This window comes from Haliotis asinina, chromosome 12 (assembly GCF_037392515.1).
Source record: "Haliotis asinina isolate JCU_RB_2024 chromosome 12, JCU_Hal_asi_v2, whole genome shotgun sequence".
NCBI classification, from domain to species: domain Eukaryota; kingdom Metazoa; phylum Mollusca; class Gastropoda; order Lepetellida; family Haliotidae; genus Haliotis; species Haliotis asinina.
The window spans coordinates 41,121,423-41,182,370 of NC_090291.1; the positions used below are offsets into that span (position 1 = coordinate 41,121,423).

The window sequence follows — 60,948 nt, forward strand, 5'->3', positions numbered from 1 at the left end:
AAACGTGCTGAATTCGCTTGCAAGAGCATGTGTATTGCTGTGGAGTGCCCGAATGTCAGCGAAAATGACCACACGATGTCATTGCTCTCACCACAAGCATGGCTTCAATGGATTCCAATTCAAACTCGCATCTTCACCTGCGTTTGCAGCCGCTAAATACTTCTTTGTCTACTCTCGCTACTGTTTCAGCTTTGGAAAGTCATCGATGCATTACTAGAAAGTTTTACAGAATCATTACCCACGTATTCTGATTATATGTCTCGAGGATCCAGAATATTTAAGTGAGGACTGTTTGAGCTTGCAGATATTGTTACATCCCTTTCTACAGCCACTAGACACCAACTCTACAGTCACAAGACACCAACTCTACAGCCACAAGACACCAACTCCTTACAAGATGTTGATGCATGGTGAAGTGTCGCCTGTAAAAGAACATATTTACCACTCTCCTGATGTACTTGTATCCAGAGGCTTTAAGGCTGTAAAAGTAGTGACGTACCCCGTGTATGGCCTGCCTGGCAAGCTGTGTTTGTACAGACAGATACAGTACAAGACCTGCGTTGGTAGGGCGGCGTGTTTTGAGCACTACAACATCTGCAGCAACTGTTCGTAACATAATCTTTTCATTGCAACATGAGCCACATGAATTAAGTTGCAATCATCAGTCTCCTGATGAGTGCGAGAGACAAGAGAAGACATATTCATAAAACGTTTGACAGTAGAGGGTTTCACCTTGAACAGTGACAGATCCGTCAATAATAAAAGTGGTAACACTTGGCGCTTCTGATATTGCCGTAAAGATGCTTCTATATGTGCCAGCAGGTCACGTTTTGTACCAGTGCGAAAACATCCATTTTCTGATAGTGATGATGTCTGCTTTTCATGCCGATCAGAATCATCTAAATTGCCTCATGTGACTGACTCCAACTGTACACTTTCATAAGAGTTCCACGTCAACCTGCATTGTTTCAAGCTCGCCCTAACCCCTTTATGCGGCTTTTTAATCAATCAAAGTTGAAATAATACAAATCAATAAAAGCTATTTGAATCTATGATCGTTTGTTAAACAACTTTTATCCTACGTTGAAAAAAATGTTAAATTGGCAAGGATTCGCAATCTTAATTTTAATTCATTTGATTTAGCTTTGTGTTTAAAGTGAAATTCATCAGTGCGATTTCACTGCAAACTGACTATAGTTCACTTCAGAGAAATCTTGTGGCCTGAGAGAAACCACGTGGCCACCGGTGGAGTACAGTGTCGTCCAGGCAGACTGAGGAACACCAGTGGCCATGATGCTCGGGTTTATGTGAGTCTGGCATGACGTCTGGCAGTATTATAAACCATGCCGAAGATTCATGACCATCAGAAGGAGGCTGTGACGTCTGAGGATACGTAGTCAGCCAGACAGCTGGGAAATGGCAGAAACGTCTTGTGTGCTGCAAACTCCAGGAACTGCAACTTGAGGATATGGCGTAGGGTTCATGGATCTCATGAAAGTGGCCTGTCGATCTCATGAAAGTAACTGTTGATCTCATGAAAGTGGCCTGTCGATCTCATGAAAGTAACTGTCACGGGGCCGACAAATGTGTCATCATGAGTTCTTAATTTCTAATGAAATATTTTATGAACATAAACTTAGTGCATTATCAACAACCATTATGGAAAGCAAGACAACTTCATTATGCTGAAATCCTGGTCTACTCGGTGTATTCCTCACGGACGTCCAAAATGTTATCAGCAAATGTTATGACTTCAGGGTTCGAGTCGAAAGGATGTTGACTAAAGCGTTTTTATGGGATGCAGGTCTGACGGTGACAGATAAGGAATCTAAGAGGGGTGGGGAAGGATGTTATGCCATACGCGTGAACTGTAGACTTCTACAGAACTGTAGACTACTGCATCTATTGCGCTTTGTCCTGACTGCAACTTCAAACGTCTCTATGCCTTAATGCCATTCCACACATACATAAAATACAGTGTAATGTCCTCCGTTTAATGTTTTTTTTCAAGCTTTTCCGTCATGATAGTGTCCGTGTGGTTACACTATCTATGCAACTAATGAGTATTTCTCATCTCCTGTAGTTGAAATGAAATGAATGGGTTAAAGCTTGTTAAAACACGTTAAACATTCATAACGTGCCATGTTTTGGGGACAATAGAAGAGTGTAGCATAAAGGATAGGCGTGTTCCTGACACTGTCAGACTGCTGAGGCTCAAAATCAGCTCAGGTAACCTGCCCCCTCTCCGCGCAAACCAGACAGCCAATTGGCAGAGCGGCTAAGCAGATAAATTGTGCATTTAATGATAAAATCATGAAACTTTGCACATCTATTGACTGATGCATAGTGAACATGTTTCCTTTCGTTTTACTGTTCTTTGGATTCAGCATGGAAGTGATACTTCCAGGCATCATGAATAAGCACAACTTGTTGCAAGAACCTTTCTGGTCCATCTTCAAACAGAGTTAGATTGTCACGAGATATTTTGTGCCTTGTGTCTTTCTTGATCACCTTTCAAAATCTTTAGGACCCAGAGAGCTGATTCTTTCGTCATTTCCGGTTTTTGAAGTGGCTGATGTCAAAGGTGTGTCAGAAAGGGGATCATCATCGGACTCTATGATTACACCCTGCTTCCACTTTAGTAACGGGTACCCTTCTCTTGAGTCTTATGTATAAATATTTGATCACTGTACATGCCTCACACAAGTTGTTCAACTGACGATCTTTTTTGCCATGAACAGTTTGCCTAAAAACAGACACTACGTGCTGATACCTTTCAGTACCGACAGTTACATTATACAGTGACAATATTTCACACCATGTTAGAGTCTATCAACATATATTCCCGGGATGTTTAGTAGTGACGATCCGGGTTTGAATCAGCGTCAACGGCATTCATCTCACAATGAAACAGCCTGATCAAAACGGTAATTCTAATTAAGATAAAATGATGGCAAAAATCACATCCATGTATGAATACCGCCTCAGTTAAATTTTCACCACTAAGAATCATTCCAGTGTCTGGACTTGTGAAGATCCGGCTTACCATTGATCTTCGGCATCCAATACTTGTCACAAGAAGTGACAAATGAGATACTTCGGTAATGCTTGGCTGACACGTCATCGTATCCCAATTGCGTAGGTCGATGCTCATGGTGTTAATCTCTAGATTGTCTGGTCCTGACTCCTTTATTTATTGCTGCAATATAGTTGAGTGTGGTGTTTTTAAAATAAAAACCGAACAAATCTAAGGCTGTGCACTTTTATCATGAACCTTAAACTCTTCAACTTTCCTTTGAGATGTCACCCAGTGTTTCACCACAGAGGCAGGAAACCATACTTAACGGCTACCCTCCACCAAACATTATCCTGAAATGTCGGTTCATGGTGCTATACTATCAGAAGGTCGCTAACCCAAGCTCACATAGTATTGTTTCCTGGGGACACACGTGTTAGCACATGAAGATGGTAATATTTTATGGGCGTTTCTCCCACTTCTGATGACGCAGAATGTCCAGTTGGCATTCATGCACAGTGGTAGTGTCTGTAACTCATGAAGTATGAACCAGAAAATCCGGTGACTGAAATCATGAGTATCGAGGATACGATCTTCACAGCTGCGGATATGATGTCATGCATCAGCCAAGTCATACAATATTGTACCCCTAATGCTGGGGCAATACAATACAATGTACCACCATACATGTGAATGATCAACAGGTGTTGGTATAAACCACTAATCATGGGCTACAGCAAGGAAGTGGTGAAGCTCAAAACCTTGAAGTCGACACTGTTTTGAGGATACAAACGGAACATACCAACAGTTGTGTAGTTAACCAACAGGTAATTTGGTGCAGCCTGTTTCAAAATCCATTTGGAAATAATTTACATGAATTCCAGAAAGAAAACAAATGAAATGTGTCAACATGACATACTCATTCATGATGCATTCATTGAATGAACTAACTTAAGGTGTATCCTGACATTATGACGTTATTCAGCAGACACAAAACACAACAAATGAAGGAATTGAAAACCACAGTTTTATTGTTTCCCTCTCATACACTGTTCCCTGTCACGTTATGATTGGTTGATGGTGGTCATGTGATGACTGGATGGTATTGGTCACGTGACAACTGGTTGATATTATGATTGGCTGATAATGACAAATATGAGCCTGAGTCATATGAAGCAATGTTTGATCATTCATGAATGAATGTGTCTCATACTACAATCAATAAGGCGTATGAGTACTTAAGAGTCAACCGTTATGTGGTATGTATTAATAAAACACACTCAATTTTTTCAGACTACTAAAGCTTCTCTGGCTGCAAAAAAGGAAATCCAACTTTAAAATTACTCCTGATAATCATCCTTTTACTAAAAAAAAAAAGACATCCTGGTGCTGACAGACCAACTGGGATTCAAACTCATGATCTGATGTGTCCAATGAGATGCATCAGTGCATGGTGATATGTGGCACCACAGACTACTTGGCTAAGTAACACTACTCAGCTCCATTAGAAACATGTTGCATCTTATTGATCTTTTTGTTATCAAGTGAGTGACTGAGTTTAGTTTTACGCCCCACTCAGCAATATTCCAGCTATATGGCGGTGGTCTGTAAATGATCAAGTCTGGACCAGACAATCAAATGATCACCAGCATAAGCATCAATCTCGGAATTGGGAACTGATGACATGTGTCAACCAAGTCAGCGAGCCTGACCACCCGATCCCGTTAGTCGCCTCTTACGACAAGCATAGTCGCCTTTTATGGCAAGCATGGGTTGCTGAAGGCCTATTCTACCCCGGACCTTCACAGGTCCCTTTTGTTACCAACAATAGACACCAAATAAACATTGTTGATTAGAACCTTCAGATATTTGATAAACAAAACTGGTAGTTAGAGATAGAATACAATAAGGAAGGTGGTGTTAATATTTTTCCAGATCTACATATGTTACGTAGACACTTTGATTATTGACACAAAAAAACTATGGATTGATGTTTCTAGTTCTGCAGCTGCAACTGTATCAAACTATCCACATCACTGCAGAATAAACACAGTACATCTTATTGATATGCCATGACTCTTACAGGTGTGCTGTGAAATGATAAATTTGTACTCACAGCTCGTTTTCAACTCACTCACTCACACAAAACATCAGAGGCGATGATCCACACAAATAAACGTCCTTTACCACCCTCTTAACATGAGGATGAAGACTTTCATGGAGAGCAACTTCATTCTATCCGTGGATGCGACATTTCAGATTCTAACACTGTTATCAAGCAAGAGATGATATGGGTGTTAGAATCTACACCGGAACGTCGCATCCACTGCACGAAAGAAGTTGTCTATTGATAAAAGTCTTCATCCTCATCACACCAACTTCTAGCATGCCACTTAAAGAAGAAATCCTCTTAACATCCCTGGATCTGACAGAAATACCATGTATCACCCACATCAGTAAGCATGACAACCTGATCCATCAGTCTTACAACATTCATCAGTTGCTGGAGACCAATTCTGACCAGAATCTTCAGGTGGAATAACAAAAATTGAATACTATAGTAACAGATTCAAACAAATAACAAAATGTTAATGCTGCAAATATGATCATGAAGCAATTGATGTCAGGACACAAAGCTAAAATGTGACAAGTAAGCAAAGATTGGGTAAGGCAGGGGCCATGGGCAATTTTGCACATTAGAATGAAAAATGACCCATTAAAAGTGGACGAATCAGTAGAACACATCTTACTTAGGTGTTCAGCTCTAAAAACTGAACGATCTTTTGCATCTTCCGATACCCTCAAAGACATTTTTGACGATAATAAAAAGCAGTTGACAACATCTTAGGGAAGAGAGACGAATGGATATGTGCAAGGGTCATAGTCACCAGACGCACGGACCTACATCAGTAACCAGTAACCAGACCCATTAAAATTTCGAAGTTTACAATTGATACAAGGGTAGTGTCCCATTCTAAATTCAGAAAATGGCTAATAATCCTGAAAATGGCCCTTTGTCAAAGTTCTCTATCCCAATCCTTGAGTAAAAAGTGCTTAAGATTGTGTTAAACAGTATTTCTGTCAAATAACAGAGTATAAGTTTCATGATTTAAGTTTACCATATTGGTGAAATCAACATATTGGTGAAATCTGGGATTCAAACTCTCATATGGGTGATTTTAAGCTGACCATAGAATACCCCTGTCAGCATGCTAGAAAATGAGCATTAGCTGAAGATGAGAAATCAGTGAACCTTCCTAAACATTCCAGTATCAATATCTAATATTTTTTGTACAATAATTCACTGACATGAAGGATAATTACATTGCAATCAGAGAATTAGCCAGCTGAACTGGCGTGGTGTAAACACACAGAAGTTTTCATCTACTTAACACAATATATGCTACTCAAAACAAAGAAAAGAACATGCACAATTGGTGGGCTACATAGTGCAACACTCACATGGCTATGACATATACTGGACACAGTAAGTTAGGGATACTGGTATTTTTATGACTTATTTTTTATCCCTATGTCAATGAATAAAACATCATCACTCATAATTTCAAAATTTACAAATATTCCTAACTATTTTTGTCCAGTATAAGAACCATGTGCATGTGGCACAAGATTGAGTGTTCCTTCACTTCCTCTGAGTAGTATAACAAAAAAGGTCCTTAAAGCATCCTCCCTGATGATGTGTGTCCTTTAATCTGATTTCCACCATCTGGGGAAATATTGCTTACATGTCCGCTACCAACAGCTATGGTCTATGATGTCTACAGTAAGGAAAACACATGAAAAAAGAAGCAGTATATTCAGAATTAATGTCTTCTGATAAACATGTAATGGACACAATTACAATTAAGTAAACTACAATTGTATGAATGCTGGTGAACAAATGTACATTTTAGTGTGTTTCACAATGATGTATTCAAACAGAACAGAATTGTAATACCTTGAAACATTGGGTCAAACCTTCCACTGACAAGTATTTGTAACTTGGACATCAATGTTAAAAAATATTGGAGAAAGGGAGAAAATACAATTGGTTTTATTTAATATTGTATTTCATGTCAATTTGCATATTAATACACATAGACAAGAAACAGGAGAAACTTAAACTACAATACATCCCTACGTAAAAGCCCCTCTCCATTATTTGGCATCTGAGAAAGATCTAATCTCTCTATTACAAAGTTATCTTTACGTGTGCCCCAATGAAGACAAGACAATTTGTATTTTATTGTGATTGTTTACACGAAAACCTCAGCAAAGAAGGGTACATAAAATAATAGAAAACTTTACTATTTAAATAGATTCATTTGACATTTTTACTAGGCTTCTTCACGACTGCTCTGCTCAAAACACATTTTACAGGTTTATGTTTTTAAATTTTAACCACCTAGGTGCTTAAAGTGGCAACTACACAACAACTACTAAAACGTTTGACTCACTAACAACCTGAAAGTCTATTCCTGCATTGTAACGTTGTGGTTTGATGTATCAATGCTAAAACTGACAATTAATGATAACCCTTGGGGAAAAAATATTCACATCACTGTCCACATCCGACATACAAACACGACATGTATACTGCATAGCACATTCAGTTGATCACAGATAAATAGGGAACAAGTATCTACACTGATTCAATGGAGATATCTACATTTTCAAAGTAGATATCTAAACATTTACATGGAGATATCTACACTGTTTTCATGAGGCTGTCTACATTGGTTATGTAGAAGTGTAGCCACTGTTTACATGGAGAAGTGTATGTTTAAATGGCGCACCTACATTGATTATTAAGACTGCAATGAATACGATGTATCACAAATGTTGGGAAAGAAATGTGAATGCTTCACCTAAACTATATGGTTACTATATGGTTACTATATATTACATTTTCACATATTTCATTCTTATAAGTAACAAATACGTTCAAAGACAAAACACTTTCTTAAAAGAGAATAGTAAATACTCAATTCAAGTAAATTAAAATTATGAATTGAATTCGAGGAGAGAAAAGGTTTGATTCACCGAATACTCGCGTGAATCATTACAGTCCTATACTGATTATGATATCAGCACACTGTTCACATGTGTTTCTGTTGAGATATCTACAGTTTACATTTTGATGGACAGATATCCATAGTGATGACATTTCTCATGCTGTAACAATTCAGATTTGTAAACAAACATCAAATTTGCATCACAATGCTACAGTAGTATTAAAACAAACAGCCTGGTTGGTGTGTAACAAATATGGATTTACATGAACTGAATAGACAATGACTATGTACAAATGTACAGAACCATTATAATATATTACACCCTATTAGAAACAGCATGAGTAACAACAGATGGCTACAAACATTCCCACTGATAAGTTTCTGTGCCCATCACAACCTTAGCAGCTTCCATGTGTACCTCCTAGAGTTATCTCCCATCTCTCTATTCATGGATCCCATTATTTGTGCCCATTCATGCTGGCTTAAAAATACTTCAATGATTAAAATAGTTTTAATGACATTTAAACTGAGTTTGATCACCCCTGTTGAATCTCTGAGCAAACAACAGCAAACAAGAAGATATTTACACAAATAAATAGCAATACTATTAATATTAAACACTGAAATAACACCAATTTTTTCTCCCATGCAGTGTAATCCATATCCCTATGTCAACAGTGTTGCATTCACATTAATAATTTAATTTCACCTACTAGAAACAAGGACTTTGATTCTTCATTGCATCCTAGCTCCAAGTTGTCGCGCTCCCAGAATTCTTAGCTTCCACAGCTTGTTTGTTGCTCAATGAGGCGCTCAGCAATATTCAAGATATATGACCATTAGGGCTGCACTGAGCCCAGATCCCTATTTGATGTTCGATATTGGACCCTCGATTAGTTCATTTTCTATTCAATTCTTCTTACTGGTAATAACATCAGATTTCATCAACTTAGATATCTCTATTAAGAACAATTCTCACCAGATAATTAGCACAGCATCAACCAATCACATTTAGCCTTATTTCAGCATGCAAAACTGCTTGAGTTGGAGTGAAAAAATATGTTCTGGCTGCGTGGAAATAATTATATCAGTATTCAAATAACAAATCGAAATAGTGATAATGGTGATTCGTTTTTTTTCTCAATAAATTGATGCAAAATAAATTCCACAAGACCAGACAATAAAGGGACTGACATCACAAGCATCAATCTCTGCAATCGGGACACAGAAAAATGCATCAAACAAGTCAGTCACCCTGACCACACAGTCCTCTTAATCACCTTTAATGACAAAATCAGTCACTGACACATAATTCCAAAATGAACCTTCATGGGTAAGCTTAGTTTGAATCAGGTTAGAATAACACAACACCAAAAACAGATGTGTAACCCTGTCACCGATACTCAACTTGACTTTGGCCTTGTAAAATACATGGAGAATATAGTGCAAAATAAGTAACTTCCTACCTATATTAGTATTCAGAAAAGAATTCAGTTAATTTTAATACAGGTAAATACACAGAGAGCTTTTTTCTACCATGTCACAATGTTAAAAGCAGATCTAGGCCAAACCTATGTTCAAAAGTGGCATTTTCACTGCAGGTTGATTTCAACTCATGTATGATAAATTCATAATTAATAATAATTCAATAATAAAGTGGAAGATATTGTGGCAAAATAAGTAGTGAGTTGTTTTGAACATATGAAATTGTTTCAAGAGTATTCAGGTATTGCCATGGTAATGCAAGTGGTTGACACAAGACAACTAGGACACCAATGGCCCCTGGTGGCCAGTGGATCTTGGGTGTTTACCATGACATGATACAGAGAGATGCCAACCCTGAATCAAATGAAAGAGAAGTCATGCCTTGCCCAAAGCAATTCCCGAGCCCTGGAGGTGTAAGTTGGGGATGACTGTGAGAGGGGGATCTGGACCCTTTAGACGGCTATTTACGGCTATTTACAAAAATTCTTTCAAGCATTCTGAATTTATAAACATGTTTGTATTTTCTAAAAATCACTGTTTTTTACAGACAAATAGGAGAGTAGATTTTGTGATTGAAAATCAGATCTACTAACTCCTCCAAAATCGGAGTGGTTGGCATCTCTGTAAAGATATGATATACTGAAGAAACAAATCTGTAGATGGAACAGGAGAAGGAAGAGCAGGATGCAAGAGAAACAAGGGAGAAACCTTCTTGTCCGCCATCGTCTACACATCCCTGACTTCCTGAGGATGAGCTTGACCTCCATGACCATCTCATCAATACATGATCTTATACAATTTTTAACTATCAGAATCTGCTTTCCAAGAGTGAATGCATGCATTTCAAACTGTTGATTTCCATTCCTGACTTTGGTTGGAAAATATTTTGACACACTTCTAAAATATCAATTTGTTGTCATTAAAGATTGGTCTGTGGGAATGTCATTACAGAGAATATGGAGAAGAACTTCTCAGATCAATTGTATTTGTTCCTTGAACAAGAATACTTGACCAGAGCAAAGAAATGGACAAGCATCTGACATCTCCCTTCCATCAAATCAGGTCCCTCATAGTAACTGGAAGAGTATTTCCAGTCATCAAACCAAACAACTAAGGAGCAGGGAAGATCTCAACAGGTAATGATTGTCTGTTGACATAACAACCAGTCAGTCAATTAACTCCATGCATGGTCAAGGTGTCAAGCAGTGATAGTATACAAAGTTAAAGGGATAAGAATTCCTACAAGGAGCTCGGTACAACAAGCATATTGTTGACAAAAATCTTTATGGATCTTCATTTCAGACCCCTTCTGAAATGACCCTGAAACCTTGTGTTTCAAAGAATTAAAAAGACTTTTCCATAAAGATCTTGGCCATATATACAACTTCTAAATGTCGCCAGAAGACAAGCATACTGTTGACAGGACACTATGGAACAACTTGTACACATTACATTTGCTCCCCAAGCTTTGCGTATCACTGTTGGTAGATAGACTTCCATGCTTTTTCAGATCACTGATATTGCTGCCATTACAATGTTTTCTAGTCTTGAGAGTTACCTCCCTTGTCTTGTGTCACGACCTGTCCACAAGACAGCCATGACGGTTATGGAATGATGATATAAAGTGAAAGACGTGTTTGGGCTTGAGTAAATAGTCCTGTCATAACTTCAGCCTCTTGACATCTTCTATTCTAAAGTCCACCCTAGTGAAAAGAAAGACTAGCAGTTAACACGTGTTTACAAAACAGACGAGTATGCTAAAGTGATTGAAACATTACCATTAAGTCACTTGAACTCAAGAAGATTCATGATGGAAACATTTCAGCAAATGTTTGAGCCTAATCACACCTGTTATCAACTTACCTGAGACTGAGTGCCTGTCTTACTTCAGTAGGTGTCAACCTCCAGGTCAAAGGTCCAGAATTCTGACCCCAGTAGTCGAGTATTTCTGACACCTGTCCAGATCAAGAAGAATAATGTCAGATCTTTAAGCAGGTGGAGCTACTTTTACATCCACTTAATGAGTGAGTTAGTGACTTTAATTTTAGGCCGCACCCAGCAATATTCCAGCTATATGGCAGCGGTCTGTAAATCATCAAGTTTACACCAAACAATCAAGGGATCAACAAAAAGAACATGAATCCATACAGCTGGGATATGATGACGTGTCAACCAAGTCAGCGAGTCTGACTATCTGATCCCATTAGTCGCCTTTACGACAAGCATGGGTTACTGAAGACCAATTCTAACCCGGACCTTCATGAGTAATATCAACATGGCATAGGTAACACAGCAGGTAATGATGTTTCGTATTTAACAGATTCTCATCAACAGATTTAAAAAACAGAAAAGTACCAGGCTGATCCATCTGGTATCTGAAGGATCTATAAAGTTTTTTCATATTTTTTGTTGCATTTTCACAGTAGCGCATACTCATTACAAGGCATACCAACTAACGAAAAAGTAAATGGTAACTGGTTACTAACGGATCTGTAAATGCCTGACCTTATTTTCTTTACTTAAGTTATAATTTACAGAATATGCAGTTGGTCAGTAAAATTTATGAACGTTTATCTTCAACAACTGAATAATTACGAGAAAAAAAATCGCACTAAATGTCACTGATCACTTCACAGCTCTTATTACACCCAGATGTGATACACATCATTGAAGCTGAAACTAACATTGGTAGAACAAAGACTGAGTGAGACTTTGGAGCTGAAGAGTCAACTACAGTCAAACCCTGTTTACTCAGACCCCACATATTTGGAAACCTTGCCTTCCAGACAATTTTTATGTGAAACGAAACTAACGTTCATTAATTGTACTCTCTTAACCGGACTCTGCCCTTCCAGACCCGCACGGCGAATTTTCAAACCATGCCCATACATTTCCATTGAAAAATGATCCAGTTATCCGGACGGAGAGATCTGTTCAACGTGCATGTGTCGCAATTGGCAAAATATAAACTTTTTGTCATCGATTTATGTTTTTCATCTAACTTACCATCTGAAGCTCCTCATGCTATACGATTACGTCTGAGACAACCTGACAAAGAGTAACATGCCTTCCACCTTGCATGCATTATCGGCAAACTTATATGTCATGATGATTCACTGTTATTACTATTGACTGTTGATTTATTGACATACGTTCATGCAATTTTTTTGCTTTCACTTAATTTTTACGTTTTGCTTGTTTGATCCAGTAAACCAGACGTCTCGCTATCCGGATGATTTTCGAGTGAAACTGAAACGTCCAGATGAACAGGGTTCGACTGTACTGGCAATAACAACCCAATATTTGTCCCTGAAGTGACTCCATGGTTGGAGCTACAGCATCCCCGCCCCGATAACAACACCACTCCACAGAACTACCAAAGATGACAGAGCAAGGTCTCAGTAACAGATCTCCTGAGAAAGCCTCATATTTGACCCAGGAATGACTCGGTAGCAAGTTATTCAACAAAGGCTGGAGTTTTCTACTACCAGAGATGACAGTGCAAGGCCTGAATGACATAACCAAACACACCTTCATATTTGACCCAGAGTGCTCATTACACTTCCCATGACAAGATTTTATGATGCTTTTAGCAATATTTCAGCAATATAATGGCAGGGGTTGCTTCATACATGGGCTTCACACATCATACCCATGTGGGGAATCAAATCCCGATGTTCTGCATGACTAGAGAATGCTGCAACCACTGGGATACCCCCACTGCCCCCTCCTGGCAATGACAACAGCACAGAGTTCTGGCACTGGACAGTGTGACCTACCCGCTCAAGGTTAAGGATGGTAGCCATCTGTGTGATGCGGGCAAATTTGTCCCTGATAGTCCAGGTGGTGACGGAGGACAGGTAGCCCACTAGTGACCGCAGTTCCTTGTCAAACTGTAGACCACCCAGCTGGAACACAGCAGCAATACAATTATTACTACACTCCTTCCTGTTGGATACAGGTTGTAGCTAATGGTGGGAAATTTGGGGCAGTTTATTTTAGATAGGTGTAAGTAACAATACTTCAAAAAGTCTACTACTTATAGGAACTTTAAAATTAAATCATATGAGGCCTATTTATCTGTACTCATGTCACATTGTAACAACAGTCATGTCATAAAATCAGATGTTCTCTAACTTCTTTCAGTAATTTCACTTAATTTTCTTTTACACTGGATAATATACAGGTACCAGATTTGTGTTTGATGGAATGTGAATGATGTTGAAACCATATCAGATACTCTCTAACGCCATCCAGATGCTGCAAGATAAAGGTATATTTTCACTGACCCTGTTGAATGTTGACTTGGTGATGGCTTTCTCCAGCTGTACCGTGATCTCACCAACGATGAGGTTCACCAGGTGGTCATAGTTTCCTGATGTGAGAGTGGCCTACAAATAATTTAACCAAAACTTCAGGTTTGCGTGTCTCAACCAAAATTTAGCAACTGTACAGTGTATACATCACATCAAAGATAATAAACAAGTGTACAAAAACTGACATAATATAAGACACTTGATATGGACGTGCACCGTCTTTATTATTTACACACAACATTTCTGGGTTAATACTTACCCCTTCACCAGGTGAATGATAGTGAATGGTTACAGAGGTTATATACTTTAAATACCTCTGAAACCATTCATCTGAGGAAGAGGCAAGTATTAGCCATTGTGTTGTGCTGTTGTGTAAATAAGAAAGCTGCACATCCATATCAAGGGTCTTGTATTACCCTACCCACTCTGAAGACACATGACAAACTCCCATCACGGTGACAAGTCTTAACTCTGATCATCGCAAGAATGCAGAATGTTTTCTTTCATAATTTACTCAGATGCATTATAAAGTCAGTCTCAATTAATAAGACAAGAATATGGATGACAGCTTATTTGTTATTGTCTAACACGTTTCTGGGTGTCGTCTTCAGGTGGTGAAAAAGGGGAAAAAGTAGCCCAGAAACGTCATGTTAGGCAATAAAAAAGAAGTTGTCATCCATGTACTCGTTTTGTTATATTCACCTACTTCTAAATGCCTCTCAAGAATCTCATCAGTCTCAATTGTTTTCACAATTTTCCCTAAAACTAAATACACTGTAGCTATATTTCTGTGAACTTCCCTCTGAGCCTCGGACAAAAGACAAATGAGTGTTCACCTGAGTGAACTTCAGTGCAACATAGAAGAAAAGTTAATTCATATTTTGACAAGTATCCCCACATAAAGTGCACTCTACCTATGATGACACAATGCCATTTAGAAAGTGGTGATATGTAACACATATTATATTTGGGATTACACTTTCTCAGTAGAGAACAGATTCTAGTACTTGTGTTGGGTTGAGTCAAATCATGGATTAGAACCCACAGTCTCAGTCCTTGATGGGACTCAACCAAACAAATTTTCAACAATCTGTACTTTCCTAAGAAAAAACAATCCTAAATAACAAGTTACACTCAACCTACCTTAAAAGTGCTGAACAGGGCATCCAGGTTCATAATGAAGTTTTGGACCCATGGATCGTTTGCCTCATAGTTAGAGAAGTCCTCCTGGTGATATAAAGAACACAGACCATCACTCAGGATTGCAATATCTGACAGAGCAAATGTATCCCCATCTTACACACGTTAGGTGACATGATAGGTATTTGAGGGGTGCTGAAATAACCCCATGAAAACTACTTTTTAGATATTTTATAGATGAAGGAAAAGCAAGTTCTGTTCATAGTCAATGGAATGAGTGCAAACGTTTCGGTGTAGGTACTAACACTTGCTCGATAACGGTGTTAGTACTTACACCAAAACGTCATACCCATTGCAATAAAGAAGTTGACTATCCATTGAAATTCGTTTTCCTTCATGAAAACTATTTTGGGTACACTAGTATAAAATATAGCAGGGTTATTACACTTTTGAAAAGGTCTGGGGTGCGATAATTAAAGTGCTGAGTCACACAAGCTCTTTGTACCTACACAGAACTTCTTTTCCATCAAGCATACACTTAAAAAATCTGTATCTACTTGTCTTCACATAAAACCTTTAATAACATTGTTGTCAACAACAACAAAATGAATTTCATTCATGGAAATAACTTGTCTCATGTTAACTTGAGAAAACGGAGTCTATGGCAACAGAGACACAAACATGATGTTAACAACTACATGAAGTTCAGTACCTCAGTCAAATTATGGTCTGCAGACAGGAAGGACTCCACCAAAGGCTTGATGCGAGGCTTCACAACACTTGATGTCAGCTGAGAGAAACCGAACTCAATCACATCCTTGAACTTGCCTGATACTGAACCAAGATCAGACAGGCAGCTCTGTGAAGAACACATTCCATCATTACATGTGTCAGGAAATCAGTCAAGCATTAGCACTAAACCTGGATTAAACACTGTATACACTTTGACTTCTGAATGAGTGAGTGGCACATTGGTCATATGGACTTCCAAAGCCTATCTCACTTACCTATTGTGTGCTTTTATACCTCTTTCATTACTCAGGCCCATTTAATGTTGGCATCCTAATAATCAAGTCTGGACTAGACAATCTGTTGGTTGATATTATGGGTAACAATCCACACCGTCAGGTTACCATGACAACCTTAAACTATAATGCCTGACTGTCTCATCCATGTAATCACATTATACAAGCTGTAGTGGGTGCTGGGAACTAATAACAAACTCTAAAACCCATGTGGTTTTAAGATCTAAAACCTAGATCCCATGATCTACTTCTGAATTCTGTGATGTCCCAACAACATCTGCTTCAGGTAAAATACAACAAAAAACACAAGCTCCAGTAGAAACACACACCTCTAGCTTAGCTCTGGCTTGCTCTGTACACTGGCCATAGAGTTTCGATACCTCCTCCTGCATCAAACATTATGAAAATGCCATGAGAAATACTAGCATTAAAATAAACTATGTTCTTTGAACTGTTATCAAGAGGAATGTGTCATGTTAAAAGTAAAAGTCAGGAGGGTACTCACTGACGATATAATAAGCCTGTGAATGTACATCTTTAATGATTGAGCGGATTTACTCTATCATTAGGCCAGACCAACATTTTTTCTTGTTTTATGGACCATATTTTTCCAGAATAAGTAAAACATACATGTGAATTTTTCCCACTCTAAAAATAAAATCCTACTGTTTTTATTGATCAGATATGTAAACTAAAAAACAGATCTTTCTTCAGATTGTTTTTGGCCCCATATACACTTCATAAATTGCCACAAGTAAAATACTTAAATGGATTTGATTGGTGATTTTATTTTTGCAGACAAAAATCTGTAAAACAAGAAATATAATTGCTCTGGCTGTATCTTCTAGATACAACAGCACAATCTAACCTCAAGGTTTGTTTTTAGAGCTTTTGAGTATTCTGAACTGACTTCAGCATTGTTCAAGGCAGTCTGAAACAAAGGAGAATATTGCATTAGATGGAAAAACATACCCTATTACTTGGAAGACATTTTTCATTTTATGGTTTACTGATCTGTAGTGAACACTACAGAATAATGTATACCATCAGTGAGTAAGGGATGGGTGCTGATTTAAAATACATGAAGAGTGAGTTTAGTTTTACGCCACACTCAGCCCTATTCCAGCTATATGGCGGCGGTCTGGAAATAACCGAGTCTGGACCAGACAATCCAAGGATCAACAGCATAAGCATTGATCTACACAACTGAGATATGTTGGCATGCATCACACAAATCAATGAGACTGACCACCCAATCCCAATAGTCACCTCTTATGACAAACATAGTTGCCTTTTGTGGCAAGCATGGGATGCTAAAGACCTTTTCTAACCTGTACCTTCAAGGGTCAAAACATGAAGAAGACATCATGAAGAAGGCACAATCATTACCACCAAACAGTCATTAAAACCTATCATAGCACTGACACATGGTCAGGAAAGTTTGCAAGTTTAAGCTTCTAGTTCTTGAACTAAGGCACTGTAAGTACATGTTTGTTGCTGAAAAACACCCAGCAATAACTCAGCTATATTAAAGCAGCTTGTCCTTAGACATATAGACCATAAATCAAATGACTGACATGATATTCAAAACTTTGATACGATGACATGAAACGCCAAGTGAACCTGACCACCCAATCCTTTTGGTTGTCTGTGAAAACAAATATTGGTTGTAAACCATCTCTAATAAAGATCGAGACTGGGATCTTCCAGTAAGCTACTGACCAGGAAGAGAATCTTGGCCTTCTCCTTCTCGGAGTCGGAACTCTGTAGCTTGCCCTGCTGGAAGCTGGACTGTACCAGGTTGTAGGCCTGTTGTAGGTCGAAGCCGGAAGGGAAGCCTGAGCGAAGCCGTGAATACAACACCTCCCGGAAGTCCTGCTCCAACAGTGTACACGCATGGTTCAACATCGCACATACGCCATCTACACTGGAGCTGGAGATGGTGCGTCTGTAGTGTAGAAAATATACTGTTATCACAATCTGATTAAACATAATCACAATCTGTAGTGTAGAAAATATACTCTTAACACAATCTGACAGGGCACAATCACAATCTGTAGTGTAGACAATATACTGTTATCACAATTTGAAAGGGCACAATCACAATCTACAGTGTAGAAAATATACTGTTATCACAATCTGATTGAACACAATCACAATCCGTAGTGTAGAAAATATACTATTATTACAATCTGATTGAACACAATCACAATCCGTAGTGTAGAAAATATACTATTATCACAATCTGATTAGACACAATCACAATCTGTAGTGGAGAAAATATACTGTTAAAAGGTTATCACAATCTGACTGGGCTCTATCAAAATTTTATTGACTTGAGCACAAATGTGTCCTAGAAGGATGATGAAACTGTATTTGTTTATTGTGAACTGATGATTCAATTTTCTGCCAATTCTTTCAGCAATATTTCCAGCTACCTTAAACTGTCTATCAGGAATGACCTTCAAATCAGCCACTGATCATACTGATGCGAGGGATACACACCTGACACTTTTCTTGACTATGAAGAAAGCATCATCCACCATGCTGGAGGTCTGAGCTCCATCCTCCAGGGTGTCCATGTTGACAGCCTGCAACATGGAAGTACTCACTGTACACACATCAGAACAGATTCTATCCCGAAACACTCCCACCTGGGTTATCTCCCTTCATATTTCTCCACCTCATACATGGAATTAACCCATGACCCCCATCTTATGTGCAATAATGGTAAACTCCCATGGCATATGTGTGATTCGAAAACTCTCTCTCTTAATGTAGACGTGCATTTTGAAAGCTTCGGTGAAATAGACATGAAAGAACTCTTACAGCTCTGTCAGTGCAGCAGATCTCTATAGTCTTGTGCCATATAGATATGTTGGACAGGAAAAAGTATTGAAGCTTCAAGCAATTTTATATTTTTTCTGAGAAGTTGCATGTATATTCAGAATTTAGTATTTAGTGCTGTCATTTTTATCACCATGACTTATGCTCATGTGTGTAAGGATATTTTCAAGTAGGTGATATTTACTGTGGAACTAGGGTTGATGTGTTCCGCTTCCTATGCATGGAAAATTACCCAGACGAATTGTTTTATTGTTGTTTAAAGGCTTGACTGTACCCATGTGTACATGGAATGGCTGTTGACAGCCTGGATGATTTTTAGACAAATACAAGGCATAAGGGAAAATATTTTGGTGTTGTGTAACCCTTGGGTTCGAGCACTTTTCTGTAATTCATACTTTACATGCTTTCATACTTTACGTGTTTTCATACTTTACATGTTGTGTAACCACAACACCATAGATGGTATGAAGAGTTATTTCCCCTGCAAACACTAACCACACTGAGAACTTCTCAGAATGTATTTCCACATTAACATCAATGCCTTCACAGGATGGTGTTGGGACATGTTTAAGGGTGATGACATACAGTGTATAATCAGAGTTATCTCCCCTACCTTGAGCATCATCTCTCTCATGAAGTATTCCTCCATCATAATGTAACTGCCGATGAGCTCCTGCATCAGACGGCTGAGGTCACAGCTACTCAGATACTTGTCAAGGTCTGCACTCTCTCCTGAACAAACATTAGCACTGTGTCTAGTCTATTCAGATTATCCCTTACGAAGATTTTTGGTGGGAGGTCCCAAACAACCAACACTTGATGGGTTAAGTAGTCTGACTTTATGAACTGATAACTAGGTCATTGCGACCCACTGCATGTGACGATGTTCACAACATCAGTCACTAGATTGTTTAGAATGGACTCCAACTCCGACTTCATTCAGAAGTGCCAAATTTTCTTATTCATTTCTCAATGGACCTTACTAATGGCATAATTCACAAAATGTTGCACAGAAGTAAAACCATACAAGCTTTTATTGCAAAGAGAATTTTGTTTCAGGTGATAGAAAATTAAAATGGAAGATGATTACAAGACTAAAAAAGAACGTTCAGTGATGGAATCAAAATTCCAAAATATCTGATTTTTTTAACATGACAGCTGCATGAAAGGATAAGAAACTCAACTGGGTTACACAATCAGGTAATTGATATCATCAAAATCAACCTTCATAACTTGGGACACCATCAACCAAGACACCAAGCCTCACCAGCCAAACTTGCTACTAACTTCTAATGCAAGCGTGATTGGCTACATATCACGTCAAACCAGGATTTTCACGGCACAATTTGCTAACTACTCTTTAAAGCTTAGCTGAAGTATTTTGAAGAACAACTTACGTGTTCTGTCATCTTCATCTGGAAATGCCACTTCTAAATCAGTCTGTAAACAGATCAGAGATAAGTGAGTGTTCAAAGAAATAGAAACAGCAAAGTCTCGGGATTCGAACCAGACCTACAGAGCAGGGCTGGACTAAGGGGCACAACTCTGCACATAAACTTCTGTACAATATACTATTGAGCCATATGCCACAAGAACAGGGTGGTCCTTCTATTACCAAATTACATTTACCAGAGATAATCAAATGACACCTTCAACAAAGGCTATGAGACAACAAGCCTCTGAGTCCTGAAGCATGTTTTCAAACCATCAATACAGATTGATTTATCCTACAGATTGATGAAGGTAATATATCACCATGGCTCTCCTCTTGATGAAGCGGAGATACAGCTCAGCCCGCGTACTGATGAGCACAACCTCAGACAGCAGCACATCCAGGTCTTTGGGTTCCAATCTGGAGCATCAACATAGCATCAACATCAAAACATGGTGGACATGGATGGTGAATGCAGGATGGTGAAATATATTCCGCACAAAAGTGAGGCCCTACCCAACACTAATGTGTTTCCTGACACTTAAGAACAATGTACATAACCAGTTCTATTGTGTACACATACTAAACTCCAACATGTATACAGTTCTTATATGTATATATATGCAGATATTGTGATTGCGTGCACATACATATATATCAGCAATTGAGCAGTACTTACTTCTCTGTAGAGGTTTGTTTCTGGATCATCAAACTCTGCTGAACCTGCCGCACCTGAAGATAGACCAGGACGGATCAGTACCTCCCAACACTCCACTCCACTATGAAACACGACATCCATGCAACATCACATCAGGTGTGTCTACTGTCACATATGTTCACCAAGGTTGACGCTTCAGGAAATAATTCTTTCCCACACAGGTGTTACATATCCTGACTGTTACACAACATTAAGCAATTCCACAAGTTTCCATGGTAACTGCACATGTCTTGTCTCCTACATTACCTGGAACCCCCTGTTTACAAACTTTGTAACTATTTTATACAGCCATCAAATATATCCATATCGATACTAACAAGATATACTGAAATAATTAATGTTTCAGAAAACCCACAACAAGCAGCTGTCTATCCACCAATAATCATCTAATGGCCAGGATAAGTCCCAATGTACCAACCTATGTACCTGTAAGATAGCGAGTTTTACAGCATTCAACTTCTTTACTATGATGAACAGCGATGAAGCCGGGATTAAACTGAATGGACATAGGGCAAATGGAAGGTTGTAGATAAAATCACTAATAAATGAACTCAACAGACATTGATAAATCAAGGTCAAAACAAACAAATAGAAGCCAAAATAAATTAGGTGTGAGTAAGCATATACTCAAAAACGTGAGTCCCATAATAAAGAAGTTGATATCCATAAAAAAAATCTCCTTTTATCCCTTCTAAATGCTATTCAAAGACCTACTTACCTACCTTCATATACACACTAATAACTGTCTTCATATAAATGTTCAAAATTGTCTTATCCTTCCCTGCCTACAAATCTGTACTAAATGTTCCTAACTGCCCCAGGCCTGCATCACTTCAGGCTTTCCTCAAACATTTTGCTGGCATGCCATAACATAACATAATACTGTAAACAGCAGCATTTAACACAACGAATTCCCAGTATCATCTCACATTGCCCTATACAGATCTGAAGGCCCCACCTTGTGTTCATGTTCCCTCTTTGACTTGAACTGTTCCACAATTTTCCTCGACTGCCGATCACACTCCTTCTGCAGGATCTTCAGCAGGATCAGTAGCTTCCCAGGACCTGGAAACAGCACCAAGATAACAGATATGTTACATCTCCTCACAATATGCAGAACACAGTATCTGTTAACACATCAGCTATCAACTAAGGTATAAGGGAAAGTTCAACTGCAATGGAGTCTAATGGATCCATACCATGGTGTCTTATGTAACACCAGGTGTTGTGGTCTAAAACAATTGTTCCAAACATAAAATAGTTATCTTTTATGAAATGACCAAGTTTAGCTTTATGCAGCACTCAGCAATATTCCATCTATATGGTTTCAGTCTGTAAATAATCGCATCTGGACCTAACAATCCAGTGATCAACTGCATAAGCATCGATCTGCACAATTTGGAACAGATGACATGTGTCAACAAGCCAGTAAGTCTGACCACCAAATCCTGTTAGTCGCCTCTTATGACAAAGATGGGTTTCTAAAGGCCAATATTCTAACCAAGGCCAATATTCCAACCCCGACCTTTACGGGCCCCTTTATAAAATGCTGTGAATGTGCATCATACTCACCATAATATGTCTCTACCAATGGCTGGTGTATCTCCACGACTCTAGCAATACTCTCAAACAGTAGCGTGATGGTGTCTGCAAACAACACCTTGGCCCTCTTGTCGTCACTGTCCATATGGAGGGCGAGCTTCATCTGGTTGTCAGCGTTCTCAGACAGCTGGGAAATAAAGTGATATATCTTAAGTCCTGTGTGGAAGTTAACAAAAACCTATACAACAAACTATAAGGGTGACTATATAGGGGAAAATACTATTATGATGGTGATGATACTGCATAATACTACTGCCATTGTGATAGTCCACTGCGAGTAACTATTGCAATACTATTGCAATGGGGTTTTCTTCACTAGGGATTCTCTAAATGAAGTCATTTCCAAAAGAATGTACAGTTTATATTAAATAAATATAGTTTCAGTCTCTTTCAATAACTGACAAGACACTTGAAACCCAGATCAAGTAAACAGTATTGTTATTCACAATTTCAAACTCCAAGCCCCATGCCGTATTTGTTTAAGCCGTAACAGGAGCAGATAACTCTAACTAAAGTGAACGAATATGGTACTTCCTGTATTTTATTCTGTGCATTATTCAACAGAAGTCAATTAGTAACCTATTGATAGTCACATATACTATCGATGCATCAACAGCTTTTCTTTTCTACGGTTGCTACTGAAGTCTCAACAATTGCAATCCATCAATCGTTCAATGCATCATTACAACACCAATAACTTACCCTTTTTTCAAACTTAAAAGGACCACTATTTTAGAATGTAATAACAGCAGTCTGTTATAACCATTTTGATTAATATATACAGGAAGGGCAAAGACTAAAAACCAGTTGGTTTTACGGGCTAATAGCAACATTCCAGTAATATGACGATGGGAACACCAGAAATGGGATTCACACATTGTACAAATGCGAGTAATCAAGCTCAAGTCAGACAAAATGCTTCAACCAGTAGGTTACGCCATTGCCTACTTTCACGGTAAATAGTACTGTTGAAGAATTTGATGAACTACCTTTTTAGCCAAATATTTGCCAAATTTAGTGAGTCCTTCTTCATGTTGCCCCAACAACGGGAATATTTTGAAGAACCTCTCTACAGATGCCACATCCTCAGAGTGGACAGCGGCATCAAACTTTGAGGTGACGATGGCCTTGAGCTTGTCCTCGGCCTCGTGAAGCAGCTTGAAGGAGATGTCCAATGTTCCACCTGTCACAGATGTTACAGATATTCACATATTAATTTCAGTTACTCGACCTCATTCATTATAATGACAATTATAATCAACACCTACTGAAGCTTATGCACATGTTGGATTTATCTGGTAGGTACTGAAAAAAGATAACACTTTCAGAATATTACACTCACAGCAACATCGTGGCGAGTATACCAGAAATGGGCTTCACACATTGTTCCCATATGGGGAATCAATCCCACCTGAAGAACAAAGCTTTGCCCACTAGGCTACCCCAGTGTCCTTACTTGACAAAGACGTATTATAGCAAGTGTAAGGAACTAAAAACACGAGATGACATTCATATATATAAACAAATCAGTGATTACATTACTTGATATTCCTGTTTTCTCTGAGATATAGAGATATACAGTTTCTTTTATCAGTGTAAGTTCAAAAACAGCAGCAGGTATGTGTGGGAGAGTTCTAACTGTTTAATGGAGAGTATGTGAAATCACATCAACATGCTGTTATAATAGCAGTACAATGAGTACATTTTGCCCAGTCGATTAATATAGGATTATAAAAGATTTAGAAAAAAAGGAATGGCCACATCTCTATATGTCTTAAAAAATATGCAACGAACAGTGATGGCGCACCTTCATCATTGTCAGCACTCATTCTCAGAACTGATTCATCCAGATTACGGTAGCGATGGATATGTCCGGCTGCCTGGAACACAAGAGGAGACGAATACAGTGACAGCCATGACAACAGAAACACTTGCAGTGTAATATTCAAGCAACATCATGCAAAGGGGCACTACACGGGTTTCTTACCTTTTCATAATCCTCATTCTGAAGAGCTGTTTGTACTCCATCAGTACAAAACTTGAGATCCAGTATATCCTCTACTCGCTCTATACAGTCAGAAACACGACTCTGAAAAATGAAAACAATCAAATTACCTAAAAGTAGACTCACTGTGAAAAGTTGCATACCCCTCCATTCTGAAAGTTTCATTCCTCGAGGTAATCAGAGCATGTACACACACTAATCATTTTCATCATCATTTCCTGACAAGATGACATACTGTAAGCATGGCATGTATGGTTACTCAATATGGACATTGTATTTGTTACACAGTCCTATAAATACTACCACACCTCATTCACTGCTACAACCTTAATGTATGATTTCTTCAGAGTCTGCGACTCATGAAGATCAGAGTTAAAATTGATCTTCAGTAACCCTGCTTGTCATCAGAGGTGACTAAAGGGATCAGGAGGGCAGACTTGCTGACTTGGTTGACACGTCATCGGTTCCAAATGGTTCAGATTGATGCTCATGCTGTTGATCAGTGGATTGTCTGGTCAGACTCGATCATTTACAAACCACAGCTATATAAAGGGAATATTGCCGAGTGCGGTGAAAAAACTAAACTCACTCACTCACTGAATTTGTGCATCAAATACACATTAACACATCTCTACATACATTGAATTACTTTTATCTTTTTCACATCAAAACCTTAATAAAACTGACAAGCACACAGTATAGCAATCACTGTACAATTTCATTGCACTGACTTCAGAAACCTTCTTGGTACTGCCCCAGTGATTACCTTTGCAAGGTCCAGTTTCCTGACTTTACTGCTGACGTTGTCGGCCAGTGTGGAGGTGAAGGAGATCATGCTGCTCAGCTGACGGGAGTCGGTCTCCAAGATCTGCAGGTTTGGGCTGCAGAAGAAAAAACACAGATGCTTACAACAGCAAGGAGATTATTGCCAGAAACTTAATTCAAATGATTCTGTAACTCAAATAAGCAACCCATGCTTGTGGGAAGAGATGATCTCCAATATCTGCAGGTTCAGGCTACACCTAGAAAAATACAGATGTTCACAACAACACTGTTGATTATTGACAGAAACTTAATTTTACTGATTCTATAACTCAAACAAGCAACCCATGCTTGTAATAAGGGCAGTCTAAGTAAACTTAGCTTAAGCGTTTTTCGTTATACTCCTACACTGGATCTAACAAAACCTAGTAGGAGATCATGTCATGTAACCTTTGAGAAACCTATGACCATCCAATCAAATGCAAGACGGCTAAACGGATTTAACAAATCAGACAATGGCTACTGTTTAGGGTTTGGTGGGACTTACAAAGTACACCGGTCACAGATAATGATCTCTCAACAAACGAAAATCTGCATATAACACTGATATTTGACCTGCAGCATATACACTTTTTGGTTTCAGTTGACATGGTTACCATTAGCTGACATTTCCGCATGCTAACATCCTTGAATACTGTCAAATATGCTACTTTTAGCGAGTGTTTATTCACTGTTGTGGCATGCTCTATTTGCATCATCCGGAAGTGATTGTAGGGAAAAGAACATTTGGAATTGTTTGGGTACAAACCTTTGCATACGTAAAAAATCAAAAGGTATGTGCGAATGTCCACTTTCACAATTTGGTAAGCTGTGTTCTGATTGGTCAGTCTCAAAGGTTACCCAACACGACCTTCTCTTAGGTTTTGTTAGACCACAGGCAAAGTGTAGCGCAAAATGGGTTGCGCAGCAGAACGAAACTGACCAGTCTTCGTATATGCGAGCGAAGCGAGCAAAGGTTGGCAACAAACTTCCCTCGCTTCGGTCCGAAAAATATTTTTCATGTCAAAATAAAATATCGCCACCATCAAATATAGACACACATTTACTCACAGGGTTGTGCTCTCAGATTTCCAACCTCATACTTAACAATTACTCACGTGAAATATATTTTAATCAACGTTTTAAGCGCCGCTGGTGCTCTCACAGAGCGTTCTTCGCCTCCATTACCCCTGCCAGCTTCCGGTTCAGCGGAATGAAGAAACAGGTTAGGTAACTCTGAAAACACTTGTCGAGTCGCATGTCCTCCGCAAAGTTCGCAGATGACAGTCGTTGTGCAGATTAACCATGAATGAGGAGCAAAGGAACTGCATTGCTGTTGCTGAGGCAGGCCACAATCTCCTTATAACAGGACAATGCGGGACAGGAAAGACATTTACTTTGAGGTATGGATGTTTTGTTTTTAAATTTCAAGTCATCAAGTGGATTTGTCGTGAGGTGTCACGGTTTTCGTTTACAGTGAAAACAATCTCTTGCTTTGTAATAGAACTATTTTGTATTGATAAGAGTTGATCAAGAAATGAAAAGAATAGCTTTTCGTCAAATCGGTACTTAGATCACATCGAACACTTTTTCTTAACAAGAAAAGAAATAAGTTTAATTTTACTTCATATTACGTACCAGCTGACGGCATCTGTCCCAGCGTATGGCCACATTTTACTGTGTTTGTATTTCCCGCAAAAATAACTACTTGCGCAATTACCTCCCTTGCATTCATCCACTCGCTACGTCAGGAGTGAGCCTTTTTAGAATAACTGTTACTAAAATTCTAACAATAACCACAACATATCAGATAAATAATCTGGAACAGTTTAATGAGAAATTTGGGCAATATGATGTGTCCTCTTAATTTCTGCTTATTCTTGTTCCTTTATTCCGCTGAACCGGAAGCTGGCAGGGGTAATGGAGGCGAAGAACGCTCTGTGAGAGCACCAGCGGCGCTTAAAACGTTGATTAAAATATATTTCACGTGAGTAATTGTTAAGTATGAGGTTGGAAATCTGAGAGCACAACCCTGTGAGTAAATGTGTGTCTATATTTGATGGTGGCGATATTTTATTTTGACATGAAAAATATTTTTCGGACCGAAGCGAGGGAAGTTTGTTGCCAACCTTTGCTCGCTTCGCTCGCATATACGAAGACTGGTCAGTTTCGTTCTGCTGCGCAACCCATTTTGCGCTACACTTTGCCTGTGGTTAGACCCAATGTAGAAGTGTCACAAATAACACTGAGGCTAAGTTTACTTAGACTGGTAATAAGAAATGACTAATAGGACCTGGTGAACATGTTTGCTGAATTGGTTAACACGTCAACAAATTCCAGCTGCACAGATCAAAGTGTATGATATCAATCACTTGATTCTCTGGTCCAAATTGGATTATTTACACACTATAGTCATACAGCTGGAATATTGCTGAGCATGGGGTTAAACAAAGTAAAAACACACAAAAGTACTTGACAATATTCAACAATCAACTGCAACAGAATGAACTTCAACAACATATACAATTTCTAAAACTCTGGTTGATTGGTTGTTACCAAGGTTACTCACAGGGCTTTGTGCAGGCCAACCATCTTGCTCTCCAGTCGAGATTGATGATCCAGCAGCCCCTTAAGCTCATCTTCAACCGTCAGCTGAAAAATGAAAACAAAAAAACTTTTTTTACGGTACACTTCTGCAGCATTATCAAGACACAATATCTGAGTGATTCTAGCAGTGTAATTTGTGGAAGTGTTCCATTTATTCATGATGAAATATTTCACAATATATTTTTATCCCACTGTCAAGCACTTTTATTCAAAACCACTGCATCATATTGTAAAAAAGAACTTGTCATCAAAAATGTATGACAAGGCTGTGTATTGGCAAACAAACTGTATTGGAGCATATTGCAATTCAAGCACCATTATTGCAATACATATTGCAATACATTGGGAACTTAAGTGTTTGACAGTAGGTACCACTAATTGTAAATGTCGTTCTTGTTTTCTAGGTAAGTCCCTAAGAATATATCTTATGTTTCTGATAACAGCCATGTCAAAAATAATGCTAACACAAACTGAAACAAATTCCTCAAACTGAACACAAATTGACTCTGATTGAAATCTGACAAAGTGCAATTGGCCCAATTCCTTCTTATCCTGTATAAGAAGGTAAAATTGTTGGCCAACCTGACAAATACTTTACATCCCTGAATTTTGTAAGATTTCCTTGTGACAGGCATGTAGTGTTATATCAATATTTTTGATGTCTAATCAATAGCCCATAGCCTTCACATTAACATCTCAAAACTCAATGCATATGTCACTTAACTTATGCAGATATTTCACTTACGATTGTTTGGAGTAGTGTTTCATAGGTATTGCCAGATCATTGGTTTTCAGACATCATATCGCAATGCCTCCTATGTCTAATGAGGGGAACTTGCATCACATGACCATTACTAATTCTTGAATGATGGCAAGTGTTTAGGAGAATGTTATACTTTATAAGTGGTTTTTCTGTTGTACATATGATAATCAGGCATGTCCGAAAACAGGTAACACAAGGATTAGAGAACTCTGACAATTACCCCAAAATAATCTGAGACTATTACATATTATCAAACATATTATCAAAGACTGACTAGAATCGCTAGAAATGTTTCTCTTTCAATTTACAGATCCCCAGAGAGCCATGAAGCCTATTCATCTGTGTGAGTCACAATAAAGCCATGGGATGAATGTCTGCACTGACCTCTCGCCACTGATTTAACACTTCCAGTAACATCCTGCCAAATCAATCAAAACAATGATTTTTGTCGGAGCGTTTGTCTTGTAAATAATGACCCATGCAGTACTTTGACAGCATTATTGCAGTAAATGTTATCTGCCTATGACATTTGATTCTCATTACACGGCTGACACTGGTTGTTTTAAACCAAAAGTTGTCAAAAGACACGGGCCTGTTTTACGAGGACAGTTGAACTTCTTGGCCGGCGAAACGACAGACGCGTTCATGTGACTTGACGATGTGTAGGCAGCATTAGTAAGTGCAACAATATCCATGATACATATATTACCTCCTCCTTGCATAATTCATCGAATGCCTTTTGAATAGCTTCTAAATCTGTCAAATTTTCAACTGTATCCAACGACGTCGAGGACGTGGCATCGCCCATGGACGTCGCCATTTTGGGTTGTAAGAGTACTATTTCCCTTACAACTAAATCTGATTAACCCAAGGCGTAAAATCGTCCATGCGTTATTATTCTTACAAATGGTGTTTTAAACGTGCATATTCGAGTTAATAATCTTATAGTACTGTACTGTTTTATGTAAATTACATCAACGTCATATTAAAAAATATGTGAAGAACTTTTATATGTAAAGCCTATTTTGAAAGAATATTTATTTGAATGTTATATACCCGTCATCACAAAGTAAACATTCTTTTGGATATTTCTTCGACCGTGATATTAGCATATCTATGATAACTTTTTGGGTGGCCAGTGAGGAGATACCACTTGCATTGCTGTATTGTGCTGGCATTGCTCAAGAAAGTAGTTTCTCTGAAATACGGTTGAATTGTGGGTAACGGAAGTTATGCGACGATTCAAATACATGTACAAGACGTGATTTTGGGGAAATCTGGAAACAATCTATTGTCATCGATGCACAAATGCTACAATGAACAGATCAAAAATCGTTTCGTGAAATTATGGATTCAGCTGCGTTTAAACTGTACCAGTTTTATTGAAAGTTTGTCAACCGTCAAAGAAGAATATCCGGCTCAAACACCAACAAAGAATTAGGTTAGAACTTATTTCTCAACGGGGATAACTGCATCTATATTAACATTTTTTCTGTTTGTGCGGAATGTGACAACCGTAAAAACATGTTCATTTATAAACTTTCCGTATCACCAATGTTTAAATAAGAATCAAAGTCAATGTTGACGTACTCGAACCTACACATAGGCCGGTCTCTTCAGTGCATTGCAAGAAGGCGTGAAGTATCTATTCTTCAATTCTTACAAAAATGTTTGAGTGGAAAGTTTATCATTGCACACAATTCACGAATGAATAACCACAAAGTTACTGATTGATAATTTGATTGTTATCACAACTGAAAAAAAGCATTTAAAGTTATTTCCTTGTTAAGGTATGATTACCTGCAAATACTACTAAGTTTTCATGAAAGTAAGCATGTGACAGCACCCTCCCTTAGTACACAAACAGTTCATGCACTTTGAACCACCTCTTTCAATTAAAGTATGTTGCTCTAAAGGCTGTGATCCATCATACAAAAATAGACAGCTTTATGAACAATGTAGACTGTAGCCAAACATTGAAGCAACTACAGCATTGGTACATGCACCCTGGAATTAAAAGTAATCTTACCATGCATTACATATTTTATGGTTTTGTCACATTTTTTTGTTGCTTTGTTGCAGTGCATTCAAGGAACTGAGTGCCCTTAACAGCAAATACAGAATGTGGGGTTGTGGGTCTCAGTTTTCACAATAGCAGTGTTGGTATTGTTACGGTATAGCCTCTTATGCTGTTTTCAAGCATATGAGGGAATGATGTGGGTACAAGTGGTTATATACAAGATACATGTGATAATAGGTAAGAATTACAAAGTTTGGTAAGCAAAGCATCAAAGAATGCTACATTGGAGCTGTGAAAGTAATTTTCACCATTTTTCCATTGTTTTCAGCTCTACAGCATGTTTCTGTACAACCTGACCCTCCAGAGATCATCTGGCATCAGTTTTGCTATACACGGTAACTTCTCTGGCTCAAGGCTTCAAGAAGTTATAGCAGCTCGTGGGAAGACATTAGAACTTCTCCGCCATGACCCCAACACAGGAAAGATCTACCCAGTGCTGTCTGTGGAAGTTTTTGGTGTCATCAGAGCAATCATGCCATTCAGACTCACCGGAGGATCTAAGGGTAGGTCATAACTTAAACCCTTGTGGTTGGTGTGCTCCCAGTCAACCTATGCTGTTCTAAACAGACCACCAAATGGATTGTTTACATTTTATTGGTGACTTGATAGACAAACCATCATTTTGCACCAGTGTCCTGAATTGTTGGTACCCACATCGATCACTGGATTGTCTGTTCCAGACTTGTTTATTGACATATCACTGTCATGTAGCTAGAAAAGTGCTGAGTGTAGTTTCGTGTTACATATTGTATTACCACTCAGGTACCTGTGTCAAGATACATATTACAGTATGTTTCAAGCCTAAGTGTTTGACACTGACATTGATTGACAGTGATCTTACAAGGAGATGCAACCTGTGAAGGTCCATGGTAGAACAGGCCTTCAGCAACCCATGCTTATAGGAGTCGACTAACTGGATTTGGTGGTCAAGCTCACTGGCTTGGCTGACACATCATCGGTTCCCATTTGCGCAGATTGATGCTTATGCTGTTGATCACTGGATTGTCTGGCACAGACTTGATTATTTAAAGACTGTTGCCATATAGTTGGAATATTGCCAAGTGTGGCGTAAAACTTAACTCATTCACTACAAGGAGATGCTTTTTGTTTAAGTACTATTGCCCCTAAAAATATGTACTTTGTTTCTGATAACGCCAGTCTCCAAATTCAGCTGAATAGTTAATGATTATTGTTTTCTCTTTGGTATAATTTATTTTATATAAAATTTTGCCATTTTCTCAATGACATCAAAGTGAAACATCCACTGTGGATGAAAGTTTGAGGAGTTTAACATCAGCCACAAAGATTTTCACAATACTACATATGTCTTTAACCTGTGTGCCTGTTTTCAGGGAAAATTGAAAATTGGGATATGCTGGTGTACTGATATCTTTAATTCTTTTATTGTGTAGCTCAGGTGAAATATTTAACGTGACTGGGCTAATTTCAAGCAGACCCATTATGATGTGCATAAAATTTAGTCTTCAACAACTTCACACTTGTAAGTTGCCATAAAAGGCGACTCAGCTTGTCGTAAGAGGCGATTAACGGGATCGGGTGGTCAGGCTCGCTGACTTGGTTGACGCGTGTCATCGGTTCCCAATTGCGCAGATCGATGCTCATGTTGTTGATCACTGGATTGTCTGGTCCAGACTCGATTATTTACAGACCGCCGCCATATAGCTGGAATATTGCTGAGTGCGGCGTAAAACTCAACTCACTCACTCACTCACTCACACTTGTAAGAAGCAACTGTAAGCCTGGTGACCATGCTATTTGCCGTTATTGTATCCAAGTTACAGACCACTGTCATATGGCTGGAATATTGCTTGGTGCTGCAGCATTAAATCACAACCATTCCAGTTACATAGATTGATGCTCATGCTGTTAATCACTGGAATGACTGCTCCAGATGCAATTATTTACAGATTGCTGCGTTATAGCTGGAATATTGAAGAGTGTGGTGTTACACAACAAGCAAAACATAATTTGAAGCATGTCAGTCAAAAGAAATTCAATATGAAATTTTTACTTTGTCATTAAAAATGTCTGTTAAATGTGAACACTAAGTTTAAACTCCTTCATTTCAGATTACATAGTTGTGGGCTCAGATTCAGGCAGAATTGTAATTTTGGAATATATTCCATCAAAGAATATATTTGAAAGGGTAAGTTAATTTGTGTTTTGTTATTTGTTTTTAGTTCATCTGTGGACAGTGAAAGAGATAAAAGTTTTACAATATCCTCTGTGGAAGAGTTAAAATGTTACAAATGTATACATAGGAGTACTCTTTATAAAGACCATTCAGAAAGAGTTATGGGAAATGTCTTGGTACTGTGGAAATCTCCACAATAATGCACAGATTTATTTCATGGAATTTCTTGCTTTTGTAGATTCACCAGGAGACATTTGGAAAAAGTGGATGTCGTCGAATTGTGCCAGGGCAATACCTGGCGGTTGATCCTAAAGGAAGGGCTGTTATGATTGGTGAGTAGAACCAAGTATAAATCCGAGACGTCACCAATCCCCAGACACTGTAGGCCAGGGAGTAGTCGCATCATAATGGTATATGATTTTGGAACCTAGCTAACATTGATTCATTTGTAAAATATATCTCTCTTCATAATGCCTGTAAACACTTACTACATTTCATATGGCCATATATTGTCAACAGGATTTGAATTATAACAGCTGTTTTTCACAGTGTCTACATCAGAGTTATCAATGGGCAAATTAACACTGCTCAGAGGATGAGTAATTAAACAAATCAAATAAACTGAAGAACAAAATCAACAACAGTACTCATAGAAGTTGTCAACCGAACATTGTCTGACTTTTTTTTTTCAAGTGACATCTCGGCTCTCGTTGCTTCAAACTTCATGCTTGGACACAATGTTTTATGCATAAACTTTCAAAGCTTAGCATGATATGTCCTCTACGTTCCATAATATAGGTGGTGATTTTTTGTGTAACAGGTTCAGAATAGGATGATTTAATGCAAAACTTTTGTCTGAATTGACAGGTTTTTGTTTACGAGTACAGTATTGCTGTTAACTGATTGGATGACTTAGGTCACATATCTGATTTTGACAAGTCAGGTTCCTTTTAGCAGACTTAGGCAAAAAAAGCATCATTAGAAACCCATCTTTTTTCAATAAAATCGCTTCTTCCAACTGTAAAAGTACTCTTGGCGAGGGTACAGTGATATTGTTGATGTTGAGAGCTTGCAAATAATACCCACCATCAAACAAATCGCCTCAAGTTATTCTTACGAAGCTTTGAATACATAGGTATTTCACACTGTTGTATCACATTACCAATCGGAATGCCACTGATATCAGGAAATACACGTCCATACATATTATTTCAGAATTTGTTTTTTATGATAATATTCTGATTGTGTAAGAAATAAATATAAATGGGAAGGGGATATCATGACATGTTAGAAATTGCAAAAATGGCCCCAGTTTTTGCTTCCTGCAAGGTTTATCTGGACATATAAATGTGTAAGCCTGCATTTTCATTTACAAGTTACTTCAAAGTTGTACCCGTATTACTTGAGTAATATTTTGAAGAATACCTTCATATTTGTAAACAGTAGGATAAGACTTTTCAAATGGTGTATGATATCTTTTAGTAATACTGATTTATGAGCTGATAGTGATAAACTAAGGCTTCATCAATAACCTCAGAGTCTCAGAGAACTTGATGTCATGGCAGTATATGCCACTGGTTGACTGGTATTGAAAGAGTTTAACTGCATTTACCAGTAAAGGGCAATATAACTCCACCATAAGTTCCCGCAGTGTGTATCCAGGGTTTGAACTGTTTTTTTCACAAATGCAACTTTAAGGACAGATTTAAGTTGTTTAAAAGGTTTTGCTAATCAGCCTTATCCCTATTGTATAAGGGTATCATATGAAAGTAAGGTTATTGCATGTCCTTTGTGTTCCAGGTGCTATAGAGAAGCAGAAACTTGTGTACATCCTCAACAGAGATGCCCAGGCCAGATTGACTATTTCATCTCCACTAGAAGCTCACAAGTCCAACACACTCGTCTACCACATGGTCGGAGTGGATGTTGGCTTTGAAAATCCAACGTTTGCTTGTCTGGAAATTGATTATGAGGTACATTGAGGTCCCGACCTTTCCTTTCAATTTTCTAGAAACATGTTCCTGAGAAGGAAAACAGGGTCTTGAATTTATAGTCTATCTGAAAATAAATATTGCCTATCTTGCAATCAGATTACAATGAAACATTTTTTAACGCCTTTTCAAAGTTAGATGGAAAAGACAAACACCTTTAGAATGTTATCTTGTTAAAGAATGTTGGAATCAGGTTAAATCAGCAATCAATTTACTTTCTTTTATTACCTATAGCATTGAATTGTGTGGTATTGTTTAATGTTTTGGTTTTTTTTGCATCAGAAACGATAGTGTTTGTTTTTTATGCTTATTTTCACTTTACCCTGCTTCCTATACGCAGGTTTTCCATGTCAATGATGATGTAGTGATGTTGCTGATGATGATGTGACTGTTGTAGGAGGCTGACAGTGACCACACTGGGGAGGCAGCTCAGAGGACCCAGCAGTTACTCACCTACTACGAGTTGGATCTTGGCCTCAACCACGTTGTCCGCAAATACTCAGAGCAGCTGGAGGAGCATGCTAACTTCCTCATTTCAGGTAACTTTGATGAATGTTGTATTTGTTTGCAGGCAACATTTCTTGAATTGTTGAGACTTGTGAAATATAGGCCATACTTAACTCCTTGTCTTTATAACCCATGAAGGTCCCGGGGTAGAATAGGCCTTCAGCAACCCATGCTTGCCATAGAAGGCGACTCAGCTTGTCGTAAGAGGCGACTAACGGGATCGGGTGGTCAGACTCGCTGACTTGGTTGACACATGTCATAGGTTCCCTATTGCGCAGATCGATGCTCATGTTGTTGATCACTGGATTGTCTGGTCCAGACTCGATTATTTACAGACCGCCGCCATATAGCTGGAATATTGCTGAGTGCGGCGTAAAACTCAACTCACTCACTCACCTTGTCTTTTATAACCCATGAAGGTCTGGTTTGTAGTACTGGCCTTTCATAACCCATGCTTGTTGTAAGAGGCATCTGCACCATTCAAGTTCAGTATATATTGTGGCAATGTTTTAAAGATATTACCAATGTTATCTTTATCAAGTCAGCTCAAATTTCATTTAGAGTGGTTAATAATAAACTAACAGGTGTTCACAATGCTGTCAATTAAGACTCTGGGTTGAACCTGTTTTGGATGATATTTCAGTACCAGGAGGAAATGATGGACCTAGTGGTGTCCTTATTTGTTCTGAGAACTATGTGACCTACAAGAACCTGGGAGACCAGCCTGACATCAGGTGCCCCATTCCCAGGAGAAGGGTGAGTTTCATTTCTTTTAATTGACCCGTGAAGATCCGGGTTAGAGTTAGTGTTCAGTAACCCATGCTTGTCGTAAGAGGCGACTAACCAGATAAGGTGGCCATTTTCAGTGGCTTGGTAGACACATGACACTTTATCTCAGTTGTGTAGATCAATGCTGATTGTCTGGCCTAGTCTTGATAAATTAGAGACTGTGGCCATACAGGTGGAATATTGTTTAATGCAACTTTAAACAACCAAATCACATCCTCGATATCTTCAGAGTATACTTTCTGATAAATCTCCACCATACCCGGGATGCATCTATGGCTCGATAATTTTATTGCCTCCTTTGGCTGGTTTTTATACAATCAAGTTGAAGTCTAGCGTACCAATCACAACTCACTTTTGCTTTTAATATTATCTAACCAGTTAATCTTGGCAACACAATTCATGCAGAGGAACCCTGAAAGAGTTATTGCACATATTTGTTAATCGTTTCGGACCTGACAGTTTGTCTGTATGATTTTCCCTAAAGTCTGAGTTGCATGGCTAACAAACTGCTGCAACCGCTATCTTTCTTGACACTGGCTTGCTCTTTTGTAATGGCAGCTTATCTGATTGGTTACTGTGAGAATGCGGAGCCAGCAAAGGGACGTAGAAACATTTCGGGCCGACGTGTAGATATATCCTAGGTGTAGATGTATCCAAGGTGTATACCCTGGGGATATGTAGGATGACCAAATCATTTCCGTTAATTAAACTCAAAGGGATTCTGGGTGGAACAAGACTCAAATAGACTGTACTTGTCGTGAGATGACTTTTTATCTATCTTTTGGACAAGCGATTTAGTTGATTGCCTTACACCCAGATGTCATGGGATATTCTTCATAATATCGTTCATTGGTTCAGAATTGATTATTTACAGACTTGGTGTATTATGATTTGATATCAATAAACTAATGTTCATTAAATTGCTGAACGTCTTGGATCTGCTGTGGTTTGTCCATCCAAACCTTTGAGATGGTCATATCACTGAAGAATTGTCCAAATCAGTATTTCCAATTCACTGTCACTGGTGAAGATTTGGTCGTCAGCAACCCGTGCTTGTTCATGGTGGCATTCGGCTTTCCTTTCAGTATGACCTTGATGACCCTGAGAGAGGCATGATATTTGTATGCAGCGCCACCCACAAGACAAAGTCTATGTTCTTCTTCCTGGCTCAGACAGAGCAGGGTGACATCTTCAAGATCACCCTGGAGACAGATGAAGATATGGTACGTTTGATTAACATGCAAGGGTGGCTCAGTAATAAGCAGTGACTTGATTTGATGGGTTCAGGAAAACGTGGTACATGAATAAAGGGATATGCAGTACAGGAGGGTAATGCGAAAAGAAACTGAAATACTATTCCAGTTAGCATGATACCACACTTAGTCAGTCTTGGAATTAACTATTTGATCAGCAATATTATTTCTTGATGAGCAGGGTTAAATATGCTACAATAACGGATGCCTGTGCTCAGTGTCCAGCTATCTTCAAACTGTTGTTCATATTGCCTCGTATGTTAAGTATGTGAATTTAATTACCAGGCCACTGTTGATGTATGGTTGTAGCAGGCTTTTCTAACAGTCCTGCTATCATGATAGTGTTTATACAGTTGTTTTTAAACTTCAGGTTACAGAGATTCGACTGAAGTATTTCGACACTGTTCCGGTTGCTGTCAGCATGTGTGTCCTCAAGTCTGGTTTCCTCTTTCTGGCTTCAGAATTCGGCAATCAGTAGGTTTACCTTGATGTTGGGGAATAATTTGCTATGATAGACAACTGAACATATTCAAGTGAAATGCTTTGTCCTGACAAGGCCTTAAACAGAAAATGTGAGAAATAGTTTGTTGGCAGGACCTCGCTTTTCCAGTAACACAAATGCCAGTTTACATTATATGAAACAGCCAAAGTAAATATACAGTCAAGATGATCAGGCTGTCTTCAAGCAAATGGGTTGTTTTTTAAATATGCCCTTGAAGAGAAAACGTCTGAAAAATCCTTTCTGTTTGTAAGTACTTGTCTTGCTGACAGTTTCACCTCATGTTTTAAGTAGCGCTAATCGTATGGTGTTAGACCCATAAAGATCCGGGGTAGAATAGGTCTCCAGCAACCCGTGCTTGCCACAAATGACTTGTCGTAAGAGGCGACTAATGGGATTGGGTGGCCAGGCTCACTGACTTGGTTGACAAATGTCATCGGTTCCCTATTGTGCAGATCGATGCTCATGTTGTTGATCACTGGATTGTCTGGTCCAGTCTCAAGTATTTACAGACCGCCGTCATATAGCTAGAACATCACTGACTCTGTCTTATGTTGTCAATTGAAAGAAACATTAGTTGAATGCCAAATGTGTACAAGTCATGACAGGTGAGAAGAGTAGTATGACTGAACCAGGTCAGTTGTATTTCAGTTTAACCCAAAGGACATGTAATGATATTATCCAAGAAGTTAGAAATGAGCTGTTTGTTGCAGTCACCTGTACCAGATCGCGCACCTGGGAGATGACGATGGGGAGCCCTACTTCAGCAGTGCTATGCCTCTGGAAGAAGGAGAGACGTTCCTCTTCCCACCTCGAACCTTGAAGAACCTGGTGCTAGTGGATGAAATAGACAGTCTGTCACCGATCATGACATGTCAGGTATGAAGATGATTCTTGGTGCAATAGTTCAGGTCATGTAAGTTCTACAACAGGTAATCCTTTAACATTGATTTGCATATGTCATAATTCAGCAATACCTCTGAAACATTATCCTGACTGAAAATGAAATAGGTTCAAACCATGAATGTAAATGTTGACGTTAATCTTCCCCTCAGAAGATCCCTGAATTGGTCTTCAGCAACCCATACTTGGTGTTAGAAACAACTAATAGAATCAAATGATTAGTCCAATCGACTTGTTGACCAATGTCATTGTCACATAGTAGATCAGTGCTGATGTCAATCAATAGGTGTCTTGTCAAGTCTAATTATGATGTATTTACAAACTGCTGTCATGAACCAGAATATTTCTGAGTGGAGCATTAAGCAACATACTGATGTTACTTGTCATGACATGGAGATCTTTATGATTGCTATGTGTCTTGCTGTTCAACAGATAGCTGATCTGGCAAATGAAGATACTCCACAGCTGTACACACTGTGTGGAAGAGGGCCCAGATCTACCCTTCGAATCCTTCGTCATGGACTTGAGGTACAAGGAGTGAAAATGCTTATTCAGAATTCCAAATTTGGCTTGAGCTTAAACAGTGTGTGAAATAAGGCCCATTCAACCGCTCAAGACGCACACTTTAAATTTACAGCTAGACGTTCTTAGGTCTGATAAAAAATATAGATGTTCCATACATCCGAGTACATTTACAATGTCTATGTGTCTTCAGAATATAAATGAGCATAGGCATACACTCACTCGAGCTGTTGCTTCTGGAGTGGTGAACAGGTTATTTTGCACATAATCATAACAGCATGATAAATTTAACAAAGTAATTTCCACCTGCCTGTTTACTGTGAAGCATATGAGCTTCAGTCAACTGTTATTTGTGCAATGTTACACTAGGTGTCGGAGATGGCTGTATCTGAGCTGCCTGGTAACCCCAATGCTGTATGGACAGTCAAGAAAAGAATTGATGGTAAACCTTAGTCCTTGAGTACTGCATTTTGAGGGTTTGATTTGACAATACTTCCACGGAATTCTTACATTTATGTGTTTTTCTAGCCAACACAATGTCAAAACCTTTAAAGTTCATCAGAAGTTAATGTGGCACCTGCAGTATTGACCAGATCCTCAAAATGTAGACTTTGAAAATCTTATATATTTTTTTTCTCTAGTTTGCAAACAGAAAAGTGCCAAGGGGAAGTTTCCATTATAATTATAATGTGTATGTTTTTTTTAAAAAATGCCCCTCACTTGATTTAAGAACAAGGGTCAAGGACTGTTTTGAAACATCTTTTTCAAAAATTAAGTTGTTCAATCCTTTGTAGGATGTCATTTTTTTGTAAGAATAATCAGTTCACAAGGTTAGGCTTAAAACTGCATCTCTTGAGCTTTCTTCGGTTCTTTGCTTTAGTTACAATCAGATTCCAACCAATAAGTGTCTTGTCATCAAATTCTGACAATCGGCATGATGAAAAAAATTTAAAGACTTTTTCAGAAACATGGCCAGTACAACTTGCTCATTATTGTCTGCTGAATAAAGTAAATTCTTCCAACAAAATAGCTGCTTTTGGCTTGTGAAGGGGAGGGTATATTATTTGGAGGAATCAGATGTGTTTTTGAAAAGCAAGGTGAAAAATCGTTCAAGTTAAAGGTGATGAGAAGCCAGGTTTTAACCTATATTATTCAAACATTTTGAATTTCCTTATTGTTTAGTTGCATCTCTTAGGAATGTGCAGGTGTCCCAAGTATCCCCAACAGTTACTGACAACAGCAGGCTGGTGGTATGGTTACAATCCAACCCCAGGCCTCTGCTTTTTATTTCAGGGACAGACAACTCTGAGGGAACTTCCTGTCTGAGGTTGGTAATTGCCCACATCACCAGCTGACACCATGGCAACGGCTTTAGAATTTGAAGTTTTAATTTTAATCTAGTACTTTGAGGACAAAGTAGTGTTTGCTGAAGTGTGAAAAAGATTGATTTGCATATTAAATGTTACCATACCATCATTAACAATGATTACTTAATGCCTAGCTTGTTTTGATGAACATTTTAAGTATTTCATGAGACATGTCAGTGATGGTGATTAAAGTCGCGAGTAAATGCTGAATCTCACAGTACCTTTGTCTGTGTGTGACATCATTTCTCAGTATTCAGGTGAAAAATGTCTTCATACACAGACATATCGAGACACACAAAAATGTCTATACACAGACATGTTGAGACACAAAAATGTCACAAATTTAAGACTCATGTGAAGAATAATGTGGCATTTCTTTATCTCAGTTATTTCTTTCAACAGTTTTATTCTTTCAGCTTTGCATGTGTGTTTCAAATATATGTTACAAATGGTTTTCTAAAACTTAAAGTATTAATGTGAAGAAGAGTTATGCACCACTGTTGTACAATCTGGTTGTGTTTCATTAGTGTCATAGTAGTGTAATTATCATGAAGCAAGTGTCTGGTCTTGAATGACCGAGTGGAGGTTTGAGTTTTAGCCAGACCTCGGTTGTGTACTTGCAGATGAGTATGATGCCTACATTATCGTGTCTTTCGTGAACGCCACCCTTGTACTGTCCATCGGAGAGACTGTAGAGGAAGTGACAGATTCCGGCTTCTTGGGAACCACGCCAACAATATCTTGTTCCCAGCTCGGAGATGATGCTCTCGTACAGGTACTACTTACAAGAAGTAATTTTGTAGCTGACAGTTTAGGAACGTCTGAATATGTACCTGCATGCATGAAAGCATGATTTCTTTCTCTGAATATGAAGTTATGATTTTCAGAAATTGCATTTAACAAAGGAAAGTGTTATTGTGGGACACTTTGTGGCTGATTGGAAATCAGTATAAATGTTGTAATGTGGCGGTTTACTGCTGAATCATCTTATTGTAGTTCTCCACAACATGAAACAGGGACTATGTATTCTGCTATGTTAAGATTCTTGTGAACGTGATATCTCGTGACCTGCAGATACCAGTCTATAAATTTGGTGACAGCTTATATTTGGGCTTTACACAGACACCAGTTGATTTGGTTCACTTTGTACTTATTTTCAAGGTCACAGCAACACTTTGACCATTTCTCAAATTCTTGTTAACGGGATATCTCATGAACTGTTATATCTGAAGTATTGAAATTTTGTGGCAGCCTACATTTGGGTGATTACACAGACATCAGTCGATAAAGGTGAGCTGAACCTTATTTTCAAGGTCAGCTCAACACTTTCGGCACTTTTCAAACACTTGGTACACAATATCTTATGAACTGTTGTACCCAGTATCTTCAGATTTGGTGACAGTCAACGTTAATGGGATTACGCATCATAAACATCAAGGTCACCCAACACTTTGACCACTGTACAAATTCTTGTCAGTGAGATATCTCAAGAACTACTGTACCCAATTTTCTCAAATTTGGTGACAGCCTACATTAGTGGAGGTTCCTCGGGTACCAGTCGATTTTGGTGACCTTGTCGTTATCTTCAAGGTCATCATGACACTTTGACAGCTTTTCAGACTTATGTAAATGCGATATCCAATAAAACATTGTAGTCAATGTATTCAGTTATTCAATTATAAAGTAGTAAATATGTAATAAATATTTCATTCTCATTTAACAGCAGGGGACATTGCCATATAAGTGGAAACACTTGCTCTGTGTTGATTGTGTAAATATTGGACAAACGGCAGATATATTTGTCACTTGATGAGGAATATGGTACATTGCTTCACACAGAAAATATGGCTGTATTATTGCTATTCATGCCAAGTCAAGTGTAAAATATGTTGTCGTTTGTTTCCAGATCTACCCCGATGGTATTCGTCATATCCGTGCAGACAAGCGTGTCAATGAATGGAAAACTCCAGGGAAAAAGAACATTGTGAAGTGTGCTGTGAACCAGAGACAGGTTGTCATAGCGCTGACGGGGGGCGAACTTGTGTACTTCGAGATGGATCCGGTATGTTGGCGGCTTCCATTGTCTTGCAGTTGTCACATTCTCTTTTTCCATAGTCAGTGTTCCTGTAAATGTAATGGGAATGTTTTCAGCCGCATTGGCATCCATGAAGATAGGGTTTGGTTTTTGTCCTCAGCAAAACCAATGCAGAAAACGTAGCAGATATGTACCACAGCAATGGTGTACAATCATTTATGGATGTATTTATCAGAAAACTTATTGCTTTGTTTATTGACGTGTTTACACAAGAGTAGCAATGTTGTGGGGCGTATCTGTTGTGGGGCATAGATTACTTAAGACGCCATTAAATTACATTCAGAACTGTTAACTTTTCCCAGTACTCTTATGTTGAAAATATAAGGCGTACATACTCCTCATGTTGATAAATTGTCCGGAACCCTGCAATACTTTGTTGTAAAAAACAACTGAATGAAGTCGGTACTCAACCTTGTCATCCCATCTCTATTGTATCTGTCTATGGTCTGACATTGGATTGTTTAGTCCTGTTGCACGTATTTAGAGACAACTGAAAATTGCGTAGAAAGCATTCTTCACTCACTCACACATTATATTTAATCAAGACAGAAATGATGTTTTCTGTGTTTCACTTGAATGGATGATTACGTTATTAAGTTTCCTGATCTGTGGATAGGGCTGTTGCTGGTGAAAACTGGTTCATTTGTACTTGACACTTTTGTTGTTTGTGTCCCAACAGACAGGTCAGTTGAATGAATACACCGAGCGGAAGGAGATGTCTTCGGATGTGGTGTGTATGGCTCTTGGTCGGGTGCCTGAGGGAGAACAGCGATGCCGTTTCCTTGCTGTTGGCTTGGCAGACAACACAGTCAGGATTATCTCTCTTGACCCATCGGTATGTTGTGATCTTCTTGGAAGGAAGACAACGTGATGATATTTATGTCCACACGTCTCTAATTAAAAACAGATTACACCAGGCTGATGTGGTCATTTTGGAGAAAGAGTATAAATGTGAACTCATTCTGTGATTTTTTTCTACTCTGAACATTTGTCTAAGTCACACCACTTTCTGTGTCTGATAGATACTGCAATTGTTAGTAATGCAGAATATTGGCTGTTTGATCCCACTATCACAGAATGTGTACTTGTAGCCCTGCTGTAATGGATGAGTCGTGGTCTGATTGGCTTAGTCAGAATGATAAGAGTGCATTTGATCGGATTAGAAATGAAACCTGCCAAGGTATCTCTGTGTTCTAGCGTTATGGAACTGCCATTATTCTAGATAAAAACAATCTGCTACACATTTTCATGTATATTGTTACATAAGTTCAACAATTATGGAAAATTCATTCATCTCACCGCTCAATTTGGTAAACATGTAACTGGAATATTGCTGTGTGCTGTGTTAAACAAAAGAAGACAAATTCAACCCAATTCAATGTCATCAAGTGTTTATCATATGTCAACAGCTTACATCACGGTTAATCTGTATGTGACTGTGAAGGTCCTGAGGTAGAAAAGGCCTTCAGCAACCCATGCTTGCCATAAAAGGCGACTATGCTTGTCGTAAGAAATGACTAATGGGATCGGGGGGTCAGACTGACTTGTTTGACACATGTCATCGGTTCCCAGTCGCGCAGATTGATGCTCATGTTGTTGGTCACTGGATTGTCTGGTCCAGACTCAATTATTTACAGACCACCAAAATATAGCAGGAATATTGCTGAAGGTGGCGTAAAGCTAAACTCACTCACTCACTGACTAATCTGTATGTACTACGTGATGTATTCCAGGACTGCCTGTCCCCACTTAGTATGCAGGCACTGCCCGCCCCTCCAGAGTCTCTCTGTATCATCGAAATGGGCGGCACTGAAGCCAAGGAGGAAACTGGGGAGGCTGGCACTGTTGGAGGTCTCTACCTCAACATCGGACTACAGGTACAGTGTCATGAATTATCAGATATCTAAAAAAATCCATCAACAGAACCCATTCCCTTTGTTATGACTAACAGTTCAGGTGATTATTTTTTTTAGAGACGCATATTAACTGTAACAAGTTGTGTTATCTGTCTCTAAGAATTACGAAATGCAGAAAAGCACTAATGCTCTGTTTCTCTTTGTGAAATGTATAGAATTCTTTACATTGTCTTTCATATAATTAGAGACAGATTTAATTTGATGGATATTATAATTAAAGACAGGCTTGACTTTATGTTTGATGGCAGACACAGAAAGGAAATATTTTGGTTCAAGTGGATGTTTTAAATACTTTTTCAGAATGGTGTCCTGCTACGAACTGTGCTTGACACAGTAACTGGAGATCTGTCAGACACCAGGACCAGATACCTCGGGTCTAGGCCTGTGAAACTCTTCCGGATTGCCATGCAAGGAGCTGAGGCTGTAAGTGGAAAAACTCTCAGTGTTTGACAAATGCCTTCAGGATCAGTTCTTAGTGAGCACTTAGTTCAGCGTCAGGATAAGTTGTTAAATTACAAAAATAAAACGTCAACAAATTGGACCTGGCACCAAGATTGAATGCCTGTTGTAGTAACATTACATATACAGTTGACTTAGCAAAGGAAACATGGATGTACTTGGCAAGATGGATTGATTACTAATGCTTTACATGTAATTAAATCCTGTATGTGGGTCTCTTGGTTGTATATACAACTGACTCTAGGTTTCCACAGGTTGTTAGTTAACATGATCCATAGTACTAGAAGCAATCTGTACATGTAGAAGTTTGTGTTCCTCTGGTTGAGTTACACCGATGAGCATTTCTGTACATCATGTTACAGGTTCTGGCAATGTCTAGTAGAACATGGCTGAGCTACACGTACCAGAGCAGATTCCATCTGACACCATTGTCGTATGAGACTCTGGAATATGCTTCGGGATTTGCCTCTGAACAGTGCCCGGAGGGTATTGTGGCAATTTCAACCAACACTTTGAGGTGAGTATTTCTACTGGTAATTTGTTAAGAATCAGCCGTTATGAAAACCTTACGAACTAGTGTAAGGTGTTAATGGAGTTAAGTTCACATGCTTGCCCATTCTCAAGTATTCCTTTGAGAAATGTATATTGTTGACACATCCTATGACTCTATGGGCAGGGATAGCAATTTTCCCTGAATTTGAGGAAATCCACAATTAAACAGAATCAATCCAGGACCCAACTGGGGACCTCTGGCCCCCCCCCAAGATTCCCTGCTGATTTTCAGCTGAAGTCACTTTCACCTGTTGCCATCCTGCATGGGCCTCCATGTAATTTGAAGTATCTTGAATGTTCTCAGTAATGCTTCATTTAGACATGTTATCCATTAGTTGCGATGAAGGAATTATAAAGTGTGAATATTGTGGAGATGATGTTTTCCGTGTTTCACCTGAATCGATGATTACAACTTGTGATGCTGATCCACAAATTGATTGATAATGTCAGTATTGTTTGTTCTGACAAGTAAAATCTAATTGTTGCAAAGTGACTTTACGAATCAGATAGCGTTGTTGGCAGACTAATGAAATCCCTGTGGATTATGATCAAACATCCATGTTGATTCTGCTATTAACTATACAGGGATTGTTAGAATCCATATATGAACTGATTGCTGTGCTTGGTTTGTCGGTAGTAGTTTGTGTGGATCACTACCATTTCCTCCTGCAATCTGACTTTTGATATAAACAAACTAACTGAACTACAACAGTCTGTTTTTTGGTAACTTTCGTATAACGAACTGGTTCTCCTGGGAAGATTATTTGAAATAAGAATATACATAACAATGGTGTTTTAGTGAGGTAAAGTTAATGGTCCTTTGAATTTGTTTTGACCATAGTTCACTGTACATTTTCAAGCAACTGTTACATGATGCTGCTGTGTTCAGGATTCTGGCGCTGGAGAAGCTGGGTGCTGTGTTTAACCAGGTGTCCTGGCCGCTGCAGTACACACCGCGGAAGTTTGTCATCCATCCTGAGTCCAACAATATTATCCTCATCGAGACTGACCACAATGCCTACACAGAGGACACAAAGAAACACAGGAAGCAGCAAATGGCGGAGGTGAGAGACTAGTTAAAGAGTATAACGGTCAAACTTTTCAATGAGCTTTGTTTTCATGAGGCATCTTTTCCTTTAATGTTTTCAGTTATAAATTTTTCAAAGAGTTTAAGACAAGCCAGTTTTATCACATACATATGGAAATGAACACAAATATGCATTTTGTTCCTTGTTTCCAGATGTTTGCTAACAAAGCTGTAAAAAGCATGTGGAGAAATCTGCATAGAATATAGGAACAGCTTTATTTTCATGTGTACCATTATTCATTTCCATCTTACTTTATTATGAAACAAAAGATGGTCTTACTGGTATACTAGCTTGTGGATTACTTCGAAGTGTTGAACATCCTGCACCACTTCATGCTTCCCCATTCACCTGACACACCATGACATAACTGGATTGGGGCGGTGGGGTAGGGTATTGGTTAAGGCGTTCGCTAGTCATGCCGAAGACCCGGGTTCGATTCCCCGCATGGGCACAATGTGTGAGGCTCATTTTCTTGTGTCCCCTGCCGTGATATTGCTGGAATATTGCTAAAAGCGGTGTAAAGCTTAATTCACTCACTTACTTATAACTGGATTCTTTTTCAGAGCATTGTTAAACTCAGCTCATACATGTTTTAGACACAAAGAATTATTGAGAAAAAGATGTTAGACCACCTATAATGATTGTCAGATTGGTGCATTCAGTGACAGATGTCTCTTCAGTGCAGTGAAATGTGTTTTATCAATGCAGGAAATGATAGAAGCTGCTCGGGAAGAGGAACAGGAAATAGCAGCTGAAATGGCAGCAGCCTTCCTCAACGAGGAGAAGCCTGAGACCGTATTTGGTGCCCCTAAGTCAGGCATGGGGATGTGGGCGTCTGTCATCCGCGTGATGAACCCCATCAAAGGGGAGACATTCGACAAGATATCACTGGAGCAGAACGAGGCAGCACACAGGTAAGTCATGAAGTAGATATTGTCATGGAGTAGGATTAGACTTGAGCATTTCTAGAATTTGAAAATAATGAAATTGTGAATAAGTCAGTGGCTTCTTTCTGCTCCAGTATTGAAAGTTACTGACTTTGGGACTCCCAGATTCAGATACATTGGTGCAAACCTTAAACCCGGAACTTTGATTTCCAATGTTGCATTGTATATCAGATAAAGGTTATGCCATATTTTAGTGAGATCTGAGATGTTTCATACCATCATATATACCCACAACAAAATTTATGATGGTAGAGCTGAATGGAGTCTTGAGGTGTGTATCGAGTGCTTCCAGAGTACCTTAATTAGCACCTTCATGTTATACAGGATCAGTCTGTATCAGGGCATAAAGATGATGTCCCTATCAAGTTGTGATTAGAAGAGATGTCTTGCCTCACCTGATCAAAGTGATGATATTTACTTTCCTGATCCGCATTATCACGTCCAAGCAATAGCAACAGGTCTGGTTTTGCTTGTCAGTATTTCATGACAAGCTGCGACAGTATATTTAACATGGTCCTTAGATGGTCCTGAAGCCTATGATCTTGTGTTCGGCCTCAATAATGGCTGCTGGTTAGTCAAAACAATATCCATGTCCATAGGTCTGACGAAAGTAGCAAATGTCTTGAGATCTGCATCAATTCTCTCTTCCCTCACGTCTCAAACGGACGCTATGATATGACTGAAATATGTTTTGAAGCGGCATGAGACCCCCACCCCCACCCCCACTCTCTCTCACTCTCACTCTCTCTCTCTCTCTCTGTCTGTCTGTCTAATGCTAAACTGTACCAAGATTTGATCACCTAGTCTAAAGTCCTGTAACATGTCTTGTCAGCATTGCCCTGGTGAAGTTTGCCAACAAAGGAGATGAGCAGTTTGTCTTGGTGGGTGTGTCCAGAGACCTTGTGTTGAACCCCCGCTCCCTCAGCGGAGGGTTCGTGTACACGTACCTGCTAGTGAACCAGGGCACCAAGCTGGAACTACTTCACAAGACGGCCATGGATGAAGTGCCTACAGCTATTGCAAGTTTCCAGGGGCGGGTATTGATCGGCCTTGGGAAGAATCTCAGAGTCTATGACTTGGGGAAGAAGAAACTTCTCCGAAAATGTGAAAACAAGGTGAAAGATGGATCCAGATGATAGAAGTTGAAGCACAGTAGAAATTAATATGAATCTTTAATAACTGTATTTCACCGTAACATTTGACCTGTCAGTAGTAATAAATCTTGTAAATACACTGCTTCCTTTACATCATAGCTATAACTCCTGCTAATTGTCATGTAAAATCTGCTGGCATGTAAAATCTATGGATTTTCAATGCATATTTTCTTTGATGTTATCTATCAATAATAGTTGTGCACTACAACTATTGTAATATAGACATCAACAGTCGTGATGCAATGGTCATTTTGTGAAACGTGATCATAGCCAATGTTAAGAATGGGCTTAAGAAATTTGTAAGGCTACAAATGTTGCGAGAATAACTGGCCTGCTTCTTTCCTACGTACGATGACAGCATATATCACACATTCTGTCTGTCTTCAGCATATCCCCAACACGGTAGTGAGCATACACACTATGGGGAACCGTGTGATGGTTGCTGATGTACAGGAGAGCTTCCATTTCCTGCGCTACAAGCGCCAGGAGAACCAGCTCATTGTCTTTGCCGATGACACCAACCCAAGATGGATAACCTGCTCATACCAACTGGATTATGACACTGTCACTGGTGCTGACAAATTTGGCAATATCACCATTGTAAGTATTTGATCTTTGTGTTCTGTGTTAACAGTGGTATGGTAGATAGTGGACATGATGTTTTCCGTGTTTCACCTGAGTCAATGATTACAACCTGAGAAGCTGATCCACACTTACATAAATACTTGACAGTTTACATCCGGAAGGTAATGGTGTTCAAATTATATGTAATCGAGTTCATGTAAGACTTTGCAGCCATGTTGGAAACCTGTGTCAAGATCTAAATTCTCATTCCTTTTACTGTAGCTTGAATATGAAGTTGAGTAATGCAGAGCATGCTGATCAAATTTGAAAAAAATAAGCTTGTTTTGTTGGTCACTGGATTGTCTGATCCAGATTTGAGTAGTTACAGACAGCATCCTGGAATATTGCTGTGTGTGGCATTAAACAACAAAGCAAAATAAGCATTTTGGGTTGTTTTTGTTTTGTTTTGTTTTGTTAAAAACTGAAAACAAAATTATCCACAGGTAGCTGTTTCTATATGGGGGGGAAATACTCTAAGGCACTTAGCTCAAACGTATGGTCACAGATGATGGGTATTAATTATAACAAGGTAAAATTATTGGCCCCCAGCAAACAACTAGTATGCTTGTTGCCCAATGGTTGTTGCAGATCATCAACGTAAGCCTATAGAGGATAGATTGTGGAGATGATGTTTTCCGTGTTTCACCTGAGTGAATGATTACAATCTTTGATGCTGATCCACACTTCCATAGATACTGTATACTTACTATTGATAACTGATGCTAACATGTCGATACTTGTGCACCTCATTTGAAAGACGCGCTGTCTGGGAGCATGTCCAGTGGCTAAAAATGCAAGTCTCTGTCATGAATCCCTGTGAGTGTTCTGCTTAAGAATATGAGTCCCAACAGCCTATCTTGTCTTTTCAACCCCTTCTTTATGATGTGGAGAATTATCCCCTGGTACTTAAAACTTAGCATGTGTTCAGATCTTCTATGGATTTGGGGAAAATGGTGGTTGATGTAAGATCCATTCTCACAGGTTTCATACATATGGTAAAGATCTTAGAACTTCTTTCTGACATATTTTGTTCCCATAATATAACTGGTAAGATGATCAAAGAGTTGTGAAACCTTTTAAGATCCTGGTTAGAATTTGTCTTCTGCAACCCATACCTATTGAAAGAGGCACCCGTGAAGGTGCTGGGGCAAAATAGGCCTTCAGCAACCCATGCTTGCCATAAAAGGCAACTATGCTTGTCGTAAGAGGCGACTGACGGGATTGGCCGGTCAAGTTTGCTGACTTGGTTGACACATGTCATCGGTTCCCAATTGTGCAGATCGATGCTTATGTTGTTGGTCACTGGATTGTCTGGTCCAGACTCAAATTACTTACAGACCGCCACCATATAGCTGGAATATTGCTGAGTGTGGCATAAAACTAAACTCACTCACTCACTATTGTAAGAGGCAACTAACAGGATGCTGTGGCAGACTCGCTGACTTTCTTTTACCTGTCATCATACCTCAGTTATGTAGATTGATGATCATGCCATATGGCTGGAATATTGCTGAGTGCGCCATTAAACAAAAAGCAGATAAAGTGCTTTGACCCCCAACTGATTGACTATTGCAGGTTCGGCTTCCTACGGATGTGTCTGACGAGGTGGATGAGGACCCAACAGGGAACAAAGCTCTCTGGGACAGAGGACTGTTGAATGGTGCCTCGCAAAAGGTGATGTGTTGCCACACAGTGGACAGTACTTGAAGGTTGCACTGTGGAGATGATGTTTTCCGTGTTTCACCTGAATCAATGATTACAACCTGTGATGCTGATCCACAGTTCTTTCATAGATACCGCAGTGTACTAGAAATGTATCATGTTTCTCTCTGATTGTACTTTTATTCCCTCAGCATATGATGCAGAGACCCGTGAAGGTCCTGGGGTAGAATAGGCCTTCAGCAACCCATGCTTGTCATAAAATACGACTATGCTTGTTGTAAGAGGCGACTAACGGGATCGGGGGGTCAGGCTCGCTGACTTGGTTGACAACGTCATTGGTTCCCAATTGAGCAGATCGATGCTTATTGTTGGTCGCTGGATTATCTTGTCCAGACTTGATTATTTACAGACTGCCACCTTATAGCAGGAATATTGTGCCGTAAAACTAAACTCACTCATGCTCTCATATGAAGCAGAAAGATTTTGTTTTTGGAGCAAGCACTTAACATCTGCCTACAAAACTTACCAGATATATCAAAGAGATCCTAAAGTAGTGCCCTTTGCAATTTGTTGACTTTATATTTTTCATGATTTGCATGAAACATTTTGGACTTTGTCTAAAGATGTCAAGCTGGAAACTGTCAGATGATTGTTCTTTCAAATTTGGTTGGGCCAGGGGGATTTGTCATCTTCTGTTGACTTTCATTTAAATCAGGAAACAGTTCATATTGACCATTATATCTTGTTTGTTCCAGGCTGATGTAGTTGCCAACTTTCATGTTGGCGAGGTTGTGACGTCCCTTCAGAAAGCCACATTGATTCCGGGGGGTTCGGAGTCTCTGGTATACACTACCCTGTCTGGTGCTATTGGCATGCTTGTGCCCTTCACATCACATGAGGTAGCTAAGTTTGCATTCAGTCAAGATAATAACGAAAATACTTAAGAGTGGTCAGGCACTGCCTTGGGTCAAGACAGCAAGCTTTCTGATTTTAATTGAAAATGCATGTCCAGAAACGGCAAGTCTCCTTTTAAGACTTCAGGTTACTAGGAGATTTTAAGCCTCTTGTCATCTGGAATTGGAAATTGTGTGAACAATAATACAAGTATGTCGTCCTCTCCATTCTGTAGTTGAGTCGTTTTAATTGTATTTGCAGAGTTGTCTCCCTTACCTCTTCTTCGGTTCTGATTTTCCCGATTATGATCACTTTCTCTTGCTTTTTTGACCTGAATTGTACTACTCCTGTACTATCTTGATGCTTATTGGTGAAACTGAAAGGTGATTTGAAATGTTTCAGGATCATGACTTCTTCCAACATCTTGAGATGTACATGCGTTCAGAGTACCCCCCCTTGTGTGGCCGAGATCACCTGGCTTACAGGTCGTACTACTACCCAGTCAAGGTATGACATAATAGAGGACCTCAGGGTAGAGTCAGGTGTTGACGTTACGGACACAAACCCCAATCTGTTTCTTGGTAATGTGGTAAGGATGAGGTGATATGTTGTTCAAGGTACAGGCTTTTTCGGTTCAAGAGCCTTCACCATCAGTAATGTAAATCACTAAAAGGAACGCAAGTAATGTATGTATATTTGGCTTTAGACATAAAAATATAACATCAAAGAATAGTCAGTAGAACTATACTATATTAATGTGATTTGATATTGATATATGATTTCACAATTAATGGTATATTGGAGCTCAGATAATGAAGTGAATTATTTTTGTTCAGGCTCAGTGGTCAGTCATCTTCTGACCGTGGTTTGCAAGAATGCTCTTTGTTGTTCCAGAATGTCATTGATGGTGACTTGTGTGAGATGTTCAACTCCATGGATGCCAGCAAACAGAAGAGTGTGGCAGAAGAACTGGAGAGAACCCCCAGTGAGGTGAGTGAAGTCATGTCTTCTTATTGCTGGTTAGATGATTTGTTATCCCCTGCAGCGCGCTTTGTTGGGAGGGGCATGTTAAATTGCACCCCATGCGTCCACGCACATTTGTCTTTTCTGGGGCAGCACTTTAAAACCGTTAAATATTTCTTCACCAAATGTGGCACATACATAGCTTTGCTGGTGTACTGCTGCTTTAGGAAGCCTTTTAGTTACGATTTCCAGCTCACAGTCCATGGCCATTTAAGAGTCTTCGACTACCTTTCTGGTGTTTCCAAAGTTTCTGACTAGCATTTCCACTCCTGCCAAGTCGAGTTGTACAGACTAAAGGGGAGCCAATCCCCCAGAGTGAGACTGTCAGATTTCCTTATCAATTGTGTAGTTATGAGTTACACCTTGTTCACCTGAAAAGAGGTGTTTGGTCCAGTTTGACGAACACCAAAAGCGTTTCAAGCCATTTGTAGTCGTAGAGGATAAGGATTGTCTTGGACTAACATGTTTTAAGTGGACAGAGATTTTAGTCCAGGCTCTATTTCATGTCAATGATTATTAAATATTGTCATGTTTTCAGGTATCCAAGAAACTTGAAGACATCCGAACACGATATGCTTTCTAGGAGAGATAGTCTGTGAAGTGTGACAGCATGTGTTGGCAGAAGACATTGTGACAGTGCTAGTCTACAATGAAACAGTTTATTCATTGGAATCACAACACTGGAAGAATAATGGGCTGATGACAATCACTGTTGCATGTCAATTCATGGAATGGGTAGCCATCAAAACCATCAACACTTAGACATGACCACATCATTCTGCTAGTGTGACCAAATGTGAATGAGTTCCGATATCAAGAACCACTGGTTTGTTGGATTCCATTACACAGTATGGACACTTTTATATTGCTGTATTTTGTCAACTACAGCAAAAAAGATTTGCTCTTACACTTTTTAAGCCTTAAAGTCTTTCAGGAAGACACATCTGAAAGAAGTTGTACATAGTTGTTTCTTTTGTACCTGAAATTGTCACTGCCTTTGCTACGAGGCCAGAATCATGATCTCACCTGCATCATTTAAATACATGTTTTCTTGGAAGTTGCACAAAAACCATTTAAGAAATGTAAGAGCATGGGAATTTAGATGGTCCGCACTCTGAGACAGCTGTAGGAAAGGACCCTGATCTTTGTGGTCAAAGTTGTTTTTGAGAATGTTAAAAACCATGCACTTGTATTTAGTGAAAATGTTTCTAACATCTCTGAAAAGTTCATTTGTAAATAATCATGCAGCTGTCATGTGTGTAAAATTTAACGTTGTTATGTTGGAAATGTTCTGTATGTAAATTGATAAATATTTGTAAGTAAACATGATTGAAAGCTTCTTTTGTTCTATTCATAAATGACTCTTACATAAATTACTCCTGTAAGGCCTAAACACACAAGACTCATGAATACCAACATATAACATAGTGTTCCATGATTGTGGGAGTTCATCATCACCAACATTGTCACAGGTTACCCGTGCACACAAATACTGTGGTAGGTCACACCTGCGGGAACCCAATTCCCAAGAACCTCCTTTCATAAACTTCAATGGCATCTTTTCTTTTTTTTTAGGTAAAACTTTGAGACTCAACATGTTTGATCAAATACAGGTTGTGTTTGTATACATTAGGACATCTATAATGTTGGTCACCATCTCACAATAGAAGCCCTGATAATAATCAGAGGAGCCACACTTGAAATCTTTTTTAACGCAGCTTACTGATTGATTGTGTCCATACCTTTGGGTGCTACACCTAAATATTACCCACTCGTGCACCAAATACATTTTAGTTTACTTACACCATCTAAACATGAAGATTTTGCAATAACTAAGTAATACTTTTATGAGGTTAATGCTGCACCTGGCAGTATGATAATTGTGTGAGGGCAAGCTGCAAATAATAGTCTGTAAACTGAAGACCCATTAAGGTCTGGAATAGAAAAGGCCTTTAAGCTGCCCATGCTTGCCATAAAAGGCGACTATTGGGTGGTCAGGTTTTTTGACTTGGACACATCTTTGGTTCCAAGTTGCGCAGATCGATGTTCCTACTGTTGATCACTGGATTGTCTGACAGGATTATTTACAGACGGCCTCCATATAGCTGGAATATTGCTTAGTGCGGCGTAAAACAACAAACAAATTGGGGGTTCAGGCACGCTGACTTGGTTGACACATATCATCGTATCCAAGTTGGATAGGTCGATGCTTATGTTGATCACTTGATTGTCTGGCTCAGACGCGATTATTTACAGACCGCCTCCATATAGCTGCAATATTGCTTAGTGTAGCGCAAAACTAAACTCGCTCTCTCACTGTAAACTAATTTGAGAAGGGTACATAAAGGGTCGCAGAAGTAGTGAGGAAAGGACACTGCAATACACAAACCAATACCATAGTGTCCCAAAAACATCACATTTCTTTCACATACAAGTACACATTCGTATGTAAATATCTTTGTGAATGAAGCATAAAATCATTGCCCGGTTTAAATAATTCAAGAGTGATAGTATGTGTACCATACGTGAGGTATACAACGAACATGGATCGTTATAAATTACATTAAATGCTCTCGATACAATATTCAGTTATCACTTTATGGTACAATGATAAGAAATGCATCAGTGGTACATATGTCATTATATATTTACAATGTATACATCAACACTTACTATCCAAATTATGCATGCCCTGTGGTTGACACTTGCATGTTAATTCTGGGGCAGCCCCCTCAGTGGTACAACATTATTTTTTACAGGAGTGTGTTTACACTTACGTTGCACTCACTGATATACCAGCTATATGGTGCCGGTCTGTAAATAATCGAGTCTGGACAAGACAATCCAGTGACTGACAGCATGGGCGACGATCTGCACAAATGGGAATCAGTGACCTGTCAGCACCCCTGACCACCACCCGATCCCCTATTCTACCCCAGATCCTCCCGTTCCCCTATCCCCCATAATAATAATAATAATAATATCATACCAGTAATATAATATTATAGATAATATGATAGTACATTGTATTATTATTATACCTAGTAGTAGTATTATAATACCAAGAATGGTATTGTTAATCTTACCAAAAATATTGGGGAACGGAACGTGTTCTTCATGGGTGTCTATACTGAAACGTGAATGCAATTACAGCCACCAGGTTTATAATGAAATCCAATGCATAAAAAGCATCACTCTGGAGACTTGTAACACATGAAATGACTATGTACTAGGTGAACATTTTCACATTGCAAATAATTATAACACAATGATAAGGATTAGGCATTCACTAACTAAAAATCCACACAGAAACATTAGAACATGTCAGAATATTTAGCCCAACGGAGTTCATGACTATGACTAAGGTGATAAATATTCATCAAACATTGCTTAGACTACCTATGTACCATTAAATATCAGGTCTAGATATTCCACAGATCCTTGGTTTAAATCTAGCTGCTTGTCGACCAAAATCAGGGACCGTGGGTTAGCCAAATGGCGTAAGCATTCACTCGTCACGCCGAAGACCTGGGTTTGATTCCCCAAATGGGCACAATGTGAAAAACCCATTTCTGGTGTCCCCTGCCGTGATGTTGTTGGAATATTGCTAAAGGCGACGTGAAAGACAACTCACTCTCTCAATCAAAATTTCCCGTCTTTTTACTGATGTTTTCCTTAAGAAGAGGCGACACTGGAACGAATGGACGGTCTGTTCCAGAGTGAGCGAAACGCTTGATTGCTCCGTCCAGATGTAATTGCTCTGAATCAATCAGCCTCAGTTTTAGAAAGTGTGTGATGCCCAGCATATATTGGTGTAAAAAAGCAAGAGATTAAGGTCAAGAGTGAGTTTAGGTTTACGCCGCACTCAGCAATATTCCAACCATATGGCGGGCTAAGGTCAAGAGATTATTTGTAGCAGACAATACGCAGCCTGTTTAGTTCTAGCCGTATTGTTATAAACAACAGCATTGCAACTCTGCTGATGAACGTCTTCTGTTGCGGTGTGTTGCAGAGGCAATGAGCTCGCATTCAGCATCACATATCGGGGCAAACAGGCCTTGAACGCAGCCGATATTGTTCTTCGTTCCTTTGAGTAAAACTGCAAATTAACGATGGAAAAACACTGGATTGATTGTGTTTGCCCGTGAAGAGCGACGTTGAGAAGGGTTGAAAAAGACCATTGTTCGACAAACCGTGATCATTATCTCGGTCCTTCTGTGACATTAATGAGGTTTGAGTGTAAGATTTCCCGCTCCGCCCTGTCCTTAGTGTCAGTGGAAGGTGTTTTTGCTAACACGTCAGCAATCAGTCTTCGCTTGGACAGAACGTGTTTGCCTTGTGGAACTGCGGCTTACACGTGTTTGTAAACTGGTCCTGAGCATCTTTATGTAACGTGCGTGGGCACACATCGCACGTCACACACTGGAAAGGCGGACTGTTTATTAGCGTTTAAAATGTCGCGAACATAATCTTAATAGGTGTAACTTTTGTCAGAAAGCTTTTTTGGGACTGAAAATACATTCCCACTTTCAGAACCTTCCTGTGTAACTAGAGTTAACCCCAGACGTAGAATTCTCGCTGGCCATACCACATGGATTCGAATTCTGGAAGGTTAGGTTTGAGTCGTTTATGGCCGTGCTAATACGTAATATTCCACTCTGTAAACAATCGGATCGGAACCAGACGATCAAGTGATTGATATCATGAGCATCGATCTACGCAGCTGAGATACGAGCTATACCCAGCCGATGCCATTTCACAAAAAGCATGGGTTGCCGAAATCTATGCCGTATGTTGACGGACGGGTCATGGATGAAATTCAAGAACTATCCACGGAATGATGAAACACAGTTATCTCAGGTCGGTTACGATCCACGGATAGTAAAACGATGGTGAGCTATCTCAGGTCCGTTACTATTCACGGATAGTAAAACGATGGTGAGCTATCTCAGGTCCGTTACTATTCACGGATAGTAAAACGATGGTAAGCTATATCAGGTCCGATACGATCCATGGATAGTTAAACGACAGCGAGCTATCTCAGATCGGTTACTATTCACAGACGGTAAAACGACGGTGAACTGTCTCAGGTCCGTTACTATTCATGGATAGTAAAACGACGATGAGCTATCTCAGGTTGCTTACTATCCACGGGTTGGTGAACCAACGGTGAGCTATCTCAGGCCGAAGCTTATTATGTTTACCCGAAGCTTTATGACAGCATGGTTTGAACAAATTTTTAATACATTTCAAATGGCTGCATTTAAAAATACCTTCTGTCACATTCTCCTAATGTTCTAACGGTTGTATTACGACAATAAACTTACAAAAAAGTGTGAGTAAATGCTCAACATAACATTTAACAGCCTGACCCTATTTTTTACGATGTTAATAAAAAATAGGTTTGATTTGAATACAATTACAATTTCTCAAAACAGGAATAGTGCTATTTTCAAACATTTGTAATGTTTTTTTTATTGCCGATAATTCTTTGTACAATCTTCAAGTATGTTAATACCTCTTGACCAGCACATGTTTGAAAGCATTCAGTTCAATTCCTTATTGTATGAATTACCATAGGTCCATTAACAAAAGAGATACATCTTAACAATAGCATATTTAATCAACTTTCTAACTAATCAGCTCTTTTCTTAACAAAAATGGCCTTCAGCAACCCATGCTTGTCATAAAAGGCGACTAGGCTTGTCGTTAGAGGCGACTAACAAGATCGGGTGGTCAGACTCGCTGACTTGATTAACACATGTCATCTGTTCCAAGTCGCGCAGATCGATGCTCATGTTGTTGATCACTGGATTGTCTGGTTCAGACTCGATTATTTATAGACCGCTGGAATATTGCTGAGCGTGGCGTAAAACTAAACTCACCCACTCACTCACTTAACAAAATGCATTGCAAATAAATATGGTTACTTTGTGTTGTTTTTGAGGTTCTTTGGAATGAAGTAAGGAAGACACTGTACCGTTGATTTGACATAGAGACAGTTGTGGGAGATATTCATTTCTTAGATTTTCATATACAGAACACAAACATAAAATAGAATTCGGCTTCAGTGATGTAACACAATGGACATATTCTTTGTTGTTGTTTTCTATAGAAACATATCTTTCACGGTTAATTAATAAATCATTAAGGCCTAATCTAAAACTTACAAAAGCATTGCGAACGTTTCTGTAGCGAAGGTGGCGAACATTTCTGTAGCTAAGGTAAGCAAGATAGTACTGTATATAACCTCCGATCACGTAAGTACAATTTCTTCAAAGATCCTAAATATCGATTGAAAACATTTAGCGCTAGGTCCTTCTCCAGCACTGCCCCCTATCCTCTGGAACTCACATCCACCAGAGATGACACAATGTCCAACCAAACTTGAATACCCATATGTTATCTGTGTATCACAGCCACGTTTATATCCAGTGACCATTTCCTCTGACCGTTATCAGTACATATTCCTCTGGCAGAGCAAGCATATGTGTCTGGATTGTGCGCATGGTAAATGCACACATATCATCACTATTTATTACATCCCTCCGTCTCTTGTCCACCATCCTGAACTACAATCCGAGATCAACCACGACGGACGCTCTTAGACACATGAATAACTGTGTGTCTCTGTAACTGTGTTTTTATTGAGGCAGAATATCATTTTTTACTGTTCTCTACAGTTTTTGATAATCTATGTCAACGATATATGGCCAAGGAACACCACGATTATTCTTACGTGATAGAATTAATATGCTCATGTCACTTAAGCAAACATTTGCTGATAAAAACATAACCAGTTATATTTACCATGTCTGGTAAGTGAGACATGCTCCAGTTAAGTATGCAATACTTATGTGTGATGGACCAATCAATGTTGTACCAGGGGACGTTGGCCCACGTCTGTACTGAAATAAAGAAACTTGACCTTGACAGTAGAGATATATACTTCTGAATCACCAAAGTTGGATGTTTGTTTTTTTCTGTTTTTGTGCCTTTTCTGAAAAGTCAGTTTCAAAAGAAAGAATACACGCAAAGAAAACTGATTTGAGCGCAGTATGCAAACGTTTTGAAAACGTTTCCCCGTTGTATGTGGACAGTCCCCGAAACGTCTCACACATCAAAACGAAAAACAGTATACCGACATAACGTGAATCACCACCGAATAACCAATTATTGGCCGTTACATGCCAGTCACTGTCAAACACGATGCTATATTTTGTCCGTCTATCTATATCAAGCAGTATACCGTTGGGTATTTATATCCTCTAGACTAGATTTAACATACGTTTGGCCAATAATAGACAAACTGACATAAATAACTTTCACACCATTCACACCATTTAGGCTTTAATAATATGAATGTTTATGACCTTAGTACATCCAAGAATACCGTTGTAACGGTAAATATCTGAAAATACATTAATGTTTTGAATCACTTGTTTTATAAATAAATGTAACAGTGTTTACGGCAGTTGTGGAGTCTCCTGACACACACAGTCAGTTCGGCGAGCACATGGCTGTCTTTTACCATTTTCTCTCTTTCTCTCTCTCTCTCACTCCGAAAAAAGAATTTCCTTAGGAGCTTTCCCCAACCCCATTCTCTCTCTCTCTCTCTCTCTCTCTCTCTCTCTCTCTCTCTCTCTCTCTCTCTCTCTCTCTCTCTCTCTCCTCTCTCTCTCTCTCTCTCTCTCTC

General features: G+C 39.0%; 3 protein-coding genes across 5 annotated transcripts in view; 1 reads left to right on the forward strand and 2 right to left on the reverse strand.

Annotated features, from left to right (window-relative positions):
• The window catches only part of LOC137258093 (protein-glutamine gamma-glutamyltransferase 4-like), a 21,784-nt gene extending 21,188 nt beyond the window's left edge, over window positions 1-596 (reverse strand). Inside the window, exon 1 of one of the 3 annotated variants that reach the window (XM_067795650.1) lies at window positions 443-596. The gene's annotated coding sequence lies outside the window, so the exon portion shown is untranslated. The remainder of the gene's footprint in view (window positions 1-442) is intronic. The other 2 variants (XM_067795651.1, XM_067795652.1) reach the window with 2 other exon arrangements.
• A 9,866-nt stretch (window positions 597-10,462) lies between these two features.
• On the reverse strand, window positions 10,463-29,592 carry LOC137257850 (conserved oligomeric Golgi complex subunit 4-like). The gene is made up of 22 exons (XM_067795333.1): window positions 29,482-29,592; window positions 27,972-28,054; window positions 25,368-25,482; window positions 24,584-24,685; window positions 24,404-24,476; window positions 23,586-23,779; window positions 22,567-22,723; window positions 21,953-22,059; window positions 20,956-21,008; window positions 20,600-20,696; window positions 20,242-20,284; window positions 19,458-19,576; window positions 18,503-18,588; window positions 17,720-17,945; window positions 16,866-16,928; window positions 16,327-16,383; window positions 15,685-15,831; window positions 14,976-15,059; window positions 13,806-13,907; window positions 13,296-13,424; window positions 11,380-11,471; window positions 10,463-11,219 (listed from the first exon to the last, which is right to left on the reverse strand). The coding sequence occupies exons 1-22, from the start codon at window positions 29,590-29,592 to the stop codon at window positions 11,177-11,179; spliced, it is 2,283 nt and encodes a 760-aa protein (XP_067651434.1). The 3' UTR covers window positions 10,463-11,176.
• Window positions 29,593-29,963: 371 nt separating this feature from the next.
• Window positions 29,964-54,591, forward strand: LOC137258997 (splicing factor 3B subunit 3). The gene is made up of 27 exons (XM_067796699.1): window positions 29,964-30,213; window positions 31,121-31,355; window positions 32,943-33,019; window positions 33,246-33,339; window positions 34,808-34,980; window positions 35,396-35,537; window positions 36,149-36,261; window positions 37,380-37,517; window positions 37,918-38,021; window positions 38,760-38,925; window positions 39,382-39,477; window positions 39,841-39,913; window positions 41,462-41,613; window positions 42,745-42,900; window positions 43,613-43,768; window positions 44,667-44,810; window positions 45,150-45,272; window positions 45,671-45,825; window positions 46,750-46,924; window positions 47,657-47,862; window positions 48,728-49,010; window positions 49,437-49,649; window positions 51,249-51,347; window positions 52,091-52,234; window positions 52,632-52,736; window positions 53,124-53,219; window positions 53,791-54,591. Exons 2-27 carry the CDS (start codon window positions 31,130-31,132, stop codon window positions 53,833-53,835), a joined length of 3,654 nt encoding a protein of 1,217 aa, XP_067652800.1. The 5' UTR covers window positions 29,964-30,213; window positions 31,121-31,129; the 3' UTR covers window positions 53,836-54,591.
• Window positions 54,592-60,948: the final 6,357 nt, after the last annotated feature.

What these genes read in the sequence shown, in the direction of transcription:
- LOC137257850 (XM_067795333.1), bottom strand. Translation starts at nt 29,592, where the DNA reads ATGGCGACGTCCATGGGCGATGCCACGTCCTCGACGTCGTTGGATACA. An exon ending in ATTGGTAGAGACATATTATG is followed by an intron (nt 22,060 to 22,566) that starts GTGAGTATGATG and finishes TGCTGTTTCCAG; the next exon opens with GTCCTGGGAAGCTACTGATC. An exon ending in AGGCCAAGATTCTCTTCCTG is followed by an intron (nt 16,929 to 17,719) that starts GTCAGTAGCTTA and finishes CCTTTGTTTCAG; the next exon opens with ACTGCCTTGAACAATGCTGA.
- LOC137258997 (XM_067796699.1), top strand. Translation starts at nt 31,130, where the DNA reads ATGTTTCTGTACAACCTGACCCTCCAGAGATCATCTGGCATCAGTTTT. An exon ending in ACCTCAACATCGGACTACAG is followed by an intron (nt 44,811 to 45,149) that starts GTACAGTGTCAT and finishes ATACTTTTTCAG; the next exon opens with AATGGTGTCCTGCTACGAAC. An exon ending in GGAAGCAGCAAATGGCGGAG is followed by an intron (nt 46,925 to 47,656) that starts GTGAGAGACTAG and finishes TTATCAATGCAG; the next exon opens with GAAATGATAGAAGCTGCTCG.